The sequence below is a fragment of the Folsomia candida genome, unplaced genomic scaffold, assembly GCF_002217175.1.
Source record: "Folsomia candida strain VU population unplaced genomic scaffold, ASM221717v1 Fcan01_Sc015, whole genome shotgun sequence".
In the NCBI taxonomy this organism is placed as follows: Eukaryota; Metazoa; Arthropoda; class Collembola; order Entomobryomorpha; family Isotomidae; genus Folsomia; species Folsomia candida.
The window spans coordinates 3972372-4044460 of NW_019091207.1; the positions used below are offsets into that span (position 1 = coordinate 3972372).

A 72089-nucleotide genomic window follows, 5' to 3' on the forward strand; every position below is an offset into this window, starting at 1 on the left:
TTGTAGTAATTTATCAAGTTCTCATTAGGATTTATTTTCAGAATAATTTTATACTCGCTATTTACTTTCCGACGGAGAATTAAACCATGCTAAGCACACAAACTTTATCAAATGACAAATCAAGTAAATAATACGGGGTGGAATTAAATGTAGCAAACTTATTTTATTTATACTGAATCCTTAATTGGCACATGATCTGTTACATTTACCATTAATTTGATTATGAAATTGGTATAAAATTAGTAAAATATTATTTGCACGAAATTTCCCTGGACACTACATCGTCAACAAATTTGGCCCAACTTAAAATAAAAATATCTAAAAAAATGTGTAGAAATTTTGGTTCCCCAGTTTTGTAAACTGGTCCTGCTAATCATCGACCTTCTTCCTGTTCGGGTGTCATCCACCCCGCCATTTCGTGACCTTGACGCTGACCGGAAGTGGACCACGTCACCCATCAGAAGATGGCAATCTCTGCCCAATTCTTCCTCCTCGTGGTCACCAGCGCCATCGCAGTCTTGCTTTTGGACCACATCCCCCCCCCGCCGAGGGTAAGCCTCCAGAGAAGAACAAAAAAGCCTTTCCCCGACACAGAATAACTTTTTTTTTCATTTTCTTCGATATTTCCCCCAAATGTTTCCTGTGAAAAGTTTAATTGAGCTGGTTTGCTCCGGCTCGAGCTCTTATCGAACCGATCTGAATCGAGGTTATTCAATCGGGTTTCGCGTGGCACACTATGTAATTTCCAAAAAAAAATAAAAACTTTTTTCATTACTTCCCCCCAGGATTCGAATGCTACACTTGCACGATCCATTCAACATAAAGCTAGACGAGGATTGGGATGATGGAGATCGGAAGGAGGAAGTACGCAAGTACAATGAAAAAGCTATGGCGTCCGGGGACTGCTTAGAATTCAGCGAAAATACCCAAGATAACCCCAAGAGAAGAGTTAAATGTCCAGACTATTGGGAAAGTATGTGCCTTTTTCTACTCGGTCGTGTGGCAACAGTGCCCCCGCGGAAGCGTGGGAACAGAGGGACAAATTGTCCCGGACAATGGTTATTCGATGTCCCCATCATCTGTCCATGATATATAAACCCCTATCCTACAATATTAATGTTCCCAGATGTCCCCACGGCTTCCGGGGGAATTGGTCGCTAAATAGAGGTCAACGCCTACGATTTATGCGGTGGCGTGAAAATGTCAAATATTTTAGATTGTGCCTACATTAATAACTAAACGTATTTACATACATACATGAAATTGGCAAGATTTGAAACATGTTAATAATCGGAAAAATGCCGTATTTCTTATCAATTTCTAATTTTTAGAAATTTCAAATATTTAAAAATTCCAAATTTTACACCGATTTAAATAATATGTAAAGTCGGCGGAAGAATATTTGCCTCGACTGAATTTTCGCGGACGCGCCTGCACCGTGCGGCGTACAATCGGCAGCGTTGACCTCTAAAATACTCTCCTCTCAAAGCCAACGAAACCATGAAAATTCAAAATTCTGAAATTTTGTTTCCATTTTTTCTTATCAGTTCCGCGTTGTTACGTTGACCGGGAAAGAGGCAGAGGGTGCTCAAGGTATGCCGATTGGCCAGCCAATTCCTGCACGGAAGAGAAGTGCACGTGCGACACGGAACTTTGCAATGGACCCGAACTTCGACCGAACCGCAGAGAAAAAGGTCACCCACCCAAAATTAAATGAGAACAATTCGTAATTTGCATCGTTTCCTGTTTCGTACTAATTTAGTAAATAAGTAATTTCCAAAATAAATCCTATCACTTTCCAACAAAAGTTTTGCGAAACGTTACAAATTTCGGAACCCATGACAAATTAATTTGCGAGTACTGCAAAAAAATTAAAAACTTTCGCTGAATATGATTAATTTGAATGGCTATATTTTGGCAGGACTGAAATGTAAAGTTTGCCGGGGTAGCGTTCCAATTCCCGCCGCCGCGACTGGGAGGTGGACAACGGGTGACGAATATTACAGGACACTAATTAAATCCGAGAACTGCAGCGGTTTCGATGATCATCATGATAAGTGATGCGAGATGTCCGGTCGAGTGGGAAATTAAAATTTTCTAAAATTTTTTGATAATTTGTTGCTTGATTGGGGCGCAAACCATGTTCAACCCAGATTATTTTTCGATCATGTTAGTTCGAAACAGAACCTCTTTAGAGACAACATTTTGCGAAAAAGATGCGGAAAATGAAAGTTTTGTGCGCCTGAAGCGAAACCGAAACCCTTAAGGTTAATACTGGCGTCGGCGCGTAAATCTCACTCTACCCCAATGCGTTTTCCACTTTTTTTGCAATAAATTTCCTCCAAATGAATTCGCTATTTTTTCAAATCGATTTGTTTAAAGTACCAAAAATTAGCTATCAAAAGTTCCATTTATCTCAAAACTCATGGAATTGATTCAATGTTAGAAATTGCATTTAAACACATTGAACAAGGGTTGAGTGGAGTGGAGTCAGACTAAAAACGAAAATCTTAACTTCTCCCGCAAGTCACAAATTCTTGTGGAAAACCTGCCATTTTGCAAACTTACGGCGCCCAAAACTTTTCGCATCTTCGCATGACCGGGAAAAAGCCAGAGGGTGTACGAATGATTTGGATAAGCGCGATTGGCCACAACCCTACAATTATTGCAGCGATCAGTCGTGCACGTGCGACACCGCGGACCTTTGCAATGGACCCGAACTTCGACCGAAACGCAGACGGAAAGATCGAGGTAACGTATATACCCATACCTGTTCAATTTTTTTTTATTCATTCAAAAGTCAGTCATCACAATTTCTGAGTGAAGATGTTCATTCATATTCAGTCATTTTCATTTCACTTCATTACTTCATTAGACTTCATTTGTCAATTTTGTCATTCTAAATCAGTTTTCCGGATTTCTGAGTGAAGATTTTCAAATCAGTCATTCATTTCCATTTCATTTCTCTTCTTCAGACTTCATTTGTCAAATTTTGTTTTTCATTCAAAAGTCAGTCATCCCTATTTCAGACTGAAGATTCACACACATTCATTTTCTTTCAAACTCATTTCATTTCACTTCACTTCACTTCATCCGACTTCATTTCTTACCCCGCCCCATATATTAATCCTAAGTAATGACTTAATGAAGTGAATATGAATGAGCGATAACTCGTAAAATTTAAATGACTATTCTGTATTTTGACAGCACTGACGTGCAACGTTTGCTGGGGTAAGGTTGAACTTCCCGGCGCGACTGGGAGGTGGGCATCGGTTCCCGATTATCGCCAGAAATTGATGGCTTCCGAAGACTGCAGCAAATTCAATGAAAAAGAACAACGTCGTTGGAAATGGCAAGCACAATGTCCGGACGACTGGAAAAGTAAGATTTCAAATTTTTTGGTAATTTTTTCAAAATTGGGGAGGGATTTTACGTCAAGTTTGTAACTGCGTTAGGTTTGTAAGTTTTCACACGTTTCTTGACGTGAATTGAGGTTGTGAACATTTTCGTAAACATTTTTGCTAAAAAAGTAAATATGCCATCGATCGAGGTGAACCTGATTTCAGCTGAAAATGTAAATATGAATTACTCGAATTATTTACGAAATTTTATTTAGGAACCAACAACACGCTTCTGAAGTGCGTAATTCGTAAGTCGATTTTTAAATTTAGAAATGCGTGTAAAACTTCTTGAAACTTACAACAACCTTTGACGTGAGTCCTCTCACGATGGAACCTTTTATTCAAACTACATCGGGATTTTCTAGCGAGTTATGTTAAAAAATCAAGCAAAAAATTAGGAATCATATGACACTATCTTCCAGTTGAATGGTGCCTTTCAAGAAAAATATTGGCCGCAAAGTTCAATTTTCAAGTTAATTATATCTCGGTTTTTCCTCCACGGGGCGAAAAATAAATCGAATGAGGTACTTTACCCCCCAATATTTTGCGTTAAAGGGGCCCTTCAGCGGAAACATCAGTGCCACAAGATTTATAATTTTTTACTCGATTTTTTGATATAACTCGCTAGAAAATCCCGGCGTAGCTTTGAAAAGAAGTTCCATAAATAAGAAACGTGGGTTTGATTTCTGATTTATTTATGGGAAACGCAAAGAAGAAAAAAATTCTCACCGCCCGTAAAAAAAAGGCTCTAAAATTTCCGGAGACGTTCAAAATTTCCAAAAAATGTTCTAAAATTTATTTATTTCATTTAGACCCGTATTGCTACATCCACAAGAGATACGGTGGCGGATGCGATGATAAAAACAGCTCATCCTTCGTTTTGGAAGACTTGCCAGACTTTGTCGGTCAATGTAACGATGTCGGATGCAAATGCGATGACGCCGATTTGTGCAATGCTCCCCTCCTTCTGGGGGAACGAATGGTGCAAAAAAACAACGGGAACGATGTACACGGTTTGATCACACAAATTAATTTTGCACAATTTAAAGCTTGGTATCTATTGAGACGATCGTATTGGGCTAAATTTCGATGAATTATAAAACGATGAAGCCCACGAACGATTTTTCTGATTTTTTTATAGGATATCAAACAACTATCAAACTACCATGCCCACAAATGGAGAAACAAATATTCTCCTGGGCTATGTTTAACACGTATTTAGATAGGCCAAAAACAAAAACGAAAATTAAAATATGAAGACCACGAACGATTTTTAAAATATTTGCATATGTTGATGGTCATACTATTGGTGATTTTTCATCAAAAAATTGAAGATGGTACATTTCTAGGTTTCGAGCTATTAATTCAAATGCATCAAAAAACATGGAATGAAATGGAAACCATGCAAAATTACCACAGGTATTAATAAAATGGTAACCATGTTGCGCGTTGCTACAATTTTGCATACCATTTCCAATGTTTATAAACCAAAGTCCGACAAGAAAAAAACATTGATTACATTCATCGGTTGGAAGTGACTCAAACAGGCCCCTTGGAGTTATAGTAGACATGCTGAATAATTGTTTGATAGTATAATTTGCCAACTCGCCAAGTTTGCAGTTAATCGGGGTTCATTTGACATAGTTGTAAATGAACAGACATACGAACAGACAGACTGGCAAAACGGTTCCCCAAGTCTTAAATCGGGGTAGGAATCATTGAGCGCTATTTACTAATCAAAAACCACTGACAACCAACCGAATTTCGATAAGATATATTAGCCCAAAAAATCGCCTTAATTTCTTATCAAAATAATTCAAAACTCATCGAAATTTAGCCCAAAACGATCACCATAACAGATACCCTTCTTTGCATAATTTAAATTTTGCACTCTTTTCCTAAAAAAAGCATATCGTGTCCATTTCCAGGTTTATTTTCCACGCTGGGCGTCACTTTCCTGGTGCGAGGCTGCTTTGGGGGGCTGAATTAAATCATTGATCAAGGAAAAATATGTCTCGGAATTAAAACGATTTATGATTTTTTTACGAAGCGAAGGCAAGATTTAAATTGTGTAAAATTTTGTAAAATTTGTGAGTGATTGTTGCAAATACTATTAGTAAATTGCAAATTGATTATGTATCTTTAAAATTCTTTCATTGTCCGCCCATTTATTTGTAAGATCTTGTCCGCATAATTAATTTTGTTTAATCAACACATATCTATTTAATACGATCTGAAAATTCTCCTCTTATTTAATAAATTTAATAATAATAGATAGCAATTTTGTTAATAATTTATTTAAATTTAGCCTTGATAAGGACTTATTATACTGCTTAATTATCTACTGTTTTTTATGCTTGCGAACAGTTTTCGCGGAAAATTTTGTCTTTGTCGCGGTAGATCCGCAGCAGCAGCGTAGAATCCATCGCAAGATGGCGTAGAGTACGTAAAGCGTTCCTATAATGATGGCCAAATAGGCAGCAATCACGTCGAGGGAGTGGTACTGAATTGAAGACAGATTTCGCGCTGGTGACCGCAAATGTGGCGCGCCTGAAAATAATTTATGAAAATATTGAAGCAATTCACGCAGTCCTTTGTAACCTTGTAAAATCGGTAAACTTATAAAACTTTGGATAATTTTTATTTAACCAAGACGATGATCCATATCTGGATTAAAATTCTAGTAGCAAATGGCAAAAGAAATGTATATTGGTGTGTAAATACAACATATAAAGTGATTTTTATTAAAATTTGGCAAAAATGTCAGGTTATATATTGAAACTTACACAGTCTTGGTACCTTGTAAAATCGGTAAATTTACAAAAATTTAGATACCTTAACGACAAAGCTGATCCTCATCTGGATATTAAAATTCCGGTAGCAAATGGCAAAAAAACGTATATTGGCGTTTAAACACAATAATTTTTTTAATTTGGCCAAGTTCTCCAAAAAAATCTGGCGTTATTGAGACAATTCACGCAGTCATTGGTAACTTTGTAAAATAATTTTCCAACTTTACAAAATAGAAAGACGCCCTTGACTTTATTAAGTTAACAAAAATTTGGGAGCTAATTTTATTCCGAAATATTTGGCAAAATTTGTAAGTTTACGGATTTTACAATGTTACCCAGGCCTGTGTGAAGTGTCTCATGGAAATTTATGAGATCGTAAACTCTGTACGTTTTTACAAAAAAATTGATGAAAATTTTCTAACCTTTGTGTCGCATGACGTACTCCAACCAAAACACGCCCCTGTCTAACGGATTGTCGATCTGGTCACGGAAAACGGTTGATAAACGTTGCACGTTTTCACGATATCTGAAAATAATTAGGAGCATTTGAATTAATTTGAAAGGTCACAAAGTTTAAATTATTCCTTATGTAAATTAGGTCAAAGTCAAGATTAAAATTTAAAAAACCTAGCAATTACTTAACTCGCATGTTTGTAAAGTGGGTGATACATTTGTGTAAACAATTTTTTACAAGTTTTCCAAGATTGGATAGCCAAAATTTGGGTGAATATCTATATAGAGGGGTCGCCCCGGGAAGTGGTGGTCAGTTTGTAATTAGTAGCAGGGTAGTAAACAATGGTTTCAGTGATCTTATTTTTTCGTATAATATTGCAAATATATTCAACCACGTACCCTCAAAATTTCATAACCTTCGCAACTTCAAAGCGATTGGGGGAGACTGCACCTTTAGTGCTTGCGCAGCTGACGGTCCTGTCCAACAATGGCATGATCGTCACCCCACCAATACATACATACAACTTCAAAGCGAGGAAGTCGGGAAACGATTTTTTTGTAAGTACCAAAATTCGAGTTACAAAGACTTCAAGAAGTCTTTACCACATTTTAAAGGAGAAGGGTGTGGCCGTGCAAAAATTTAGACTTACATAAAAAAGTATGGAGAATCCGAAAATGTCAACCTGAGAAAACGCACCATGAGAAAAAACCATCTAAATCAACACTTGAAAGTAAAAAACGATTGAATTTATTTTCTGAAAATGTAGCTCCACGTCCATGGCCGATGCGGCCAAAAGGTCAAAGATAAATACAGACTACTTTCATCGTGTTAAGGCCCACAAGTTATGGGTCAAAGCGTATGCAAAAAAATCTGCATCAAAACATACAGAAGGTCGAGAAAAAATGGTAAACGCAAGATGTCCCACGCTTTGAAACCAAATTTTACCAAAAAAAATGGTCACAGACGACGAGTCCTATGTCCTTAAAGATGTGACAGAAACTCCGGGAATGCAATTTTTTTCTGGGAAATATATCTCTGAAGTGTTAACCAAAGAGAAAGTAAAATGTTAAAAATTTCTCACGAAATTTCCGATTTGGCTGGCGTCAAAATGCATGGTGATCAAATGACAGTTTGATTTTGAAAAATGAAAACCCCCCAAATGTCCCTTATCTTCGTCCCATTGAAATATTTTGGACTTTATATAAGAAGTAATACTCCCTGCTTTGTGAAACAGTCGATATTTTAAGAAAATTTCGGTTCGGGTAGGAAAAAATTAACAATGAATTTGCAAAGTCTTCCGGAAAAGTATTATTGGCGGACGCGACTAAAAAGATTAAATACGAAGTAGATAATGGATTAAAGTCTCTTTTGCTTGCGGATATATTACGTCAGATGTATTTAACATATTATCCCAAAATTTGAGACTTCTAGAATCATTCTTTGGCCAGTTTTATGGACAAATTTCACACCACCACTTCCCGGGGCGACCCCTCTAAAATTCACTTTCGCATAACTCACCCAGATCTTTGTAACGTTGTAAACTTTACAAAGGCTTGGACTTACAAAGTTTACAAGTTTTATCATTGTCACTGTTAGCTGACATTGCTTGATTTTTTTAAAGTCAACTTGTTTTTTAATTTTGAAAAATTTTGAAATTTTACGAAGCTTCAATCCTTGCATTATTTTTGTCTTTGTGTGAAATCCACATGCACAGATAATCTATTCAGCTCTCACAATTAATGTTGAAGATTATCAAAAATTAAAACGGTGTCTAATTGTACCATTTTTCAAAAATTATTCCGCAAAATACTCCCAAAATATTTCCAAGCTTAAGTTTCGTAAAATAATTTAATCTAATTTTCTTTCCTACGTTTCCTTCCATTTTTAACCGTTCACCCCTTAACGGCTTACTTATTTGTGAAATTCTAAAATAGCGAAGAAATTTACTCAGATATTTGTAAACTCGTAAAGTTTTCGAAAGATTACGAATACAAATTTATTTTAACCTTACCCATTATCCGTCTTTTTCCTGGATAAACGTGTTTAAACTAATTTTACAAAATTTATACATATTCATTAAATCCTAGACTAAAGCTCAAAAACCTATTGAACTGTTTAACATTTAAAAAATTCTGGAAATTTTTTTTAATGGTGTCAAATAACACCATTTTTCCAAGCAAGAAAGTATTTTTTGCAGATACAGATATTTTGACCTGCAAGAAATTCAATAAACTGCGCCCCACCGCTGTGGGGCGCAATTCAATAAACTCCGCCCACTTCATGCAGCACGTGATAAGATGGCGCATGTTTCTTGTACCTTGCTTTTCTTGCGTTTCTTGCCTTGCAGGGCAAAGAATTTTAGTAATTCCGCAATAAATCGAACGCTGCTATTAGTGTCGAAATTGAAAATGAAATTTCAAATCACTCGATGCATCGACAAGCTGAGCGACTCCAAGCAGAGCGGAATAATATTTACGGGATTAAAATAAATGCAATGAATTTGTGACAATTTAGATTAAATTGAATCGGGTGGCAGGTTTAAAATTGCATGATTTAAACATCGTAATAATTAGTTTTTAAAAGTATTAAATCAGGTAACCATAAAATAGATATCCAGTACGCTTTTTACCAGAGCAAAGTAAATGTAAGGAATTTTGCACATTTTGCACATTTAGGAGAGTTAGGACAGCTATGATATTTTGGGCGTTAGAATATTTTAGGTATTTGCATATTTTGGGCATTAGGATATCTTATGCATTTTGCGCAATAAAAGCAATTTTTTTTACATTGTTTACATTTTGTTCATGCAATGCAATATGGTCACGGCATCATTCACTTAACACAAATTAAACTCCCATTAAAATCGTCTCACTTTGGATTATTGATGGCTTCATTGATCGCGTTGGTGAGGCTTTCTTCCGTCAAATCGTTCCAGTCGAGCCTGACGAGGTAGCCGTGCTTCTCGGCGGCCTGCGCGTTGAGGGGCTGGTCTCCGAAGAAGGGCATCCCCAGGAGGGGCACCCCGTGGAAGATGGCCTCCTCCGTCCCCCCACCCCCGCAGTGCGTCATGAACAGTCGGATCTTCCCGTGCCCGAGGAGGTCCTGCTGGGGCAACCATTTGCTCAGAAGCACGTTCTTTGGCAGGTTCGGAATATCGTCCGTTTCATACTTCCAAATCACTTTCTGCTTCAAACGGCTAAACACGTTGAGGAAAATGGCTCGTTTTTCGGGGGACATTAAATCCGAGCGGAGGTAAGTTCCCAGGGAGAAGAGGATGAAACCCGCGTCACTGTTTCCAGAGGAAATGAAGTCTTCCAAATCCTAATTATTTAATTAGAGAAGAATTAAGGGATAATTTAACTTGAAATAAGCATTCTAGATACATATATTATTCATCAAAATTGTACATTTCTTAAATTATAATAAATAATTTTCAAAAATTTTATTCGTAAAGATATGCAATTTTTGATAAAAGAACATAAAAAAATGGTTCTACAAGATTTCAAAATCTTCTCGACACTTTATTATTTCAAACTATTAAGATATGAATATGACTTTGGCATGAATAATGTAATTAAGAAATTTTTAAACTTTTATATGAAAAATTACGGAAATAGGTATTAATTTTTCGAGTTTTATTTGATGAAATATTATCAAATATTTTAAAGCTAAACTTTCAAAATAATCCTTAAAAATTTGTAGAAATATTTGGATTTTTACGGATTTTATGTGAATTGAGTAAGTGTAACGGCAATAATTTAATTATTGTAAAAAACATATATTTTTCATAGTGACAAGATTTATGGTAGCTCGCCTGGTATTATAAATACATGTTAAACCCATATCTAAAATTAGGAGTGAGGAATTGGATGAGACTCACTGTAAACTGTAGAATCCGGATTTAAGGGCCAATGGTCAACGTTTCGAACCTTCGTTCTTCTTCAGGACAGGAGGGAGAAATTTTTAGTGACTGCTCACGGGAAGAACCAATGTGAGTGTGAAGGAATGGGGATAGGAAGGATTGAAAGGAAGACTGCTACGCCCACGTGGTCTGGCAGTCTTCCTTTCAATCCTTCCTATCCCCATTCCTTCACACTCACATTGGTTCTTCCCGTGAGCAGTCACTAAAAATTTCTCCCTCCGGTCCTGAAGAAGAACGAAGGTTCGAAACGTTGACCATTGGCCCTTAAATCCGGATTCTACAGTTTACAGTGAGTCTCATCCAATTCCTCACTCCTAATTATCCTCACTCGCACATTTTACCAATTATCCATATCTAAAATTACCCTGGTCATGATTTTTTTTTCCTTAGGAAATATAAAAAACCTATCAGTACAGCTTTGCTTAGCCCGAACCAGGAACGTTTAGTAAGCCCATGTTTGTCAGAATTTTCTATAAAAAAAGATCCGAAATTCAACCCTCCTAAATTCTAAATTAGAATTTCTAATCCTAAGTTATTTTTCGCCTCCATCCTAAATTTCTGCTGAATATATAAACTCATAGAAATCGGTATGGGTCACCGCTTAGTGCCCCTCAGGTTACTTTTTGTTTATATTTTACTTCAAATTATTTCATGAGAAGTCATTAAGTATCACTGTGCCGAATTTCAGCTTCTTACGGTAATTTCTTAAAATCGGTATGGATCATCCTAACGGGTCCCGGAATATGAAAATTTTACCAATTTCATGCCATATTCTTGCATTAGGACCCATAAGCAACCTCTCCACCAAATTTCAGCTTGATTGGATGATTTTGAAAAATCGGTATGGGTCACCCCCTCGGGTACCTCCGGTTGAAAAATTTTCTAATTTCACTTCATATTCTTTCATTAGGAGTCATTAGCAACCTATATACAAAATTTCATGTTTCTACGACAATTTTGAAATTTTGGTGCATAATACCCCACCCACTCTGATGACCCCCATCGGCCCAAAACTTTTCTGATCGAACCCATCTTCGAACTCGGTCGTTGCATTGCCCAGATACATGTCTGTACCAAATTTGGTAAAAATCGGTCAACTCGTTCGAGAGTTATCGAAAGACAGACGGACAGACGGACAGACGGACAGACGGACATGACAATTACATAAGCCCTGGTTCGGGCTAAAAATACATTTTTGTCCCAATTTCCGAAAATATGACGTGTCATTTGCCACAAAAATCCATAATATTTCACGACCAGGTCTTTGTCCTTATTTTTCAAAATCAACTGATTGATTGAGTTTGATTACAAAAAATGTGTATGCTAATTTTCCTCCGAAATATTTTGTAAAATTTTGTAAAAGTTCGAAAGATTAATTAAAGAATTTACGGATTTTACAAAGTTACCAAGGCCTGTGTGAATTACCTGAATACGTCTTTGCAAATTCGTACCGGATTTTTAACTCCTATAAAATTTCCGAAATTTTACCTTCGGTAAAAAATTGTGAAATTTATGAAAGTTTAAAAAATCAAAACGGGCCAAATCAAATTTTATCTTTGGCAGTGGTTTTTGGCAGTGATTTTACAGTAGTTACCAAAGCCTGCGTATGTAAATTGTCTCCATCTAATTTTTAGCTTGCACCGAATTTTCAAAATTTTGAATTTTGCTTCTTTAAAAAAATGAATAGAAAACGGAAAAAATTGCTGGTTTACCTTCGGCAGTGGTTTCGCCTTCCTCGAATGAATCCCACCCACATCCACGACATCCGGAAGATTCGGTTTCGGCCGACTCACCGAAAAATGCCCGTTCGACAAAATCATCGACGCTCTCCCCAAAATTTCCCCCGCTCCGGGCGCATCACTCCCGACCTTCTCCCTGTACAGCTCCTCCATCACGGGCAGATAGTAAAATGAATAAAGCCCGTCGAACAGCACGTTCATCCCAAAGTTCAAAAACCTCTCGGAAAACGTCATATCGTCTCCGAGGTTGATAAACGTGTTCGAAACGAACGAGCTGGGGTGATTCCCGCCAAGTTTTTCGACCAAAAAATTCGGCGCGCTGGTCGGCGAGAACAGGACAAGCGGTGTCTTTGATTTCCCATTTTTCGACATGATTTTGTGCACAAGTCCGAGCGCGCAGTCGTTAAAGAGCGGTTGGATTAGGATCAAGTCGAAATCGGTGGCGTATAAGGCTTTAACGTCGGCGCGGTCGTACACTTCTCGGCAATATTTCGGCACAACTTGGGTCAACATGGTCCACGGGTTGATTTCTTCGTTTCGCTCGCGCATCGCGAATAAATCGATGTTGTTGTCGGACCAGATTTCGTCGGAGCCGAAGGTGAAGATTTCGGTGATGTTGGGGTGTTTTGAGAGGCCTTTGGTGGGGCTGAGGAGTGTTACCTGGGGAAAAAGGGTGACAAAATTTGAAATGAAAGTCAAAATTTGAGATTCAAATTTTTAAGCTAGATAAAATTTACTAAGGACAATTTTTTTAATTAGCTTTGTAAAATTGTCTGAAAATAGCTTTTCCTGGTTTTTATTGAAGACAAATTAGAATTAGATACATCTTGCAAATTTTCCTTATTTGCTTTATTTACTTTTATAGCTTTTTATGCAATTCTAATGAAAAATTTTCATTGGAATTGCAAAACATTGGTTGGTGGGTGCTAAAATCGGGAATTTTTGATGACGTAATATATGGATGGCCCCAAATTGGGCACAATTTTTTATTTACTGTTTTTTTAGTATAAAATGAAGTTGGTTAAATTTACTCAATGATGAGTAAAACAGAGGATTTCGATTCACTATTGTGTAAAATTTTATCAAATTTTTATGTCATAGAAACTTCTAATTTAGATTATAATTTCAAATCTGTGCAAAGTTGACGTTAATAGTGAATTGATGTGAATGCCCTCATTGTATTAAATCAAACTTCGTCCTTATCTGAACACTACTGGGGATATTACAGATGTATAATTTTATTAAATTTGGCGTTAATATGGTACAAATTTGTTTGTAATTATTTTTACTAGGGCGATGAACATGTCTTTAGTTTTCTTTTTCTTACTAACGTGATTTAGTAAATATTATTGAATATTATTATCCATTAAATTTTCAAAATTAACCGATTACACAAAATCGGCTAATTTTGCCATTCAAAATCTATTTTTTTAATGTAAACATCTTAAAAACTGCAAAATTTTAGTTTCTTTTACAACAAATTTTATCCACTCCTCTTTCCTTCGAGCATAATCTTTAAGTCAAATGGATTTTATTCCTTGAAAAAGTTTAATCAAATTTCGTCACAATATTCGCTGGTGAAAATCCTATTTCTAACTTATGTTACTTGTAAAAATTGTGTAAACTTTTTTAATTTTTTTAAATTCTAAAATTCGCCTAAAATGGCAAATTTCACTTTATAATCTTCGTACATGTTTTCCTTTCTGTATTTGCAATTCTGTATTTACAGGAGTGAAAATTATGATGTGAATTTTTTAAAAATATACCCGACAGGCTTTGATGCCAAACTTAATATTTTCTAAAATACCTTACAGCAGTAAGCTCGAATATGTATACGCAGAATTGTTGTTGTATAATTGGTGGTATAAAATAAAATTACAATACAGATAAAATTTTGAAAGAATTTCATTTTATGGAACTTACAAAATATTTCAGTTAATTTGATAAATCTTATGGCACTGTGGTAGACAACATGTGTAATTTTGTGGCAATTTTCGTTTTTTAAGACTGCTGGGAAATTCTGACTTTAAAATAACGTCTTTATCAAATTTTAATTGTTGGAGACTTGTGGATTTTTAGTTTTACATAAATTCCATCAAATTTCGACACATTATCCGCTCGTGATAATCCCATTTCTAACTTATATTTTACTTATTGGACAAACTTACGTAAACTTTTTCCATTTTGCTATTTTCTAATTCACCTAAATTAGCAGATTTTACTTCGTAATCTTAGTCCCTGTTTTTCTTTCCGTATTTATTTGTACAAGATTATAAATAATGACGTGAACTATTTTAAAAATCTAACCGAGAGACTTCGACGCCAAACTTGGTATTTTCTAAAATCCTCTACGGCAATAATCTCCAAAACAGATTATGGTATCGAGATTGTGTTACAACATCCGTGTTATATCATAAAACTAGAATACTTTTTTCCAAGAAAAATTTTGAAAACTTTTAATTTCAGAAATTTACAAGATATTCGAGATAAATATTACACCGATAAATAAATTAATGTACAAGTTACAATATTGTGTTTGGTGAAAAGAATAGTGGTCAAGCTTATGTTCATTTTTAGACCACTACAAAATTCGGAATTCAAAATAAGACCTGAGAAAAATTTGACTTATGCAGATTTATTTATTTACTTGTTTATTTTGTGTCTTTTTTTCAAGTGCCAGTAATAAATATCAGTTAACTACAGATTGTAAGTAACTGAATTAAATTATTTGAAACCCAGTAATGATTTTAGATTTGAGTGCATTTAAGATACATCGTAAAACTGCAAATTTGCCAGATTTCGTTAAACTATTTGCTGGAAAGTTATAGAAATTTTCCCAAAGCAAATCGGAATATGTTTACATACTATATAAATATTTTGCTAGATTATTTCGTACGCAGATTTTTCGCATAGAGTAGAGTATTATCCAAAAGAATTACTAGCAAAAAATGTAGCACATATCCACCGTACTTTTTGCAAAAATTGAGTACAAACTTGTACAAAATAAATAGTAGCCACGTTTTCTGTTACAAAATCTTGTAAATATTTGCTATGTATTTTATTTTTCGGACTTTGCAAAATATTAGCGTTCATTGAGTAAATGTGACGCCAAGAAGTAATTTAGTGGAGAAACTTATATACGGTTGGTTTACAACAGATCAAAATAAGATCCAAAGAACAAGTTAAAAATTTTGAAGTACATATTAGAGTAATACTTAAACTCTGAAAAGTTTAGAGAAATACATAAAATCTGTAATAAAATACAAGAATGAATTGATTCTGTACTAATTTTTAAATCAATGTTCAAATTTCAAAATCCAAAATTATTCAATGGTTTCAAACAGTTTAAGAAAATACATTTTGTTGGGGTTTGTCTTTTAAAATTGGAATTTTCATGTGTTCTTATAGACAACAAATTTTGATCAATCGAAGACGCTAATGGAATATCTAATATTTACATTTACATGTGAATTAATTTATCGCCGTTCAACTTACCGTTTTCATTTAACAGACTAAAATCCGAAAACGTACACTGTTAGAAATCTGGTATAGTCAGGCGGGTATTGATTTCTCGGTATTAAAATTGCTACCCCTTAGTACTCTAGTTATACCCGTCCGTAAAAATTTGCTAATGAAATGATAAAACTTTAAAACCAAGCTACTTACTAAAAGTTTACTCAGTTTACAAAATATGGCTTAAACTAGACAATGGGAAACTTGAAACCCTATTTTCTAACATTGTCGCCACCAGAATTATTCTCAAATAATATCTTTTCGCAATTTTAGTAATTGTTCGTGGAAAATAAACTATTATACGCGCAGAACTATCCTGGGCCGTAGCGACGATTCGTCCGGCCTGGATAGTTTGGCCGTGGTACGGCCTAATATGCGCCAAAACATTACTGAATCCCTGATCTTATCTAGTGTATTCTCTTGCTGGTACTTCCCCTCGAGCCGTTCGGCCTGGAGAGCGTCTCTCCAGGGTCTAACAATGCGATGGTATGAAGTGGAACCTTCCGATTTGGTTGAAATTTTAAAATTATATTGTCCAAGGCAATACGGCCAACGTTTCTTGAGGCAGCTTGTGCGATGGTTGGAATCTGCCAAAATGTTTGAGGTCAAAGATCTTCGCAAAATTGCTAAATTAGTTACGATGCAAAAGAAGACGTTGTCGTGAGTAAGCCCAATGTTCGAAATCTGGTAATAGTCAAGCAGGTATTGATTTCTAGGTATTAAAATTATACTGGACCGTAAAAATTAGCTACCAATATGGTAAAACTTTACTACCGAATGTGCGAAACGAATGACTAAGATTATGCAAATATGAATTAAGCGAAATTGTTGTTTTGCCTTATTTGAAATTGGACAAATTCCCTTTATGTGATATGGGTATTATGCAAAATAAATTATGTAAATCAACCGGAGGCCTTTGGATATATTGCAGTACAAACTTTAAAAAAACTTTTTTTTAACTTTTCAAACTTTGTGCTGCGTGAGAAACAGACAGAAAATAAAGCAAAAAAGGGTTTCAACCCAAATTTTTTAATCTAAAATTATGCATCAGTTTCAAATAATTCAAAAAGAGACGTTCTTCTTTTAGACAAAAATTTGCATTTCCATGTGTGCTGATCAGAAGAAAATTATGAGTGAGGTAGACATCATCTAATTACGTTGTGTAGCAATATGCTTACACATTAATTAATTTATCGCCGTTAAACTTGATCATTACCGACTAAAACTCGGAAACTTTCAAATATTTCGATACCTTTAAAACGTTTATGTGCAATTCAATTTTTTATGTATGATATTTTATAATTATTTACCTATGTAAGATGTTTTATATTTATTGTAATTTTATATTTTATTATATTCGGAAACATTCATTAATTTTACAAAATAGAAATATCTAGCTCCTTGCGCTTAAAAATTTTGAAAAGTTTGTTAACCATTTTGACAATTTTTAAAGTAAGAAGAAAGAAAATTTTGTAAATAAGTGATCGTACATTTATCAATATGAATTACAATTTTTGGAAAAATATTAAATTGCATTATCATACGCCGATTTTGATAATTTTGAAAATTAATATATCAATATTTAAGTAAAGATCTACAATTGATGCATTTTTCGATGAAAAATATTCCAATTTGCACATTTAAAACCATAAAATCCGTGTAGTTTTATTTTCTAGTTATAAAATAAAACTACTATGTAAGTACTTTTCCTTACCAAAGTTTTGAAATAATTTAATTTTCAAGAATTTATAAAATATTCGAGTTCTAAGTGTCACCATAGATCGGAGTACTCCGGGCTTGGAGTACGCAGCTTTTTCTGGAGGCCGGAGTACGCGGAGGCCGGAGTACGCATGGACGGCCGGAGGCCGGAGTACGCGGAGGCCGGAGTACGCAAAATATCCGATCTATGAGTGTCACGCCGATAGATAGATAAATGTAAAGGTTTACTGTGTGTGATTGCGTGGGTTTTAGATTTACTCTGAAATTCTAATTTTAAAATAATGTCGTTAAAAAATTTGTTCTTTAACTTTTCGTCAAGTCTTTCATTTTAATTGTTGGAAAATTTGTGGATTTAATTAAGTATTTAGTGGTTACATAAATTGAATGATAGTGAATGAAAATACATTTCCCTTCCTTTGAATGAAAATGATTGAAGGATTCCGTCATTTCAGAAGAATGACTGTGAATGAAAGGATTTTTCACTCATTTCATTTTTCACACTATGCTTGATACATGGAGCGAAGTAAGAAATGAAGTCGGTTAAAGTGAAGCGAAATGAGTTTGAAAGAACATGACTGAATGTGAATGAAAATCTTCAGTCAGAAATCTGGATGACTGAATTTTGAATGAAAATTTTGTTGCTGAACAAGTATGGTAATAACAGCTCGACTTTAAAACCTAAACCACCAAAATAATGTGTGATCTACTCATCATTTGGTAAATTTTGTGTCAAATTAAGTATTATTGGCGTCAAGTTTGCACACTTTTAGAAATTAATGCAAATTACTAAACAACAAGAGAAGGTATGGTTCCAATCGGCATATTTTTATTTTTAGATCCATTCGGAAATTCTGATTTGAAAATAACGTCGTTATCAAGACTTGTTGTTATCAAATCTTTAATTGTTGGAAACGTGTGGATTTAGTGGTTTTGACTAAACTTCTCATCAATTTCTCATTAATTTCTCTAAATATCATGTTTTTTTAGTAAAATACTGTGGGTATTCACGTCAACTTCGTAAAAGCCGCAAACGTCGCTTCGCAACATATCTTCGCAAGTTTGCGATGTTTGCGAAGAGTTGCGATGCGACAACCAATCAGATTGCTTTATTTTTTTACGAAACATGCGAAGCAAAAGGGCATCTATTATCGTCGTAAACTATTTTTCACAAACTCGTCGTCAAGTGAAATTTTCATTTCTCCTCATTTTTGGAAATGTTGCCAGACAACCTTACACTTTTCCGTCAAGTGAATTATTTTTTGCAAATAATCAATTTACGTATTTTCATGTAAAATAAGTCGTTCACGACACCGATTTCGCAAACACCGCAAAGTTGCGAAGATGTGTTGCGAAGCGACGTTTTTTAGTGACATGAATACCCACACTGTCAATTAAAAAAAAATTCTTTGTAATTCGCCTAACCGGATTTCGCTTCGTCGTCCTGGTTTTCTTTCTGTATCTGTATTTGTGAAGGGTTACAAATAGTAAATTGATTTTTTAACCTAACCGGATGACTTTGACGCCAGATTAAGTATTATCAAAAATGCACTATCTAAGTGTCCTTAAAGATATCTTGCAGAAATCTGGACAAACAATATCACAGATTTAGGACTTGCATAAGGGTATTTTGCATAAGGGTCACATATAATCCTTATTGACTAAACACCTTTTAACATAAAAGAACTTCTTACATGATTGGATGTTGCATAATTTTGCACTATTCGAATTCAGGTAATAGTCAAGTAGGTATTGATTGCTAGATATTAAAATTATATTGGACCGTAAAAAAAATAGCTACCGATCTGGTAACACCTTAGTACCGAATGTGCGAAACAAATGACTAAGATTATGCAAATATAAATTATGCGAAATTGTGGTTTTGCCTGATTTGAAATTGTACAAATTCCCTTTATGTGATATGGGTGTAAATGCAAAATGAATTATGTAAATCAACCAGAGAACTTTACAATACTGGGAGCCACAAAGTTTGTGCGACGTGAGAAACATAAAATAAATCAAAAACCTGATTCAATTCAAATTTCGTAATATAAAATTATGCATTAGTTTCAAATAATTCAAAAAGATACTTCGTTCTTGTACATAAAATTTGAATTTCCATGTATTTCTATCACAAGAAAATTTTATGTCGGGCGGAAATCATCTAGTTGTTGAATAAGCCAAATATTTACACGTTAATTAATTTATCGCCGTTAAACTCAATCATTTCCGAAAAACTCGCAAATATTTCAACTTTTTTAAAACGTTTATGTACACGAACAATTCAAACGATTGCAAAACTTGCCCATCCAAATCCTTAGTGTGAAAATGTTAATAAAATTGCTTCGTAAAGTTTGAGCATTTGTGAGTGATTTCCCTATTTGATGCGAATAAGTCAAGTATATAGGTTTATTTTTGGTAAATTTGTGGACAAAATTTTAATGCGTAAATAAATAAACAAGACTCGAGTCGGTTGTACACTTTTTCTAATCCGTCCGAACCGAATCCGAAAATTTCTGTCGAAAAAATATCCATCCGAACCGAATCAGAATTTTTCGATTGAAAAAAATATCCATGGATTGTATGTAGCTCCTTGCGTTTAAAAATTTTGAAAAGTTTATTAACCAATGTGACAATTTTTAAGGTAAGAAGAAAGACAACTTTGTAAATAAAGTGATTTTGCAATTATCGATATGAGTTAAGATTTAGAAAAATCATAATTTGCATTTTTAGACGCCAATTTGGATAATCTTGAAAAATAATATATTCAAAACTAAAATAAAGATTTACCGTGCACATGACTGATGAAAAATATTCCAATTTGTACATTTAAAAACCTAAAATTCGTGTAGTTTTATCTTCTAGTTATAAAATAAAACTACAATGTAAATACTTTTCCTTAGCATAATTTTGAAATAATTTAATTTTCAAGAATTTAAAAAATATTCGAGCTAAATGTCACGCCGGTGAATAGATAAATGTAAAGGTTTACTGCGTGTGGTATAAAACAGGTTAATTGTTCTGCTTTTATATTTTTTAGGTTTACTCAAAAATTCTGACTTTAAAATAATGTCGTTTTACAAATTTGTGGCTATCGAATTTTTAATTTTAACCGCTTGAAACTTGTGGTTGCATAAATTCGACTAAATTTTGTCAAACTATCGGTTGGTGAAAATCCCATATTTAATTATGTATTGGACAAAATTTAAAACAAAACTTTTTCGATTTTGTTATTTTCTAAATAATTCGGCTAAATTGACAGATTTCACTTCGGAATTTGTGCAGGATTACAAATAATGAAGTGAACTTTTTTAAAAATCTAACCGAAAGACTTTGACGTCAAACTTGATATTTTCTAAAAAAAAATACTCTACATCAATAATTTCAAAGATACCTCACGTCGTGGAACTATGTTCAAAAATACGAGAAAAAGGTACAATACTTTTTTTTAAGAAAAATTTTGAAAAAATTTTAATTTCAGCAGTTTACAAAATATCAGTTAATTGTTACACGGATAAATAAATGTAGAAGTTATTAATAATAACTTATTACTGTGCGTGGTAAAGGGAAAAGAGGTGAAGTTTATTTTCGTTTTTAGTCCAATTTAAAATTCTGAGTTCAAAATAACGCCATCAGCAAAACTTGACTTATGCAGATTTATCTATTCGCTTTAATTTTTTCAAGTGCCAGTAATAAATATCAGTTTGTAAGGAACTGACTTAAATTATTCCAAACCAATAATGATTTTGGTTTGGAGTGTATTCAAGATGCATCGTCAAACTAGAAATTTGCCAGATTTCGTAAAACTGAAGTTATAGCAATTTTCCCAAGCAAATCAGATTATGCTTACACACATAGGTTGTTAGATTATTTCGCAAGCAGATTATTTCGCACACAGTATTGTCCAAAAGAATTACTTTTTTTTGAAAAATGTCCACCGTAATTTTGCAAAAATTGAGTATAAACTTGTACAAAATAATAAAGTACCTAGTCACGTTTTTGTTACAAAATCTTGTAAATATTTAATATCTTGTGGATTTTGCAAAATACTAGAATTCATTGAGCAAATGTGACGCCAAGAAGTAATTTAGTTGAGAAATGTACATTTGGTTGTTTTACAACAGATAAAGTTGAGAAAGGTATTTAAAATCAGTAATAAAATATACGAATGAATTGATTCCGTAGTTTTAATCAATGTTCAAATTTCGGCTCAAATTTCATAATCAAAAATTATTCATAGGTTTCAAACAGTTTAAGAAGATACAATTTGTTGGAGTTGTTCTTTTAAAATTGTAATTTTTATTTGAGCTATTAAATAAAAAAATTGAGCACCCGAAGACGCAAGGCGATATCTAATTAATGTATTTTCTAACACATTAACACGTGAATTAATTTATCGCCGTGGAACTTAACCGTTTTCATTTTACAGACTAAATTCCGAAAACATACTGCTAGAAATCTGATATAGTCAGGCGGGTATTGATTTCTCGGTATTAATGCTGCTACCGTTTTGTATGCAAATTATTTCGGTCCGTAAAAATTTGCTACCGAAATGGTGAAACTTTAAAACCGAGCTATTACTACATGCATGTTATCACTGCCACTAAAGTCATTTATGCATGAATACCGGTCGCCTTGCAAGATTATTTCGCACGCATATTAATATGTATCTAAATAAATTGAATTACTTATTAAGTGAAAAATGTACCACAGTGTCCAACGTACTTTTGCAAAAATTGAGTACAAAGCGTGGGTTCGATTTCTGGTGCCATCCCGTGTGCAGGGAATTTTCGAGCATTTTGAGGAAATGCTCGAAGATTTGATTTAACAGAATTTTTGAATATTTTTTTAAAAAGAAATGCTGAAGGTTTCAGGCAATTTTTCAGCATTTTTTAAAGGAAAATTTAAAGTTTCAGGGAATATTTATAGAGCATTTTTATATGGTTGGTTTCTTACGGAGATGGGAATTTTCCCGGATTTTCTTCTCTCCGTTTTCCGGGAATAAGGCAGAAATCGAACCAACGGTACAGATTTGTTCAAGATAATGAGTACTAAATTATAGACCCACTTTCTTTAAAAAATCCAGTTAATATTAGTTATTTTGCGGATTTTGCAAAATATTCTAATCTTCTGGTTAAGGTTACGCCGAGAATAAATTTAGTGAAGGAATTTATATTTCCGTGGATTACAACAAATTCGAATTCGAACTTCGCCGGGAGTGATTAAAAACTTATTTTTAATTATTTTGAGTAAATAAACCCTATTGAAAAGTTGAGATAAATACAGAGAATTAGTAATAAAACAAGAATGAATTGGTACTACTAATTTTAAAATCAATGTTCAAATTTTCATTTCAAATTTCGTAATCTAAAATTATGAATGAGTTTCAAATAATTCTTTTAAAATTTGGAATTTCCATGTGTATTGATCAAGAAAAATTATAAAGGAGGCTGAGATCATCTAATTCCTTTGCGCCCCAATATTTTTGCACATTAATTTATTTCTCGCCGTTAAACTTGATCATTTCCAACTAAAACTCGAAAACGTACAAATATTTCGAGTCCAGGGTTTGGAAAACCCCGGGGTTTTTGTAGAAAAACCCAACCCCTGGGGTTTATCCGGGGTTTTTGGGGTTTTTGTGGGTTTTTGGGTTTTTGTGGGTTTTTGTGGGTTTTTGTAGATTTTGGGGCAGGTTGAACCAGAATTCCTAAAATTATATATTAGAGATAAACTAATTTTATATACAATTTTAACATGCAATTTTAACCGTTATCATTGATTTGGACTGTTACATCGAAAATTTATGTTTGACATGTAAATCTGGATATATGCAATGATATTTGGAAATTCAAGTCGCAAATGAAGATTCTCAAAATTTCAAGATGAAGTAGAAAAGTTAATTAGCATTGATCTACGTTGTAGTTTAAGGGATTTTGTTTCAATCTACCTCAAAATCCTACAAAAACCCCGGAAAAACCCACAAAAACCCACAAAAACCCGCAAAAACCCCATTAAGCATTAGGGTTTTTCCGGAGATTTGATACCCCAAAAACCCACAAAAACCCCAAAAACCCCAACCCACAAAAACCCGGGGTAGCGAACCCTGATTTCGACCCCTTTAAAGCGTTTAAGGAAACGAACAATTCAAACGATTGCAAAACCATGTTAATAAACTTGATTTGCAAAGTTTGCGCACATAAGTGATTTCCCAATTTGACGTGAATAAGTCTAATATATAGGTTTATTTTTGATTATAAAATTTGTGGACAAAATTTTAATGCGTAAATAAATAAACAAGACTCGAGTCGGTTGTACACTTTTTCTAACCCATCCGAACCAAATCCGAAAATTTCTGTTGAAAAAATATCGATCCGAATCGAATCCGAATTTTTCGGCTGAAGAAATATCCAAACCGAACTAAACGATTGGATTCGGTTCGAATGAATACCTTATTCAAAAGTCGGATAGCCAACTCAACTCTAAAATGAACTCAAAATATTGAAATCTAATCGTGACTTTAGTAAATGTTTGTTTCACGAATTTTACACAAACTTTGTGTAAAATAAATTATTACTGATGCCGTCGATTATGCAACGACTTAAGCAGAGTTCGGCGGACATCGGGCGAAACCCTCCAAATATCCGGATATATATCTATATCCGGGCCAAAATCTCGCCCTCCACCCTCCAATATCTATGAAAAATTCTCACCCTCCAACCTCCAAACCTCCAATATCCATGATATCCGCCGAGCTCTGGACTTAAGATTACAGATTTTTAGCTAACGCAACTGCGGAAAAATTAAATTGTTATATTTAATTCGTTGTATTTTATAATTTGTAAATACTAGAATTTAAAAAAATTTTCGACTTTCTAGATCCAAAAACTGTTTGTTAAGTTGCAAATAAGCAAACTGCAAATAAGTTTTGCATACGATATAGAAATTAGTTTAGGGTTTTCACCTATGCGGATTCGTTAAAAACATATTCGTAAATTTAGGTTAGTTACAAAGGGTTGACGTGAAAGACCCTTCGTAAAATATATTTTGTAAAAATTGTTTTTATTTTTCCTTGCTTAATATTTTCAGTAATCATGGTGTCCGAAATATCATGATTATTTTATTTGTACGAAATTTGTTTAACGAAAATGATGCATCAACATTGCGTAAATATATTTACGAAGCTTCGTAAGCATGGAATTTTCATAGATGTCGTTAATTTATGCTACTTACAACCATACCTGTTCAAAAAAAAACTTTTTTCATTCAAAGGTCAGTCATCCCGATTTTTTGCTGAAGATTTTCATTCGCATTCAGTGATTTTCTTTCAAACTCATTTCATTTCACTTCATCTGGCTTCATTTCTTACTTCATCCCATGTATTAAGCATAGGGCGAAAAATGAAGGGAGTGCAAAATCCTTTCATTCACACTCATTCATTTGAAATGTCTGAATCTTTCATTCATTTTCATTCACCATCATTCTCAATCATAATTAGTCACATGAATGAAAGTGAACAGGTATGCTTACAGCATTTACGACAGTTACGAAGGTGACGTGAAAACCCTCATAAAAAAACATTAACCATACTTATTTAAAAAACATTCCATAGGTACATATATTTCATAAATAATATTTATTTGAAACACGTAAGTGTCAAAATGCAAAATTTAACAAAACTGTTATTATTAAGAGACCCAAAGATCATTTCGACATCACTTGGAAATTATGCAAATCCCCTGAAAAATTGCGAATACGTAATAGTACAGCATGAAGAAAGACATCATAAATTTAAGAAAAACATTCTAATTGGTACTTAATTTCATAGAAAACCTTCAAAAATCAACTCAAGCTAAATATCCACACTTCACTTTTGCTTAATCGATGCGTGTATGCACGGTTAAAAATCTAGTAAAGTCACATGTATACTCCGCACCGGTATTGATTTGGTAACAACTTTTTACCGGATTGGTAGTAGCTTGTTTCTGCGTAGGAAATTGTTCATTAAAACAAGACTACTAAACGGTAATGCCTGTTGTTACCAGTGCCGGAAAAGTCATATATACTCCGGTCAATAATGGTTTAATACCAGTTTTCTAGCAGTATTAAAACATATTTATGCCTAAAACATCATCAAAATCTTAAAAAAAAAATTCAGTCAAAATAAGAATTAAAATGGTCTCCTCTCTAACCTTGTCTCCTTTCCTAGCTAATATTTTGATATCTATTTCGCAATATTTTGCAAAAATATTGCGACTTGAATATTTTGCAAAATTTCACCCAAAACAGTGCTTAACCTCTCACCTTGTCTCCTTTCCTTGCCAATTCCTCGAGCAAGGGAAGATACGTAATTACATGGCTTTTACTCCCGAAAAACTCCACGGCCAAGATGTTCCGACCCTCAACACTCTCAATTTCAAATCCCAACCCCAAAATTAGGAGAATTAATACCACCCCCGTTTTAGAAGTTGACTCATTTGCAATTTTTCCCATTTTTTGTGCAATATTTATTAATTTACTGGAACTAATATTGCCCACATGGAACCCGACGTGGGGGAAAATCGTGCTTGTGACTTGCAAAGATAATTTGGACAAATGAATTCTGCTGAATCATACGGAGTCGTCCAGTTTTTTATGATAATGAAAAAACGACCTTCGGCTCAATTCAGATGCAATCTTGTATAATGATAAAGCTGATATGGTTTGGGGTCTGCAATTATCTCTGCAATTGTGTGTCATGTTGGGCACATGTACGTAGTTCATGCAGTCCTTGGTAACTTTGTAAAATCCATGCGTTTTGTAAAATGATTTTACAAACTTATACAAAATAAGAAGATGCCTTTGATCTTAGCAAGTTTTCAAAAAAGGGTAATTTTCCTTTGAAATATTTGTCAAATTTTGAAGCAATTCATTGAGTTTGTACAAAGTTTGTACAAATTGTTGGGCCACTTGTGGCATGTTTTTATAATCTTTTCCAAAATTTATTTATTTATTTCAAATTTCTAAATTATAAATTTGTACAGGAACGAAATAAAGCTAACAATTTATCCTATTTTTTAACTAGTTTTTTGTTTATACGAGTTTCCCGAAATTTTTACCACGCACCAAGTGTAAATTCTCCTCAGGATCGCGTAAATGGCGAACAGGGTTCCTAAAATGATGGCCAAATAGGCAGCAATCACGTCGAGGGAGTGGTACTGAATTGAAGACAGATTTCGCGCCGGTGACCGCAATTGTGGCGCACCTGAAAATAATTTACAAAAATATTATTGAGGCTTCACACAATCATTGGCAACTTTGTATAAACTAATTCTTAAAAAAAAACTTAGGTGAGGCTTGCTTAAAAGGGGGAAACAAGAGGTTATCATCGTGTAGTAAAATAATATGCTACATCAATGTTCATCTCATGATTTATAATTTTAGGTGAATCCAACAACAAATTATATGCCTTTCGGACCATTTGCCTCGCCGTGGGCAATTTTATGATTCAAATAATTAAAATAACTTGAAAATTTATTAACGCTCAGTGCATTTAATACACATATGCAGTAATAATTCATATGAAACGATACAGGATTTCGTTAGATAATTTCGTTATCCATAATCTATTGGTGATTTAATGTACGAAGCTTGAGTTAGTTTGTAACATGAAATATTATATTTCAGAACATTAAATGTTAAAAAATTCGACCTATCTTTGAAATATATTCATGTAGGCCATCAGTATAAGCAGAATCGAATAGTAAGAGGATTGCAACTTATGTATATTTAGGTACAAGCATCAATATGGCGCACATACTATATATATACATATATGCATTGGTATGGAACAATTAATCAGGCCCACGGCGAGGCAAATGGTCCGAAACGCATATAATTTGTTGTTGTATTCACCTAAAATTATAAATCATGAGATGAACATTGATGTAGCATATTATTTTACTACACGATGAGAACCTCTTGTTTCTCCCTTTTAAGCAAGCCTCACCTAAGTTTTTTTTAAAGAATTAGTTTATTTTTTTGTTTTTAAGTCTCTTTAAGTTGTCATCAATAATAGATACCAAATTAAATCTCATTAGCCTGGATGCGTTACATAATATGCAATTAATTCTCCAGTGGGTGTGAATGCGTGGAACACCAAATTAAATTCCCCTATCACCCGTGGACTAAAGGGCAAGAAATGCATCAACATCATACATACATGTATTTTGTATATACACACACTTAGAAATCTGGTATAATTGAAATCTCAGTGGTTCCTATTGCTTGCAATACGATGACGCCAGCGGTCTAGCTCCGATTTTGACGAAAACACGATAATTATGTATCCTTAGATAAATGATTAAACACGTGTTTCAGGATTTTTCGTAATGCTCATCCTTAGTTTAAACAAAGTTATGATGGAAAACGTGAAAGAGAATTTGCATTTTCACCGTGAAATTTTTCTCACATGGGAGAAAACGAAACATGATTACGTCAGAGCATTAGTTATGAACACCATTTTTGTAGTCATTTCTGAATACCGCTTGGTACTATTTTAATACTGGATTTCTAAAAGTGCATACATGTACATACATATTTACATGTTTAGATATTTGCATATGTAAGTGCAGAGCTTACATGTTTCTATTGTGCTGGTTGCTAATAGAAACGAGTATTTATTATAAGTAATGAAGAAACATTACAAGTAACGTAACTGGCTGCAGATGCTACCAAGAAAACTTTTTAATTTTTTATCCGATTTCGCTCGGGTTTGTTTTAAATGACGCGTTATAGATTTCCGCACATTAAAACATAGACGAGTCACAACCTTTGCATGGCAAAAGTGAATTTGCAAGTCGTTTGAAAGTTTAAAATCGATTTAAAATGGGTTAAAATATGATTGTCATGTTTATAGACCTGACGGGCATCATCTACCCAGCAAGGTCTGCACGATTGCCTTTTACAACATTTTGATACGATTAGCCGTTTTGCCACAATCTTGAGTGGAATTTTGGGAGGGGGGGTCTGTTTGCATTCTTACGCTTTGCCGTAACCATGCATTTTTTCATGTGTTCATGGTTACTATGCCTCACCTAAGAAAAAATAAGTGCGTTCTGTAAAATGAATTTTTTATACAAACTTGTACAAAATAAAATGAGGCCCTTGATCTGGTTAAGTTTAAAATTATCTGTGTAAAATTTTGCACAATTTATGTATGTATGAAAGAAAGATTGTTTTACATAAATTGCAACAAAATAATTTACAACTTATCACGAATTATTTTATTTAATTAGTAATTTATTAAAATAGGAATTAATTTATTTGTGCACTTTATGCGAATTTATGGGTCCACGGTAATATCTTATCTACTTGAGAAAATATGCTTGTAACATTTTACAAAATTTATTGATTCGGCACTTTACTCCTGCAAAATGTGTATTCAATTTCCGCAATCATTCATTTGTTCCTTTGTTCCTTTGTTACGTGTATAAAATTATAAAATAGTTTTACACCCCATTTACAAAGTGAAAAGATCCCCTTGACCTGACCATGAGCAAGTTTACACAAAAATTTGGAATATAATTTTCCTCAGAAATATTTGTATCATTTTGTAAAAGTTTGAAAGTTACCGAGCACACATTTAATCATTGAGATTTATAAAATAAATAAAAAACATTTAGTTTTTTAAAAAAAATTGATGGAAATTTTCTAACCTTTGTGTCGCATGACGTACTCCAACCAAAACATGCCCCTATCTAACGGATTATCGATCTGGTCACGAAAAACGGTCGACAATCGGTGCACGTTTTCACGATATCTGAAAATAATTAGGAGAATTTTAGATTAAATTGAAGTTTAAAATTGCATGATTTAAACATCGTAATAATTTGTTTATAAAAGGCTAAATTAATTTAGTTGCAAGTTAGATCCCTGGGATACTGTATCCTATGATATAAAAGTAAATGCACGGAGTTTGGGACATTTTAGGCAGTTTATAGAATAAATTCAAGGAATTCTGGACATTTTTGGCATTTTGGACATATTTTGAGCATTTTGTACAATAAATGCAAATTTTGGACATTTATGGTATTTTTGACATTTTCGGCATTTTATACACAGCTTAAATGGTAAAGAGATCATTAAATTAACACAAATTAGACACAAATGCAAAGAATTGAGGACATTTAGGGCATTTTAGACATTTTGTACACGGTAATGAAATCATTAACGTAACACAAATTAAACTCCCCTTAAAATTAAAATCGTCTCACTTTGGATTATTGATGACTTCATTGATCGCTTTGGTGAGGCTTTCTTCCGTCAAATCGTTCCAGTCGAGCCTGACGAGGTAGCCGTGCTTCTCGGCGGCCTGCGCGTTGAGGGGCTGGTCTCCGAAGAAGGGCATCCCCAGGAGGGGCACCCCGTGGAAGATGGCCTCCTCCGTCCCCCCACCCCCGCAGTGCGTCATGAACAGACGGATCTTCCCGTGCCCGAGGAGGTCCTGCTGGGGCAACCATTTGCTCAGAAGCACGTTCTTAGGCACGTTCGAAACATCGTCCGTTTCATACTTCCAAATCACTTTCTGCTTCAAACGACCAAACACGTTGAGAAAAATGGCACGTTTTTCTGGGGCCATTTTACTCGCGACGAGATTAGTCCCGAGGGAGAAGAGGATGAAACCCGCGTCACCTGAGGAGGCGATGAAGTCTTCCAAATCCTGAAATTATGGGGACAGTTTATTATCCAATCGGTAATAAATAGTACACTTATAGGAAATTATTATCAGTATGGATTATATATATATCTATATGACTCTACCTATAGGTAATAACGAGCATTGCCGTTTTGCAATGTTATGGTAGTGAAAAATTTACCACTCAGAAACTTAGAACTACCAAGCTGGCAGGAAATTATTACAAATCTCTATACCGGATTTTTCATACTTCAATCGACATTTAATGTTTGATACTATAAACAAAAACTTTAGCTTACAATTAGAAAATGAAAAAATTAGAAAATTAGAAAATTGTTAGAAAATTAACGACTTTTTAAAAGATAAATCTATTGTCGTACTAATTTTTTTTATAAAAATTAACTTTACATTAAAGTATGAAAAGTTGCATCTGCTTAAAACTGAGTTGTAAATTATCTTCATAATTATTTTTTACCAAATGAATTTTGAATTTGAATTACGGCGTGAAGCTACAACTCGAAGACTAAAATTTCTTAAAGTTTCCATTAATTAAAACATATGGAAATAAATAACACTTGTTTATCAAAATTGATTACCAAAATATTTTGTCAACTGTATTATTGATTTGTGTTAAATTATCTACGTAAAAATTAATACAAGATGCAAACCTTTGAAAATTGTGAGTTAAACACTTTAGCCCATAAAAATTAATATTATTGGCAAAGTGTAAAATATTACTAACAAGATTCCTGAATTTTTTTGAAAATTTGAGTCCTACGTTAAATTTTACAGACTTCAACTATTAGAAGTCTGATAATATTACTCAAGACAGACTACAGAAAAAATTGCTGTTTTACCTTCGGTACTGGTTTCAACTTTGGTAAAAATCGTCATACTTAAAAATTGTTATATTTAGATAACCATTGGTAAAGTTTGGTATAATTGATATATTCGAAAATGAGTAACTATTTGTAAAAATTGGTAAAAATTGGTAAAAATTGGTAAAACCTGGTAAAAATTGGTAAAAATTGGTAAAACTGGTAAAATCACTTTTCCTTCATAAATTAAAAAATTTCGAAATTTTATTACCTTCGGCAGAGGTTTCGCCTTCCTAGAATGAATCCCACCCACATCCACGACATCCGGAAGATTCGGTTTCGGCCGAGCCAACGCAAAATGCCCATTGGACAAAATCATCGACGCTTTCCCCAAAATCTCCCCCGATCCGGGCGTCTCACTCCCGACCTTCTCCCTGTACAGCTCCTCCATCACGGGCAAATAATAATACGTATAGGCCGCGTCGAACATTATGTTAATCCCAAAATTTAAAAACCTCTCGTAAAACGTCATGTCATCCCCGAAATTTACAAAAGTGTTCGAAACGAAGGAACTCGGATGATACCCGCCAAGCTTTGATACCACAAAATTCGGCGCGCTCAGTGGCAAAAATAGAACGAGCGGCGGCGTGGTCGCGTTAGATTTCGTCATGATTTTGTGAATAAATCCGAGCGCGCAGTCGTTAAAGAGCGGCTGGAGGAGGATCAAGTCGAAATCGATGTCATATAGCGCTTTGACTTCGGGGCGTTCGTAGATTTCACGACATCCTTTCGGTACAATTTGGGTCAACAGGGTCCAAGGGTTCATTTCTTCGTTTCGTTCCTTCATAGCGAATAAATCGAGATTATACTCCTTCCACATGGCGTCGCTGTTAATGCCGAAGATTTCCGTGATGTTGGGCTCTTTAGTGAGACCTTTGGACGGGCTGAGGAGTGTCACCTGAGATAAAGCGGGACAATTAAAATTGTAAGAATTAGTTGAGTGCAAAATTTTTGCGAAAGTTGACCATAGTCAAACAGACTGAGGACATGGATTTAAGCGAAATTGTAGATGAAATTGCTATGGTATGGTATTTCATTTTCAAGAATAAAATTTCCAAGTCTTTCTAGCTGGGAGGACGATGTAAAAATCAATTATTTACTAATTTTTTAGTTGGAAAAATTTGTAGATTTCTAAAAAAAATCTAAAATAGTAATAACAAATTTTTTTGTCTTTTTGGATACACACATTTTGAATTATTACATACATATTTATTTTGCACTGCTAGAGTTACATACACGCCACATTTAAAAATTTACGAATTTCGTATAGGAAAAGTAAGCTAGATTAATACGTACCTTCTGCAGTGTTCTGCGTGAATTACGTGTATATGTAAAATGTGTAAATGTATAATTTGTGAAAACAAAAAATACAAATCACACGTGGAGTGGAAGGTTTTAATTACAAGGTTTATGAGTACTTAAAAATTTTGTATATTTCCATGAGCATATTTTTCGTGCGAATTTCTAAATTTTTCCTCGTTTCGCAACGTTTCTGCGATTTCAACTTTAGTTATTTTTTTTTTACATATTTCAATTTTATACACATAAATCAAAAAACCATATTGGTTACTCTGGTCGAATGGGCAAATCACTCAGGTTTATGATTACGAAAGCTATGTAAACTTTGTAAATCTTTTTAACTTCTTAAGGGAAACCTTTCTTGCAAGTTTTCAACTGTTTGATCGAGTAGAAATATTTGTATCATTCGGAAATGATCAAGTTTAAAGGCGATAAATTAATTAACGTGTAAACATATTGATACTCATAGCAATTAGATGGTATCAATCGCATTACATAATTTTTTCTGGTAAGCACAATTGAAAATTAAAATTTCAAAAGAAGGACATATTATGTATCTTTTTGAATTGCTTGAAACTAATAAACAATTTTTAGATTGATTTTTATACCATAAATTTTAAAATTGATTTTAAAATTAGATCATTGAGTCAATTAATTCTTATATTTTATTATGGATTTCTCTCAACTTTTCCTCATCAGGGATTTTTTGCATTAATTAATCTTTAGAAAATTTGTAATTAATCTTTGAAACATATCTGCGAAAAATTTCATATCTATTATGATCTAATGTCTAAAGTTTTTCAGTAAATTATTTTTCGGCGCGACATCTACATATTTCGCAATATTTTGCAAAAATATTGCGACTCGAATATTTTGAAAAATTTTACCCAAAATGGTGCTCAATCTCTCACCTTGTCTCCTTTCCTTGCTAATTCCTCGAGCAGGGGAAGATACGTAATTACATGGCTTTTACTCCCGAAAAACTCCACGGCCAAAATATTCCGGCCTTCAACACTCCCAAGTTCAAATCCCCATCCCAAAATTATGAGAAATAATGCCACCCCCGTTTTGAAAGGGGCCCCATTTCGAAAATTATTCATCTTCACTTTGATCACTTTTATGTAAAAATGCAAAAATTAAAAAAAACACAATTAAGAAACTCAGACGAACTGAATTTTCATGAAAGGCTATCACTGATCACTTAAAAATGTAAAATTTTAAAACCAAAAAGGTAATAATTTATTAAAGAACTATGTACAAAAAACCTCAGATGAGACCAAATTGCCTGGAACGCTATGGAAAGACTGTAGCAAACAATGAATCTGTCTGCCATTTAAATATGATCTTGTTCGACTTTGAGGGCCATGCATAAAGTTGGTGATAAATTTTCCGAGAAATTTTTAATCCATCATTTAATACACTCTTAGAAAACTAGTATTAAATCATTACTGATCAGAATACGAATATTACCTGCGCGGTAATAATGACGGGCATTCCCGTTAAGTAATGCTATGATTTATGACAAATGACAAATTTACCAGTCAGAAAAAAACTACTACCAATCCGGTAGGAAATTAATATCAAATCAATACCAGTATGAATTCAATATGTGATTCTATCAGATTTTTTACAGTGTGTAATTTTTAAAATGTGAAGGATCCGAATATTTTTCTCCCCTCAAATTTATGGCGCACGTCCCGCACGGTCCCACGTGTCCAGTCCAGTCCAGCAACTGATAAAAAATAGTAGCCTTGGAGTAAGTATATACAATTGCATGGTCATGATCATTATTGAATTGATGGCACGTCGCTGCTGGGTTGCACCGGCACATGATGCTGGTGAAATAAGTGGCACAGCATCAGCACGTAGTAAAAAATTTCAAGTGGAGTTTCATTTCTCTCACGCGATTATTTGGGTCTGTAGCCGTTATGGGATCACTGGGTAGATTTTAAGATCTACCCAATGACTTATATATTAAATTTAAAAATTAATAACAATTTTTTTTAGAAAACTGGAGAATGTTAACTTTGTGAAAGTGGATACAATTTTAGCACTTAAATTTGAAAACATAGATATGTGAAATGGAATTTCGGGGCAATTCACGCAGTCCTTGTTAACTTTGTCAAATCTTGAAAAAATAGTTTTACAAACTTTTGCAAAGTAAAAAAAAGACCCGCTTGATCTGAGCAAGTTTTGCAAAAATTTGTAAGCTAATTTTCATTTTAAATAAATTTTTTAAACTTTATAAGTTTATAGATTATACGGATTTTACAAAGTTACTAAGGACTTGCTTCACTTGGAAATTAGTAAAAAAAAATTTAGCATGTAATTTAGAAAATGTGGAACGCTAATGATTAAATATGTACAATTTTTGCAATTAAATTAAAAATATATTTTTATTGAAGAAGTAATATGCCGAAAGAAACTTTTTGTAAGATCAAAACTGCTTAAAATATTTTTAGATTATTTTCAAGTAGTCCTTTAAGAGCTTATTTTTCTAGAAGTTCAGTTTTTAGGTACAGACGGCTATAAACGAATCCTATCTAATAATACTCACAATAACAATAACTAGCATATTTAAATTTCATGATTATGCATAATAAATATAAAAAAAACATGCAGCCGGGTGCCGTTTACAAGCAACTATCTTATTATGTTGCAAGTGTTTCATGTTTTTTGGGGATAATATGAAATATTGAAGCACTCCACGCAGTCATTGGTAGCTTTGTAACTTTTTCAAAATAATTTTACAAACTTTTACAAAAGAAAAGACGTCCTAGATCTGAGCAAGTTTACGAAAAATTTGAAAGCCTTTTTTTCTCAGAAATATTTGTAAAATTTTGTAAAAGTTAATAAATTTGTTTCATTCATTAGAAATACAAGCACATATTTGTAAAATTTTCTTAGTTATGTGAATTTGCGGGTTTTAAAAATTTCCTGATACCTGTCAAGGACTGCGTGAAATTTAGTTTCTTGAATCTGCCTGGTTTTTGCACGTGTCACATCATCAGTTTGAAATTGCATCATTTAAACACCGTACTAATAAGTTTTCGCAAGTCTTTTTCTAAAAATCGGTTGCCAGATTTGATTTTGGGATGGATGAAACGATAAATGTTAATTTAAGAAATAATAAGTAAATAAATATTGAGGGTATTCACGCACCCTTGGTAACTACGTAAACAGCGTAAAATCCGTAAACTTACAAACGTTTACAAACAGCTTCCCGTGAATTCACTTTCGCAATTATTTTCGTAAAAATTTATCTGATAATTGGAACAAAATTCCGATCATTTCCAGAAAAATTAATGGAAGATTTGTAGAGCTGCATTTATTGATATACTATATACCACGAACAGTGGAGGCTGTTCCTATAAAAATTTCCAAATTCAACCTTCCTAAATTCTAATCCTAAGTTATTTTTCGACTCCACACTAAATCTTAGCTAAATATATAAATTCAGAAATCGGTATGGGTACCCCTTCCTCATTGCCCGTCTGGTTATTTTTTGTTCATCTTTGACTTCATATTCTTTCATGAGAAGCTATGAAGTATCACCATTCCGAATTTCAGCTTTTTGAGACAAGTTATGAAAATCGGTATGGGTCACCCCAACGGGTCCCGGATGTGAAAATTTTACCAATTTCACTTCATATTCTTCCATTAGGGGCCTTTAGCAGCCTCTATACGAAATTTCAGCTCGATTGGATGATTTTGAAAAATCGGTATGGGTCACCCCGTCGGGTACCTCGGCTTGAAAAATTTGTCAATTTCAGTTCATATTCTTTCATTAGGAGCCATTAGCAACCTCTATGCCAAATTTCTGTATCGAACAATTTTTTTTCTTCCCCAAATTGAGTTTACAAAATACTTTACAAAATTAAAAGACGCCCCTGAGCTGCGTAAGTTTACAAAAGTTTGTAAACTGATTTTCCTTGGCAATTTTTGTAAAAGTTTGTAAACGTTTGTAAGTTTACCGATTTTACGCTGTTTACGTAGTTACGAAGGAGGGCGTGAATTGCCTCATTATGAACTTAATAAAATTCGAGCGTTAGAAATCCCGTGTAGTCATGCACGCATTGATTTCTCGGTATTAAAGTTGTTACCGTTTGGTATTAAAATTATACCGGTCCGTAAAAAATTGCTACCGATATGGCAAAACTTTAATACCGAGATATAACTTATTACACGGTATTAGTTATCAATACCACTTCGGTGTCATGTCTTTAGAGTCATGTATGAATACCGCTTGGTATTATTTTAATACTGGATTTCTAAGAGTGCAGTAAAATTCGATTAACTTTGTAAAGTAAACTTTTAGGAATTGAATTTGAAAATATATTCGAATTGATTTAGTTAAAGGTCGAAAGATAATTTTTATAAAATCCAAATGCGTCCAATATTTAGAGATTTTTCGCAAGCGGCATGTCATTTTTCCTGGCTCAAGAATAATGCGAAATATTTACGGTGATCTTATTTTTGAAGTATTTAACAAATTTTAAACCTTCCCACAAATCATATCAATATTTAACAAATTAATTTAAATTTCCAGGTTTGGGAAATAAATTTTTCCATATTTCGGTATATGCTCTCTTTCTTATGGAAAGATTTGCGATTTTTGGTCCTCAATTTACGAAGTATGGAAAACTGCACATATTTTTATTTCGAATTAGAATGCTTATGTAATATTTGGATTAAGAATTATTTTAGATTATGAAGTGTAGTGAAGTTAAATTTGCATGCAGGTTTGTCATCAAATTTGAAATTGCATCGTTTAAACGCCAGAGTAATAAGTTTTCAGAATTGATAATTAAATTTCCAGTTCTAAGATACCTCCTTTGGGATTGTGTTTCCTATAAAGATTAAATTTGTAACTAAAGTAAACACATAACGCCACATAACGCCACATAACGCTGCTTATCAGTGGCAAAAGTTTGTCACTGATAAGCAGCGCCAAATTTTTGTTTCGTGGAAATTCATCCCGAATGAAGTTATTAAAAGGTGAAGCGAAGCGAAATCCCTTTATGAAAATGTCTTGTCCGTTCGTCTGTCTGTATCCATGATAACTTTAGAACACATTCCAAATTTCGACATGCAGTTTTCGCCAACCTGTTTCTAATGTTTTAAGTACGCATGAGTTCGAAGATGGGCGTCGTAGGTCATAAGGTAACGGCGCCACGGTGATGACGCCAATTGTCGAATTTTTAGTTTCCACCGTATTATGTAAACCTACCAACTACCTTGGTAGTTTTGGACGGGGATTTCAAAAATCGATATAGTTTTGTCATGGTACGTTCAATTGTTTAAAGCCTTTAAACGAGTAGAAATATTTGTTCATTTAATTCTTTTCTTTTGATTAGTCAAAAACGATCAAGTGTAACGACGATAAATTAATTAATTCGGAAATATATTACACATTTAACAATTAGATTATGTCTGTGTTATTGAACAATTTTCTTCTGATAAGCACACATAAAAATTCAATTTAAAAAAAAACTTCGAGTATATCGTTTTGAATTATTTGAAACCAATAAATAGTTTTGGATTGCGAAATTTGAATCGAAATTTGAACATTGATTTAAAATTGGTTCACAGAATGGGGTTAATTCTTAGATTTAATTTTAACTTTACTTTTGTTACAGACCTTTAGGGTCTGGGTAATAAGGTTCATTTTGTAACACTGGTTTGTCTATTTAGTCAATTCATTTATTCAATTCTTTCACCAAATAGACTACTTTTAATCTAAACCTATCTAAAGCTAGTTTACAAGCTAAGCCTTAATTATCCGACTCAGTCGTCGCTGTTCTCTCCTCCTGATCTCCCGTACAATCTCTCTTTCCAACTGCCCGTGTTGCTCTTTTTATCCGGATGGAAGTTGGCTAATAATATTATTTGCACACGACACCTCAGTGGTGTGTGTGGAGTTCTCAATTACGTCATTATTATGATGCGTAATTTCGGGTATTGTGACATTCCGCCTCCTTGGAGAACATTGACCCAATGTAAGCGGGTTCAAGAATGGTTGTATCTTATTTGGCAGTTAATCTTATTTCTTAACAACTAGTAAATTCGTAACCTAAAACTTATATCTATTAACCTTAATTAATTAAATATTACTTATATTTCTATCCTAATTATTTCGTTTTCGTTTTTCGTTCGTAATTTCGGTTTTCGTTCATAATAACTTTATAATTAATTTCAAAAAATGGACTTACTTATTATGTGTTAAAAGTAATTTACAATTTTGATTTTTGATTAGATTTGTTTGTAAAGTTGATTTCTACATTTTGAGTTTTTAGTTCTCACTAATTTTATTATTGAAGTTATTTAAATAATTAAATAATTAAATAATTAATAATAACTATTATATTTTAATAAATTTATTTTATTATTTAATAATAATTTCTTAATATTAGATCTTACTAAATTTAATTTGAATAATTTTATGATTTATGTTGTATTTTTATTTTTATTATATCGAATTGGGTGTATTATTTCTAAATCTCTATGTATTTATATATTATATAAATTATTATATTATTCTAGCTGAAGTTTGAGTCCCATTTTGGCCTGATTTTGCTGTTTTCACATGTAGAGGGAGGTCGTGACGTGAAGGGTTCATGCGCTGACTTGTGACGTCGTGTATTATGTGTGACGACGTGTGACGCTCCGCCCGCTTGAAGCAGCAAATCGGCCCGAAGATGAGACCCAAGAGCTCCAGATCCCACAGTTGGTTCAGCACATAAAGACAAAATTTTAGATTAGAGACAGTCATAACTCATTTACACCTTATATTTAGAGTTGCGTGTAGAGTGGACAAATTAAAAACGATCCGAGTTGACAACATAATTAAAAGATTCAGAAATATTTAAAACGATCCAAGGGACTTTTAACGAACAGTGATGTATCCGGCGAAGATATCCTTTGGATCTAATGATGGAGGCGTTTCCGGGGTGGAGATATGAAAAGTTTGAAACGCGCCTTCTATTCCTCGTGGATAAGATAATGATTGGGTTGACTTTCGTTGTTTACAGTATAATCCACAACACAGAAAAATAAGAAACAGAATCAAGGAAATCAAGATTATAATGGTGATTACAAAGAGCACCACATTATGTTGTATAATGGACAAGTTTTCAGCTTTTGCACCGGGAATAAACATGGCAAAAGCAAATAGTTGTTGTGGTAATTTCCAGGTTTTGTAATAAAGAAAAATAGCGAAGAGGGATAAAAATCCCATCCAAACGGTAATAATGGCAGGATTGAATAAGTGGTGATAGTCCAAAACATATTGTTGAAACGAGTTAAAATCTCGGACCTCTGGTTGAGTAAGATTAAGAACAATGTCCTTTTCAAACCATTTTTCATTATAAATATCTGATAAATTTGAATATCCCTCAGTGAGGTATAATTTCTGATTATAATTATTAGCTTTGGTGAGTTCCGCGACATTTATCTTGCTCCAGCCACTGGGGATAATTAGATTTAGTAGAGGGGTTTTGAAAGTGTGCATATCTGTTTGTCCACTAAGACAAGGAAAAGGTGGTACGACCGTTGGATGCTTGTCATTTAAATTTATGTAACAATTACAAGGGATTTCCACTATAATTACACCGTAGGGTGAGGTAGTATTGGGTTGAAGTAGTTCAAAATTCCGTAGGGTGGAGTTATTGTTGCAAATAATTTCTGCATTTAGAGGAGGTTGCGTAATGGCATAGCGATACAACGAATTGTGCCAACCTAATTTGGTAACCAGAACTTCAGCTGAGTTTGTTAATCTACAACTAAATGGGCAAGCTTGATGTAGCACATCAAAACGAGTACCCTGCGGAGCCAACAAGGCCTTGACGCACCCAGCATGACTTGTAGCTCGTGTTGCTAAGGAAAAGTACTGACAAATACCATCAGCAATTCTACAGTGGCTGGTGTCGGCCATACTGATGGGAAAAGGCATATCATTCTTAAGTATTACGAAGTCATGACTATGCTGCACAAAACATATTTGGGGTTCTCCCAAATCTGTTTTATGAAAAAAGGGAATACTAAAAATTTCGGTAATTTCCATCTGCTCATGTAATGGCTTAATAGGTATATTTAACTGAATCTCTATAATTCCTTGTTCTGGCTTAAACGAGCATCGTGTGAGTTCATAATGGTAATATGAGGATAGTCTTCCTTGAGGGATGACTAGCGTCATATTATTTTTGTTTAATGTGGTTCTTAACGTTAATAGTTCCTGATTAAGGGTAACATAGTCTACGGCTTGTAGCGACAAACGACCAGTCATGCAGGCCGATTGGATACTCGCATACTGAAACAATTCTAAAGATCGATAAATATCTTCTGACATATGAGCCTGGAAAAGAAAACTTTTTTGCATGTCCTCTATCTTTTTATTATTTTGTTTGATTCGGGTTCCCAAATATGACGAAATATTTAAGAACCCCAAACCTATCATGTGATTTTGATTGGTTATAGTATTAGCGAGCCGAATAGCATTTCGAGAATTTATGTCGATGCTATTCTGCAAGTGATCATATTGTTTTGAAAAGTCGGTGGCAGCAGACGGAGGGTCAACATAATTATACAGTTGGGCACCTACCCATCCTACCGCCAAAGCTGCCAGAGCAGCCTGACGCTTGGTTCGAGTATTGTTAGTATTATGGAAATTCTCCCACATTATACTTCTTCCCTGACGTGAGAAACCCTCAGAATTTCGATTTCGAAATCTGGCAACCTCCTGGTCAAAGGGACTTAAAGTTGCTGGTGGTGGTAAAGCCGTGGTAGGAGGAGGAATATGGATTTGCATTTGATTGAGTGGGGGTCTAGTTTGCATGAGAGTTCGGCGAACCAACTCATCGTGCTCTATTTGAAAACGAGTACGGGGGTCAGAAGGATCTCCCTGAATCAAAGGTTTTGGGGTAGTAGTGGGTTTAGTCGTGATTAATTCTTTCTTAGTTTCCTGACTTAAATCTAAATCGTCAGTTAAAACCGGGTTAATTTGAATGGGATGATACTCAGGGTAACGTTTATTTTTGGAAATTACCGTTGAAATTGTTTCCATGTGCGGAATAATTGGTTTGAGAGACGTTAAGGATTGGTACATTAAATTTAGGCGGTTAGTGACTGCTTTAAAATTTCCAGTTAAGTAAGGCCCCATCATGCAAATAGGGCTCAGCGAGCCCCGACCGAAATCCGGAGGACAGTGGTCTCTTAAATCTTGGATAAAGTAATTCTGTTGCGAAGTAAAATTGAATTGTACCTTAAAGAAAATTGAAGTTGTATCTTCACAGGTGATTACAGTATCCGGAACCGGTTTGGTGAAGACCCCGGAAAGGACATGGACCCTGGCGGGAAGTTCCTCCCCATGAGCTCCAACCAATATTATGAGGAAAATGTAGAATAATGTCATAACTAAAAGAAAAGAGCGATTAATTGTGGGTTAAATTTTTATAAAGATGAAGAAAATTAAGATCCTCCAGCATTTTGAAACCGTTTAGGGAGTTTAATAGCTCGACCTGAACGAGTTATTAGTAGCAGTCACTTGATCATTAGTTTGTAAAATTACTTCTTTCAATTTAGAAGAGTTCGGAATTGATTCTTGTAAAAATTGATTGTGAAATTGTGCTGGATCGTAAGTAGATAAATATTCGTATCGCGCTGAGATTGATCGTAATCTTTTAAGATGGACAATCTCTGTAGCGAAGGGGGGTTCAAGCTGTGCTATTCTATAGTTTTAATCAGTTTTCTTTTCTAAAATACGATACGGACCTCTAAATTGGGGTGATAATTTTTTCGATTGATCCTTATGTAAATTAGGATAGAACAACATAACAAAATCTCCTGGATTGAAAGTTTGAATCTTATGACGTTTTTCGAAGGATGCTCGTGAGGATTCTTGAGCCAATAATAATTGATTACGCACTGCTTCTCGTGCTCTATTAAGATCATCTAAATAAGTATCTGGGAAATTCGGAAGTGAAAGTCCTAATTCGCCAGGCAATCGGGGATGTCTTCCCATTAATAAAAAATAAGGGGATAATTTGGTGGATTCGTTAATTGCTGTATTTATGGCAAATATAACACTGGGTAAATAATAACCCCATTCTTGGTTAGTTGTTGACACGTAACATGCTAGAATATTCTCAACAGATCTTATACTACGTTCCGCAACAGCATTACCTGTGCTACTATATGATGAGGTGAATTGCGGTATAATGTCTAATTTTTCAAAAAGTAATCGCGACAAATTTGACCGATGTGTCGCATGGTTGTCCCAAACGATTGTTTCTAGGCATCCATGAACAAAAATTATTGAATTAAGAAGAAATTTTGCAACAGAAATAGCATTATAAGATTTAGCACTCCCCGCGACTACAAAACGAGTAAGACTGTCAATAGCTATAAAACAGAATTGATGCTGATAAGGTTTTGAAGGTTTCAAGGGTCCGCAGACATCAAAGAAAACTCGCTGAAAAGGGCTACTGACAATCTCATGACTGTTCATGATAGCCAGGGGCAGCGTATTCCTACTTTTTATTTGTTTACACGTAATACAGGATGAAATGTAATTATCAACATCTTTTGCGAGTGTTGGCCAATAAAATAATTTTTTGATTCTTTCATGGGTTTTAGTCCTACCTAAATGGCCGGCACATCGATGGTCTTGAAAAGCATAAAGAATTCTAGAAATTTGTGCCGCAGGTATAGCTAACTTCCATGCAGCCTGGGTATGTTTTTGATGATAAATTAAATTGTTAAAAACTAAATAATTTTGAACAGGTATGTTTTGTTCACATTGTTCCTTAATTTTGGATAGAACGGGATCAATTTCCTGAGCTTGTTCAATTTCCTTCCTATAATCTGATGGAGACAAATAATTAACTGAAATTTCCTGTTCTGCAGGTAAAGTTTGTTTTAAAGATTTGTCTTTTTCATACGAAATTAGGCGACTTAGACAGTCCGCTGGATAATGTGTTTTGCCAGAACTATAAGTTATGATAAGCTGATGTGCAGATAAAGTATACAACCAGCGGTTTAAACGCCGATTTTTGGAACATTTCATTTTTAACAGGCTGCATACTGCGTGATTGTCTGAAACCACAGTAAACTGTTTTGCATATAGATAGGGTCTTAATTTATTGATTGACCACACAACTGCCAGACATTCCTTTTCTGCGCAAGTATAATTGAGTTCGTGCGGACCTAACAATCTTGAAATAAAACAAATTACTACCAAATCGTTTACCTCATTTTTCTGATGAAGAACCCCCGAGATGGCGTAATCACTACTGTCAGTATGTAAAATACAGGGTCTAGAATGACGAAACCCTACTAAAATAGGTGGTTTGGTTAATGCATTTCTCAAATCTTCAAAAGCCGCCTGTGCAGTATTATTCCAATTTAAGAGTTGTCCTTTCTTTGTTAATTTATAAAGCGGTTGTGCTCGAGCGCTAAAATTATCTAAAAATCGTCGGTAAAATGAGACACACCCTATAAATGCTCGAAGTTTTGTAAGATTAACCTTGCCATTTGGATCAAGAGGTGGGGGCATGTTAACTATGGCTTCAATTTTATTGGGATTTGGTGCCACCTTCCCATCTCTTGATAGTATATAACCTAGGACCCTGGCTTGACCTGTCGCAAAAAGACATTTTGACGGGGAAAGAGTCATGTTGACGGCTCTTAATTTTTCAAAAAATTGTCGCAGATGGATCAAATGTTGAGGCCATGAACAGCTGAAAACGATTAAGTCATCAAGATACACGAACAGCGATTTAAAAATCTGTTGATGAAAAATTTTCCGCATAATATTTTGAAAAATAAATGGACTAGTGGTCAACCCCTGAGGTAACACAAGCCATTCATAGGTTCCATCTGGTGTCGACATTCCTGTGATATGTTGATCGCGACTATCTATAGGAACCTGCCAATATCCATTTGAGAGGTCAGTAGTACTTAAATATTTAAAATCAGAGAGCATTGTGAAGATATCTTCAATTTCGGGAAGGACTTGATGACAATCATGTAACGCTGTGGAATTAATTTTACGCATATCAATGACTAGTCTTAAGCTACCGTTTGGTTTTTTAACTAATAACGTTGGAGAAGTTGAAGAGCAAGGACCATTCTTAATTAGGCCAGCCTTTTCAAGCATAAGCATATGTTTCTGAAGAAATTCGCGTTCAAACATTGACATCTTATAATGTTTTTGAAAAATAGGGCTATGATCTTTAACAAACAAACGAACCCCATCGGAGTCTTTTTCAAACGGTCCGTTGTAACGCCCCAAGTCGGACAGATTCACACTGTCCCAGCAAAAAATATCAGCGTATTCCGAGATTAAGTTTTTAAGTTCTTCGATTTGTGCTGGATCAAGATCTGAGGCTAATTTAATTTGATCAAGTTGTGTTTGAGTCATATGACTTGGTCTATTATTGTGTTTTAAAGGTGAGTGTGACTGATTTGGTTCAAAGTAGAATATTTCTTGAGCTGGAGAAAGATAACCAACTCGTGTGTTTTTATTAAGAGTTACTGGAGGACCCAAAGATGTCAAAATTATATTTGTTAGTTCTTCTGGTTTAACTACAAATCCGGGGCCGTAAACACTGTGTGTGTTTAAGAAGTTTGGATCCCATTCAAAAACAAAATTTGAAGAAGGTTGAAATATTTGTTGTAAGTCTACAGTCACTGGAAGAGATGCATATCCAGGAGAGTTTAAAATGATTGTTTCTGTGAGAACAACTGGAATTTCAGGGATTTCCATTTCCTCATTGTCTGTTAAATTTATATGATTTAATTGTTGTGATTTTATCACTAGCTAGTTCGTTTTCAGATAAGTAGAGACGAAAACTTTGTGTGCCTATCTTGACTTCCTTTTGAGCGAAGTTTATTAAACATTTCTGAATATGTAGTAGATCATTCCCTAGAATTAAGGATCTGGTCAAATTTGGGGCCAGAAAAACCTTATGAGTAATAATCTTATTTGATAATTGAATTTTGATTCGGATAAATTGATTTATGGTGTTAGCTCCTGTTTCTCCTATTATTTTAAAAGAGTTGCAGGGCATGATTTTAAATTTCGTTGCCATTTCAGGTGAACAAACTGAAATGGAGCTCCCAGTGTCGATTAATGTAGAAATTTCTAAGTCAGGTGAATTTTTTATTTTAATTTTTAACTTAATAAAGGCTAGGAAGGGATCTATAGTAGCTAAATTATAATAACCGAGGTGTTCAGTTAAAGGACCCATGGTATCCTCGTTTACCATGGGTAGACCTAGTTTTCCTGGGGCTTGCCACTTTGAGTGCCCATCAGATTCTTTGCCCTTGCCATTAATCGTTTTCGTTGAGGACAATCTAATTTATCGTGACCATTTTCGCCACAGCGCCAGCATATTGGCCTGCCTTGTTCATCGCGATATTGCCTGATGAATTTAAACAGTGACTGATCACCATCAGGGTTAGTGGTTATGACATTTGGGTTAGGGATTGAATATGGTTTATCTCCCCGTCGAGTGAAATACCTACCAGTTCCTTCTCCTCCCGTCGAAGGTTCATGAGAAGCTGAGTATGCATTGATAGCCAGTTGTGGGTTGTATGAATTTGGGGTATTTTGGTAACCATTTGGGTTTGGTGATGTGTTTTGACCATTTCGGTTTGGTGTATAACCACTCCGGTTAGGTGAATTGAAGTAACCAGTAGGGTTTGGTGAATCAAAACCGCTACGGTTGGGTGCATTGAAATAACCGCTTCGGTTGGGTGTCATGAACGAACCATTTCGGTTTGGTGAAAAGTCAGTAGGGAAATAATTTTGGATTGCGAAATTTGAATCGAAATTTTAACATTGAAATTTTATCATCATTTTTTTTAATCGAGCAAATTTTTAGTTTGACGAAGCATGTTAAACTCACTAAAATCTTGTAATTATCAATTGGTCTCAAATAATTTAAAGTTTATCATCATACTTTTGATCACAATGTTATTTTAAAATCATAATTTCCGATTAGACTTAAAAATATGAAGTCCAAAAAATACAAAGTCCGACCTATTTACTACAACACACCATAAACTTATGCATTAATTTCTTTATCGGCGTAAAATTTAGCCAGTGAACTCGATTATTTTGTAAATTCTTGAAAATGTACACAATTATTTGAAAAATTTTCCAAGGAAAAGTATTTAGATTGTAATTTTATTTACAACACGGATTAAGGCAGCTTTAGATATTTGCACAAATATGATATCTATTTTTACACAAGTTACGCAGTTCACTTGTAAGGTTACCCGAATTATCGTGTCATTTAGATTTGCATACTTACTTGTTGTAAATATTGTAATTTTATTTTATATCACGGATTTCATAGCATCGATTTCACAACCATAAATTACAACCGGAGACAACGAAATCTTCAAAGGTAATGCAGCAGAGTATTTCAGATAATATATAATTTGGCGTCAAAGTCTTTCAGTAAAGTTTAAAAAGTTCACTTCATTATTTGTAATCTGCTCAAATACGGAAAGAGAAACACGGACAAAGATTACGAAGAGAAATCTCACAGCTTAGGAAAATTACAAAATAAATAGAAATAATAAAAAACACTTACAAAATTGTATTCTGCAAGTAAAATATAAGTTAGAAATTGGATTTTCGCAAGCGGATAATGCGACGAAATTTGGTCGAATTTATGTCACCACTAAATTCATTAGTGTCCAACAATTAAATAAAATTAGAGCTTTGGTAAATACAAGTTTTAATAATTATGTTATTATAGAATCAGAATTTTATCTGCCTCCAGCACATTACCTGTTTTTACCTTGCAAAACAAACTTCTACATTAATTTCTTTATCGGGGTAGAATTTAGCCAGTTAACTTATCGCTAATATTTTGTAAATTTTTGAAAGTGAAATTCTTTCAAAATTTAATTCCCTAAAAGTATTTAGAATCGAAGTACGAAATATAATTTTAAATAAATCTACAATCTAAACTTACAATCTTAAATGTAGATTGTGGGTTTACTTTCTATTGTATGTAGCCAGTATTTTTGGCATAGGTAGCTTTATATTGGGATGTAATTAACGACCCCCCTAATGTTTAGGTTTTTGCCCCCTAAATTGCGGAAATGAACCCCCATTGATTTTTGCCCCCCTAAATATCAAACGAATCCCCCTAATAAAATGACCGGATAAATACTGAGAATCAAGTGCAATTAGATATATTTATATCGGACTTGTCAAGAATACTCAAAATAATTTAAATATTAATCAATGAAAAAGCTTTGGAGCAATTTGGTGGGCCCCTGCTTTCCTTTTTTCTCTGAGGATGTACATGTTTCCTGAATTGAGACATGGTACTGTTCATCAGTTATCATCCACAATGACTGAGGTGTTATTCAATAATATCATACACCATTTGAGTTGAATGTTGAATTTATTGCTAAAAACCCAATAAAACCTTTGGGTTGTTATTTTTATTTAAAACCCTAGATCACACCTGTGAAGATCACAGTGGTCACAAAAGGTCACGTAATGGTTAAATTACATAGAGGTGAATCAATCGGGACTTTCATTTTAACCTCAAAAGTCGCACAAGGAAACCAAATGTAACATAAAGGGGTCAATCAAAGGGAAATTTAACCCAGTAACCCCTAATTCAACGGTCACCACCATTTTGACCTCAAAGGTCATTTAGACGTATCACACACTTTTTATTCCTTGGTTGCACGCGTTGTAACCATTTGATCAATATGTCGGTCGTACATCACAACTGACAACTGATGAACATTACTACATATGTTTCAATCAAAACAGGAAGGTACTCCGAGAAAGAAGGAAAGCAGGGAGCCCACCAAATAAGTGCTCCAAATCATTTCCATTGATTAATATTTAAATTATTTTGATCATCCTTGATAAATCCGATTTAAATATATGTAATTACACTTGATTTTCAGTATTTATCCGGTCATTTTATTAGGGGGATTCGTTTGATATTTATGGGGTAAAAAATTAATTATGTGGTGGCAAAAATCAATGAGGGTTAATTTCCAGAAATTAGGGGGCAAAATTCATAATGTTAGGGGGGTCGTTAATTTAATCCCCTTTATATTTGCACAAATTTGTAATTTATTTTTACACAAGCTAAGCAATTTATAAGGTCAAAGGTTACCCGAACGAATTGTCGTATCATTTATATTTGCATTCTATACGATACTCGAAATGGGAATTAATTATGGAAACATTAGCACTGACTAACCACATTTTAAAAAAATCTAAAATTTCACCCAAAATACTGCTTAACCTCACCTTGTCTCGATAAGCACAAATAAAAATTCAAATTTTAAAAGAACGACATATATAATCTTTTTGAATTATTTTTGAAAGTAGTGAATAATTTTTAGATGGCAAAATTTGAAAATTGATTTTAAAATTAGTTCTCTGAGTCAATTAACTTTTATATTTTATTATGGATTTCTCTCAACTTTTCATCATCAAGGTTTATTTGCATTAATTGATTTTTAGAAAATTTGTAATTAATCTTTAACACATACACGAGAAAAGATTCATATCTATTATGATCTAATTTCTAACGTTTTTCAATAAATTATTTTTCGGCGTGAAATCTATTTCACGATATTTTGCAAAAAATATTGCGACTCGAATATTTTGCAAAATTTCACCCAAAATAGTGCTTAACCTCTCACCTTGTCTCCTTTCCTCGCCAATTCCTCGAGCAAGGGAAGATACGTAATTACATGGCTTTTACTCCAGAAAAACTCCACGGCCAAAATATTCCGACCTTTAACACTCCCAAGTTCAAATCCCCACCCCAAAATTATGAGAACTAATACCACCCCCGTTTTGAAGGGTGTCCCATTTCGAAAATTATTCATTCTCAATTTTATACGAAAAAAATTAAAATTAAGAAAAAAAAGAATCAGACGAGCTTAATTTCCACTAAACGCCTTCACTGATCACTTTAAAAAATGTGAAATTTGAAAACCCAAAAAGTGAAAATTTAGAAAAAAACAACAATTTAATAACTCAGATTATACCACTTTTCACAAAACGCTATGGAAAGACTGTAGCAAACAATGAATTTGTCTCCCCATTTAAATATGTACGCTCTTGTTCGACTATGAGAGCCATGCATAAAGTTGGTGATAAATTTTCCCACAAATTTTTGATCCACTATGTCGTATAATTTGTAGGATGTGAAGCATCCGAATCTTTTTCTCTCCTCAAATTTACGACGTCCCGCACGGTCCCATGTGTCCAGTCTGGTCCAGCAATTGATAAAAAATAGTAGCCTTGGAGTAGGTAAATAAAATTGCACGCATGGTTATCATCATTATTTGATGATACGCTGTTGCATCGGCACATGATGCTGCTGCTTAAAAAAGTGGCACAGCAGCAGCACGTAGTAAAAAATTTCAAGTGGAATCTCATTTCTCACGCGATTATTTGGGTCTGTACTCGCTGTGGGATCACTGGGTAGATTTTAAGATCTACCTAATGACTTTCGTATTTATTTTGGAAATTTAGAACAAATTTTTCAACTTGGAATTTAGAAAAGCAATGGAATTTTAAGAATTTAATTTTCTGAAAGTAGATACAAGTTTTTAGCAGTCAAATTCAAGAATATATTTGAAATTGAAATGAAATAGTGAGCCAATTCAAGCGATGATCATTGATAACTTACAAAATTCGTAAGCTTGGTAAGGGAGTGTCCATAAATCACGTGATCGATCATAGGGGGGGGAGGGGTCTGAAATTTGTCACCAATTATCACCAAGGGGGGGGGGGGGGGTAATGGTCGGCAGTCACGTGACATGCCACGAAAAGTTTTTCTTTTAATTTCTGAGGTCAGTAAATGTGAAGAGAGTAACAATAAAGTCTCTTCGCATACTATCACGCGCCTTAAATAAATTTAATAATATGTATTTACTTAATAGTGAACCTCTTTTATCTAAAATTCTTTATGCGGCGTATTTTTAAATTTTTACTTGACAATCTTGGGTCTGGTTTGCATATATGTACCACTCTTCCAAATTTTAGTAAACATTAATAGAACTCTCATTATTCTTTCAGAAATAAAGTTTATGCAGTTGTGCTTAAGATGTCATGAATGTTAAATTACTTTGTATACTTACTCATTAGTATTAAATAATTCTTTCGATAGTTTTAAAATTTAATTTAACTGGATTAAAAAAAAACACAGGAATATTATTATTGGATTAATTTGTGCTATGGGTTGTCATGTCGGAAATAGGTCAGTTTGGCGAAAAAACTTTTTGCGAAAAAAATCCGCCACAAAAAATCACACTTGGCGAAAAATAGGTTTCATGCGTTTTACAGTAAGTTAGGTTTAATGTGTAACCTGTCACGTGACCACGGGGGGGGGGGGTAATGGATTTATCACCATTGGTCACCAAGGGGGGGAGGGGGTCAAAATTGTCCAAAAATCGATCACGTGATTTATGGACGCTCCCTAAAATAATTTTAGAAACTTTTACAAAATACCCTTGGTCTGAGCAAGTTTGCAAAAATTTTGGAGCTAATTCGTAAAATTTCGCAAGTTTACTTACACGGACTTTACAATACTATTGCATAACATCCCAGGCGTTTGAAAAATTATCTTTTATTCTTTAAATGCTATGGGTTTTGTAAAATTTTATATTTTGGCACTTAAGTATTTCAAGTATATATAGGTGAAGGTTTATTTTTTACTGTAAATATCTTTAGTAATGTTTCCCTAATTAGTTTTGTTGACAAATCGTTACTAATTTGGTAACGATCAAACTGTTTTAAATAGTTTGATATCATTACTAATAATTTTATTTCCAATTTAGTTTAGCCGTATTTATTGAATTTAAATTTATAATTCAAACACGGATTAAAGAAAAAGATGGTGCGATTTTGATACCATTATTGCGATCAAGTTTCAGGTTTTGCGAAATAAATTTTCCATATTTTTCTGAACTCTTACTTTTTCTGGAAGAGCGTGCGGTTTTTGCTTGTAAACTTATCCAGGAAATCTACACATGCACATGTTGAAAAAATATCATTGTAACGCCAAATTGAAAATTTTGCTACTTTCGCGGAGCAAAAAGTAACTAGATTTTTCAGCTACCAATTTGATCGTCAATTTATTTTGGCTGTATTTATTGAACTGCTTGAAATATATGTTCATATATTCCAATTGAAGTAGTGATATGTCGAAATATGCATTTTTATAAAATCCAAATGTGTTAAATATTTAGAGATGTTGTTTCACGATCTCGTCATTTTTCGTGTGTCGGGGATAATCTGAAATATTCATAAATAAACCTCTTCAAGAAAACCTTTTTTCATTCAAAAGTTCAGTCATCCCGATTTCTGACTGAAGATTTTAATTCACACTCTTCAGTCACTTTGTTACAAACTCATTTCATCACACTTCATTTGACTTCATTTCTTACTTCGCCCCATGCATTAAACACAGGGTGAAAATGAAAGGAGTGAGAAATCCTTTCATTCACAATCACTCATCTGAAGTGACTGAATCTCACTCATTTTCATTCAAAGCATATGCAATTAATTTGCATTCACTATCATTCTCTATCATAATCAGTCACATGAATGAAAGTGAACAGGTATGGAAATATTTACGTGATCGCATTTTCCTTTCGGGTGCTTCATAAATTTTAGACATTCCGGAAGGTTTAAAATTGGTATAATTTGAAGCTGCCCACAATATTGAACACATTAATTTAAATTTTCAGGTTTTGAAAATGAATTGCCCATATTTTGCTTAAATATATTTTTATTTCGAATTATAATGCCTAATTGCCTAATATTTGGATTAAGAATTTTTTTGCAAATTATGAAATGTAGTGAAATTAAATTTCCTGAATCTGACTGGCTTTGTATTAAAAAAATTGAACTTGCATCGTTTAAACACTAGACGAATAAGTTGTCAAAAATGATAACGAAAATAGCAGTTCTTAGATCGACCATTTACTCCTTAGTGTTTGCTATAAAGATTAAATTCGTAACTAAATATAGCTAGAAAAGTGGTAAAATTTGCTCACTAATAAACAGTGAAAGATTTTAGTTTCTTGGAAATACATTAGAGATTTACTTAATTGTTCATGCATTTACTATATGAGCGGAACGGTAAAGCGTAACTTTTTGAGATTTTTTGAATCTTGAATAGAAGTTTTGAATTTGAATGTTTAATTTTTGAATTGTGCCAAAACTAAGGATTTAAAAAATAAGTGCAGGTAAATTATGGCAATATGGTTTGCTACACACTTTTTCACAATTGGTCAAATTGTTACGTAAAGTAGCACATTAAAAATTACTAACTAGGCAAAAGCGAAAATTTCCGTTACAACTCAGCCATTTAATTTCTGGTTAGTTGATATACGGAAATTTGAGGTTTTTCCGTCATCTCTTTCTCCATTTTCATAAATTACTATGAAACTGATGGGACAAAAGTGTCGAGTATTTTTTAAAAAATTAGAAGCTGTACGTACAAATTTGAGAAGGAAATTCATCAAAATCGTGTTTATTTATTTTTATGCATATTTTAATAATATGCTGAATTTAATAACTAATCCTAGCCCTACTTCAGAGATGAGCCGCGCGCACGACTTTTTCGTGTTAACACGAACACGCACGACACGATCGTGCATCGTGTCGTGCGTGCGTCGACGCGAGCCGTGTCGTGCCGTGCGTGTAACCCTCACTCAAATACTTCGTGCGTGCGTGCGTGCAAAACCAATAGTATCCTCGTGTCGTGCGTGTTGGTACTTTTAGCACTACACGCACGCTGTGAAGCGGGACATTGGTTACTAGTGCCAGCGTTGCTAAATTCTTCGTATATATATACTTGCATTTTTACACTCTGGAAATTTAAAATGTCGGTTAAGTGACAATTATTCATGATAGTGTCAAACAATTCTGCTGTTATACCCGACACGATAGTGCTCAAATGCAAAATAAACCGAAATTTTTTGGTCGTGCGTATCGTGCGGGGCGTGCGTGTTGTCGCATCGTGCGTGTCGTGCGTGTTTTTTCTTTTTAAAAAATTTTCCGTGTGTGTTGGGCATTTTTCTGGCAGACAAAGTCGTGTTTCGTGTCGTGCGTGAATTTATTTTAAAGAGCCGTGTTCGTGTTCGTGCAAAACGTGACACGAGCTTCGTGTTCGTGTCGTGCGTGTTTCAAAAAACCTTGACACGACTCATCTCTACCCTACTTCACTATTTGATTAACAGATTTGGTAACTCGTTCTTAAATTTACTTTACTTTCGACTTAGAAACACTACCAAAGTTGATGATGTTATTCAATTAATGCAAATATTTAAAAAATACTCCAAACCTTTGTACAAAATTTCCTTAGAGTTGTATTTTTATTGTATACAACTCGTGTTTTGTAGTAGGTGAGAAAAAATCCTGTAAAACATAACGCTTTATTTCAAAATTTAGTATAATTATAATTTAGTCTAATCAGGTTTTCACAATCATTGATTTTGTAAAAAAAAATGGAACAAGAGGACAAGTGGGAAAAAGGTTTTGCGAAATAAAATGTCCACATTTCGCTAAACTCTTTTTTGAAAAAAAAACGTGCGATTTTTCCTCGTAAATTTCCCCAGTAAATCTACATATTTTTGTCTTAAATGAAATCATATGTTAATGCATGTTCATGGCAATTTGAAGCGTTGCCCAATATTTGGATTGCGTAAAATTAAATATTTTTAAAGTATCGAAATATTTTAAATAACAATATGCCAAAATTAAGGATTATTTTAAAATAATAAAATTTGGTGAAAATTTCACCGTGAACTTTAATTTCTTAAATTCGATGGATTTTGTATAACATTTATCACTTTGAAATTGCATCACGGAGTAATAAGTTTTTAAAAATCGCAATCTGAACTAATTTTCTGAGATATTCGGCAAGTCTTGTTATCGAGATCAAATTTACAACTACATGTTGTAACCAAGAAGAGATTGTCAAATTTTATTGAAATTATTGCCTAACTTTTTACAAAATTTGGAAATATATTAACAAATTTTTCACTTTGGAGTATTAACGAATTAATTTTGAGAAAGTAAAATTTTAGGAATTAAATGTGAAATTATATTTGAATTGAAGTAGTATGCATAAAGATAACTTTTTACAAAATTAAACTGCCTTAAATGTTTAGAGGTCGTTTTCCAATTAGTTTATCATAAGAGATTTGCTTGTCTATCGGTTTAATTATTTTTTCAAGTAAATTTCAAACCTTAGCACTAATCATAAAAATATAGAACTTAAATTTCCAAATTTTGCGAAATAAATTGCCCATATTTCGCTAAATTCTTTCGTTTTTTTTGAAAAGCGTAGAATTTGTTGTTCGTAATAATGATTCACAATTATTTAACTTGCAAAAAAATGGGATCAGAAATGGAGTACTAAATTATAGAACAATTAATAAACCACTTTTCATTGAGACGCCGCATCTAAATTTTTTCCACTTGCGTGTATTGAAAATGCAACTAGATTTTTCAGGAGCAGAGTATAGTTAGCACATACATTCACGGTTTTCAGTTCTCAAAAATTAAATTTCCAAGTGTATGTATGTAAGTTTTACATTGTAAAACTTAATTACCTATGTTATTATTTCAAAAATGGAATCATTCCTAAATTTCTGAAAAGATTCTTAAAAAAATTTAAAGATATTTAATAACATGCATATTCAAAAATGAATGCTCAAATTTTTGTTATGAATATATTTACGCTGGATTTACCGAACTGCTTAAATTCATCTCTGTCACACTGTTATAAATCTGATGTAGTCAGGCAGGTATTAATTCCTCGGTATTAAACTTGTCACCGCTTGATATTCAAATTATACCGGTCCGTAAAAATTTACTACCAAACTGGTAAAGCTAGTAAGTATCGAGCTATTGCTACACGGTGGATACATTTACATTCTTAACCTCACTTACTCCAGGATATGAATAATACGATTCGGAGTTCGAGCACGAATTAATTTAGTCATAAGAGAAAAATGATGCGATTTTGATCCCATTGTTGAGAAATAGATTTAGGTCAACCTTTTGGCTACCATACATTTATGTAGAGAAATTACTCATGTATTGACTAATGACTACTAAAGTACACATATTTGTGTAGCATACCATTTTCCGTTGAGGACGAAATACACAAATATTTATGTGCACTGCATAAATTACTTTATCACCAAGATTTCTTAAAAAAAGTATTTCTCTGATATTTTGTGGACAACTCGATAATAAAAAGTGGATATATTCCGATATTTTTCTTCTGAAATTTTGGTGTTTTCTATATTGCGACCAATGTTAAAAAGTGAATTTTTCGTGTTTTTCGTCAAAAAAGCTCAAAAATTGGAAACTTTAATGGAAATTTAATTGAGGTGTAATTATGAAATTCACATCGTATACTGAAGGGAAATTTTATTAGGTTTCATGAAATATATGATATTCTTTATGCACAGTAATGCCCAACCCTCTCAAGAAAGTCTTATTTTTGGACTAAAGTGAAATCACAAATATTTATTAAGAATGATAAGTATGTAAGTAAATAAACTTGCCGACCGGTAAAATCCAGTCGGGATCAATTTCCTGACCTCGATCGCTCATTGCACAAATTTCACTCTTAAATTGGATTCAGTCTGAATTCTATAGCTTAATAAACTCTTCTCACAGAAAGATAACTGACGAGGAAGGATTCAGTGTAATTAAATAAAGTTAAATACGATGCAAGTTAAAAGAATCGTGGCGAAGGATTACCAATTAATTCATTGATTGAGTAATAATTGTTAAAAATTTGAAAACATGTGAGTGATTTTCCCCCATTATTTTTTACCTAATTCCCTTCGGGGGTATTTTTTAACTAGTGGAAACTTTTGTGAATTTACAGAATTTACGAAGTTTACAACGTCACAAAGAAGTTTATACGTTTCCGTAATGTTTGTCCATGCTTCAACGTCGTTATAATGTTTTTTAATATGATTTCATTGTTTCGTACAAAATAAGATGAAATATGAATTTGTCATCAAAAAGCGGTCTTACAAAGTTCGAATTATTGAAGTTAAAAGATAATTTGTTTTATCGGAATTATGATTTATTTTCTCTATTGCTTTTTAATTTGATACAATTTTTTTGTGTGGCAGGTGAAATTCCCCAGATTGTGTTGGTATCTAGGTATAAACTGTAGAAATACGCGTGTTTCGTTTAAAATTATGTAAAAAATAGATATTTAATACTAAAAAAGTGGCATTTTCGTGAAATTTTAAACCCAAATTCTACAATCATGGGGTCTGCATATTATTCGATGCTACCATGTGGTCGGTTTTATCCTCAGGAAAACTATGGAGAAAAGCTGAAATGCCATACTTGCAAAAATCAAGGAAATCCTGACCAACTTAATTTTGAAGAACATTATTCTCCACTTCGAAATTTACTGGTAAGGTTAACCCGAAAACGCATAATTTAAAAAGTTTTAGCAAATTTAACCTGAACAAAAAAATATTTACTTGCAAAAATTGAATTGTGAACTTTGATTTTGATTGTGATTTTTTAAAAACTTAATATTATTTATTATGTTGTAATAAGGTTTTTGTGTTTTTCGACCACAATTTTCTAAAATTTGAAACAAGACCAAATTCGTGTTTGTATATTCAAGACATTTGCACATATGCATATTTGCACATTTTCAATATATTAAAACTACCCAATGTACAGTTTCTTGAAATTATTTTTCATCAGTTTTGAAATAATATAAATACCTTTTGGAGCGTCTTATTTCGCATAGAGGAAGTCACACAACGAACAGTTTCCGAAATAATGTTGCAAAATAAGAACAGATTTTCTGGGGTGAATACATATCTTCCTAATATTTATACCAATTACAAAATTTTAATCTTACTATGAGGCAGTCCTTCGTAACTTTGCAAAATCAGAAAAATCCTTACATGTGAAGTGTTACAACTATTTTTGAGGAAAAATAGCTTACACATTTTTGTAAGCTTACTCAGATCAAGGTTGTAAAATTATTTTACAAATGACTGCGTGACTTACCTCATTATGTTTTTTAATTATTGGGACAATGGTCTTCTTGATGCTACAATTACTCGAAATTTTTCATGGGATTGGCAAAATGGAAAAATTATCTGCAAGTCTTCAAATGATGTGGGTTTTCTAAAATTTTATATTTTGGCACTTAAATATTTCAAGTTAATATATATGAAATTTTATAATTTTTAAACACGTTTAGTAATGTTTTCCAAATTAATTTCCATATCGAATAGAAAATGTTTTTGTCAATATGTAGATTTCCCAAGTTTAAAAATGTGTCTAATTCAGAGGTCAACGCCGACGGTTTACGCGGCGGCGGCAGCGTGAAAATTTATATTGGTCGGCGGCGGCGGCGCGCCGCAGCGCGGTGATCACATATCTTCGGCGGCGCCTACATAAATTACTAAACGTATATATGCTAAATAGGAAGGATCTGAAACACGCTAAATTAACATTGCTAATAATCTAAAATTTGCAATATTTCTTGGAGAATGTATCTTTTCAACCACATAGTTGACACTATGTGGTTGACAATGTTCCTTCATGCACTTTAGAAAAATTTTAGACAAAAATTGAACATGTTATATTTGACGTTCAAATTTTGACTATTTGAGGTGCTCATTAAAACTGTGTCAAAGATCACGGCTTTTTCATTTCGCGCAGTTGGTTGTAACATTTCTTACATAATTTTATTGTGCATCCCTATTTTAGGGGTTTAAACTAGGTATTAAGTCTTTGTCCCTATTTCTTGCCTGGAACATCAAGTAGTCAACTTGAATTTGATGGTATCGTAAATGTGATCTGGTAAATTTCAATACGAAAATTTTTAAAATATTAATTTTCAAAACTAAACAAAAATAATATTTAAAAAACTGCTAAAATTTTAGAAAAGTTAAAAAAAAATATTTAAAAATACACTAAATTAAAAGGTTCATCAGATTTAAATGTAAATCGGCGGCCGAATATTGCCGCCGGCGCGCCGGCCAGATTTTCGAGGCGGCGGCGGCGCGTCAAAACGGTTCGGCGTCTGGCGGCGCGGCGGCGTATGATCGGCGGCGTTGACCTTTGGTCGAATTCAAAGATTTATAAATTAACAAGATGCATATAATTAAATAATATGGTAATTTAATTTATTCACAATTATATTAGCTAAAAATATTTAATCCTAAATCCTAAATCCTAAATCCTAAATCCTAAATCCTTTAATCCTAAATATTTAATCCTGTGCGTCAGTAATACGTCAGTAATAGTTTATTTTAGACAAATATTTACGAGAGTGAAGATTAGATCAGAAGATAATCGGATTGGCATCTCGTCATTAAAAAAATTCTCGTTGACATATAATTAAAAGTTTTTATTGAATTAAGAGATTTATTTAAATATCAACGCAATTCACACGGCTTTCGTAACATTTAAAAAAACGCAAACTCTGTAAAGTTACAAACTATTACACAACCTTAGAAATATTTCTAAGGAAAATTAGCACACAAATTTGTTATTCCGATCAAAGACGTCAAAGTTTGTAAAATTATTTTATAAAATTTACGGACTTTCCAAAAATTTCGAAGGACTGCGTTAATTCTCTTCATAAATGGTATTTATCTTAAATATTTTTATAATTAAAAAACTATATTTTAAAATTTTTCCAGATCATCGACAAAATTTTGGACCATCTCGACCCAGCCTCCACCCTCTCAGCCAGATTGATCAGTTCCTTATGGAATTCAGAAATCTGTCGAAGAATCAACGGCCCTAAAAAATCCGTCCAAAAATATAAAACCATTTCAAACAAAATTCAACACTTGAAATTTTCCGCTCACTCGGAACTCGTTGACTTGCTAAAATTTTGCAACTCTGCCTGCAGAAAATTCTTCATGACGTCGTTCTACTTTAAATTACTGCCAAAATTCAGCATTTCCATGTTGAGCGAAACTACGTTCTCCAACTTTCTCCAAGATTCCATTACACGGGTGAAAATTGCCGTCTACACGAGCCACGTTTCCCAGTGGTTCGACCTCCTCAAGAAAATGCGGGCTTTGAAACACTTGTACATCATTCGAGTTCCGGAATTCGGCCGGGCTAATTTTCAAGACGCCGGGAACTACAAACTCGTTTCGAACTATGACGATAAAAATTTAATTTTAGAAAATTTGGTCACCATTAAATTAAAAAGTTTAGCTTGTTCCGAACATTTTTTCAGGTTTCATGATTCCGATTTGAACGCGAGTTTGATCTCATTTTTGAAATGTACGCGGAACGTGAAGCTCCTGCAGTTTGTCGGTTGGCCAGGAAAAGCTGTCGAGGTTTTGGACAAGGTGAAAGTTTTGGGTGAAAATTTGGAAATTTTGCGCATCTCGGGTGGGAGAAAGTTGGGGGAGGAGGATATCAAAGGATTGACAGGAATGGACTTTCCCTCCATGAAAAGGATCGAGCTCAACGTTTTAGAGGAGAAAAGAGGTGGCGTTGGAGACCACGTGTGGGGAAAGTTTATGGAGAAAGTTGGTCAGAAAGTGAGAGTGGTGAAAATTGCTTGGCATACTTAATTTTAATTAGTAATTAATTAATAATTAATTATAGTTTGATTTTTTTATAATTCTGTAATTATTTTTTAAATGAATCTTGGCGATAAGTCATTGAGTCCGACTTTTAGGAATAAAGTTTTCAACTTGGTTTAAAAAAAAGATTTAGTTTTTTGTACACTTTAGAAGTCGTTATTTAATTATGCATACGTGTCATATTGCATTTTGGTAATTAACAGATACCTTGCCTTCAGACGATTAAATTAGGCGTAAAATTATCAAATTTATTTATCCCGTAGGTTGATAGCATTATTACATAAAATTGACAATTTAGCTCGCTTCCAATTTTCAAAAAATAAAACTTGATTTTTTTACATAATGTTCGTCGCCTTCGTTTAAACTAGAAATATCGTAAGCATTTTGACGGATTTATTTTACTAATATACCCATAATCCAGTGTGTGCAGGGACGTATTGATTTCTCGGTATTAAAGTTGCTACCGCTTGGTATTAAAATTATGTATACTGGTGCTTAAAAATTTGGTGCCGATATGGTAAAACTTTAATAATAGACGGTATCAGTTATCAATATCACTCTTGTCGAGTCATACATATATATATAAAAACCACTTGGTATTATTTCAATATTGGATTCTTAAGAATGCAGTAAAATCTGCAAAATCTTTGTGAAAGAAAAATTTTAGGAATTGAGTGTGAAAATATGTTCGAATTGACGAAGTAATATGCCGGAACATAAATGTTTATAAAATCCAAATGTGTTAAGGTATTGAGAGATGTAGTTTCGCATGCTACGCTACACGTCATTTTTCTTTACCTTACCCGGGGGATAATGTGAAATTTTGCTGTTTTCTTATTTTTCTTTAGGGTATTTCATAAGTTATGAATCATAACCTTCAAACTGGGTGAATTGCCTGTGCTACTTGAGGAAACAGAAATTTTTACAAAACCAAAATGCATCAATTAGTTAAAGATTGTTTAAACGTGATATTTTTTTTACTTGAAATACTGAAATATTGTGATCTTACTTTTTGTGGTATTTTATAAATTTCAAACATGCAAACAAATCATACCAATTTTGAACACGTCAACTTAAATTGTCGGATTTTACTAAATAAATTATCCATATTTCGCTAAACTCTCCCCTTCTTCTGAGAAACGGTACGATTTTTAGTTGTAACCTTACCAAGTAAAACCACGTATATTTTTATTTCAAATTAGGTTATCTTTTTGTCAACGAATTTGCTAAATAAATAAGTGGCAATATCGACGTGAGCGTGGCTAATATTTAAATTCTTGTCAAAATTAAGGATTTTTTAAAAATTTTATAAAGTAATAAAATTCAATTTCTTGAATTTATTAACTGGGTTTGTATCAAATTTGAATTTCAAATTTGAAATTTCGTCATTTACACACCAGAGTTAAAACTTTCAAAAATGATAATCAAAATTACACTTCTGAGATCAATCTCTCCTGGGTTTGTGTTTGCTACAAAGATTAAATTTGTAACTAAATATAGCTACAAAACTATATAGTATAATTTGCGGTCTGGTGTCACTTTGCATAACGCATTTTGCATACAAAATTATCCCCTAACGCATGTAACCTAAATAGTCACTTTGCATACAAGGTCATTTTGCATACTGCTGCTTTGCAAACCACTCGTTGATCTCCTCATCTTTTCTCTTTTCACAAACTCCGCCCGATAAAATATTTAATAATCAAGTGATTCAGTAAAATGTCTGGGTTCTTCCATAACACCTACGTTGGATTTGAGTACGACGTCCGATAATTGTATGGAATAGTTACACTTTTTATGAAAATTCCACTCCTTTTACCAATAACTCTGTAGAGGCTTGGCATTTTCGAATGAACGTCATTTTCAATGTGTCTCATCAAAGTATGTGGAATTGTGTCGTAATTTTGAAGGCTGATCAGATACATTGAAAATTGGAGATTCAAAAATTACACGGTGATATCAGGTTAATGAATTTTGTTGAAATTTATAATACTACAGTTGATATGCAGCGATATTTTCGACCAATTTCGTATTGTCTACACGATTTTAGTTCTCATTAATCAGAAATTATTTCTTTTTACAATTTATGAGAAAATGTATTATGGAAAGTGGTTGTTTATGCCATGTGACTTTTATGGGATAAAAATTCTGCAATATAACCGTTATGGAAAAGGGATTATGCAAAGTGACCGGAGACGATAATTTGCTAACTTATTTATAAAAAGTGAGAAATTTTAGTTTCTTGGAAATTCATTCGGAATGAACTTATTGTTCAATTTTTGAATTTAATTGGACTTTTTGAATTAAATTTTTCAATTTTTGAATTTTGATTTGAATTTTTGAATTTGATCGCCTAATTTTTCAATTGTTTCAAAATTAAAAATTTTAAAAGTAAATAGTGCTAAATTATTGCTATCTGATTTGTTGCATTTTTTCACAAATTATCTAATTGTTACGAAGAGTAGCACATTAAAAATTACGAGCTCGGAAGAAACAAAAGTTTCCATTTCCGGTTAGTTGATTTGTTTCCGTCATCCTTCTCTCAATTTTCATAAATTATTGAAAAACTTGGGTACAAAAGTGTCGTGTATGTTGTTTAAATTGTAAGCTGCACTTACAAATTTGCGAAAGAAATTCATCAAAGCCTTAATTGTTTATTTGGCTTTTCCGCATAAAATTTATGAACCCAAAGCCTACTATCTGATTTACAGATTTGGTACCTCGCTCTTAAATTTATTTTACTTTAGACTTAAAAATATTACCAAAGTTAAGCTAATGTTATTCAATTAATGTTAAAATTTAAAAACACTCCAAACCTATGCACAAAATTTCCTTAAAGTTGTTTTTTAGGGTCAAATTTATTGCGCCCAAGAAAATAATATTTTGTTCCAAAGAAAATTAATAATTTTCTGCAATCATGAAATCCGCAATGGAGTTAATTTTTTTCTCCAAAGAAAATATAAAACATTCCAAAGAAATAGTAAAATATTCAATGATGAATAATTCGAGCTTTATTTAATAACTTGGTAATCAGACAAGCCTACATTTGCATGCTATGCTTTGACCATATGTACAAACCAAACCATATGAGATGAGAACCATATACCATGAGATTCCCCTAAACGTCCAGCTAAATAATTATTTGTCTACGCTGAGAAAAAACACAAGGGCCACCAATTCTATCATTAGGCCAGCTTTGTTCAATGCAGCTAGTTGAAAGTGGTGCTGAATTCGAAAATTGCAAAAGGTTTTTAGGCCTTTTAAGATGGCCTTATAGATTTGTCAGGATGTCTGTCTGTCCGTCCGTCTGTCTGTACGCACAATAACTCTCTTTAAACACATTTTATCGACTTGAAATTTTGTATACTCGATCTTCGGGTCAAAAGTAAGGATGAGTTCGTTTCAACCTAAAGTGGTTGGCCGGTGGGGGTCTTTTCCACCCAAATGTGTTGTCATTAACAACCAAGATGGCATTAATGCCATCTTAAAAGGCCCCGCAAAGTTGCTTGGAGTAGGTTTTCTAAATTACTTCAAAACTGAATACCTTAATCAATGTGATGGCTTGTACGATACAGGGTTCTTAAAAACCCAACCCCGGGAATTTTTCCGGGTTCTTGGGGGTTTTTGTGGGTTTATGTAAATTTTTTCAATCCGCCCCAAATTTTTACATAAACCCTGGAAAAACCCGCGAAAACCCCGTTAAGCTTTAGGGGTTTTCTGAGGATTTGATACCCCAAAAACCCCAACCTACAAAAACCACCAAAAACTCGGGGTGGCGAACCCTGGGTTCGAAGGACTTGTCCTTGGCTAGCAAAAATTGTACTCTTCTCTTAATGTTCGCACCATAACGCCTTGATAAAGAATATTAACTTGGAATTTAATTTAAATTACCTACGATATATATTTTAAATCTTGTATTTTATGCATTGAGATTTTTATTATTTGTTTGGAATTTATTCTAAAAATCTTGGAATAAAAAAATAATTAATTGCAAGATCTACAATTGGAACAAATTATTAATTTTCTTTGGAAGAAAAAATATTTTTCTTGGGTGGTTTAATTGGCACCCTGTTTTTTATTGTATACAACTCGTATTTTGTATACGGTGAGAGAAAATCCTACAAAAAAATAATGCTCTCTTTCTAAATCATTGATCTTATAAAAAAAATGGAATAAGACGGCTGAAAGTAAAAATGATCTCGCTGGAAGATATTTTTAGACTGATGGTGATTTTTATTAAACAACTTGGTTTTAAGGTTTTGACAGTACATAGGAGACATTCATACATATGTAATAATATGTGGTCAGAAGTGACCATACAAACTACGCAGAGTTATGCTCAAACGAAGTGTCCCTTCTAATGAGGCATAAAAACAAAAGGACCCTTTTAATCCCTTGTCCTGGGAAAAAGGTTGGAAAATGCTCAGCCCTCATAAAAGTCGACAAACTTAACAATTGATAAATATGGAAAACTTTGTTAACATGCATATTTTAACAACGGCAAGAGGAAAAACAGGTTTTGCGAAATAAATTTTCCAAATTTTGCGTATTTTAAAATAGAAAGACATATTTAAAAAGCGATATGTAAAAGTTACAGATTTTTTTAAACAATAAAATGTAGTGAGAATTTCACCCTGAAATTTAATTTCTCGAATCCGATGGGTTTCGTGTCATATTTATCAGTATAAATTGCATAATTTAAACACCGAAGTAATAAGTTTTCAAAAATCATAATTAAATTGCACTCCTGAGATGTGACCGTTACAGTCCAGATCAAATTTAGAAGTACATTTTAATATTTTAAAGTCAAAGAAAAAGTGCAAAATTTTACTTTTGTCGAATTCGAATTTAGTGACACCCTCCTGTGAGAAATGTGCACTGCAAACCAACGAAGTCTAATATATTTTTAGTAACTTTGTTACCACTTTACTTTCGCCATGATGCGATTTTTATTCGATGACGACGATGTAATCTTGATCCCATTTGTTGGGATCAAGGTTTACTATAAATACAGATTTCATGAAATCGATGACCTTCTGTATGTTTAGCCTCCTCAAAAAAGGATTATTTTTGGGTTCAAGTGAAATCACAAATATTTAACAAGAATGACAAATAAATAAGTAAATAAATAAATAAACTTGCCGACCGGTAAAATCCGGTCGAGATCAATTCTCGTGACCTCGATCGCTCATTACGCAAATTTCACTCTCAAATTGGATTCAGCCTAACTTTTACAACTTAATAAACTCTCCACACAGAAAGACAACTGTGACGAGGAAGAATTCAGTTTAATTTAATTAACCAAGTTAAATATGAAGCAAGTTAAAAGAATCGCGGCGAAAATTAGTGGAATAATAAAACAATTAAATATTTCAATTTACTTGGTTTAAAGTTTAGTAATTATTGTTTAATTTATTTAATGGGAGTGATTTTTTTCATATAATTTTTCACTCAATTTTATTTGGGATATTTTTTAACCAGTGGAAACGTTTGTGAACTTCAGGATTTTATGAAGTTTACAAAGTCACAAAGAACTTTACAAGTTTCTCCAATGTTTTCCATGCTTCGACGTCGTTATAATATTTTTTTATATGATTTCACTGTTTCGTAAAAACAAGATGAGATACGAAATAGGAATCTCGCATCAACGCCTTAAAAAGTTGGAATAATTGAGATTAAAAATAATTTGTTTTATCGGAACTACGATTTTTTTTTCGAATGCTTTTGTATTTCATAATTTTTTTTTCTGTGCAAAGTGAAACTCCCCAATTTGTAAAAACTGAAGAAATACGTGTATTTCGTTTAAAATTATGTAAACAATGTATGTAAATATTTACTTAAAAAAGTGACATTTTCGTGAAATTCCTACCCAAATTCAGATTACAATTTCGTGAAAAATGGGATCTGCATATTACTCGATGTTACCACGTGGTCGATTTTATCATTGGGACAAAAATGGAAAAAGGCTGAAACGCGATATTCCCAAAATTCAAGGAAATCCTGACCAATATAATTTCGAGGAGCATTATTATCCTCTACGAAATTTATTGGTAAGGTTATTCCAAAAATTCATACATAATTTAAAATGTCTTAAAAAATTTAACCTAAACAAAAAATTTTACTGACAAAAATCCATCTGCATCTGCAACTTTTATTTTGATTATGATTTTTTTTAAACTCAAATATTATTATGTTGCAATTAGGTTTTTTGTGTTTTTCGACTCGAAGTTGATAAAATTTGAAACAAGGCTATTTCGTGTTTAAAATGTGCAAATGTCTATATGCAAGATATTTGCACATTTGCATATTTGCATTTCAAGATATTTGCACTATGTGCAGTTTTTTAATTTCTTTTTCGTCAGTTTTGAAATAACATAAATACTTTTTGGTACTTATGTAAATGTCAAAGTCTTATTTCGCACACAGTAAATAAGTAGTTTAGGAAATATTGTTGCAAAATAAAAATATCCCGTTTTTCTTCGGTAAATACATATTTATATTCCTAATACTTATGCCATTTACAAACTTTCAGTGTTGTTATAAGGCAATTCACGCAACCCTTGGCAATTTTTGTAAAATCTGTAAACTTATGTGCAGAGCGTTTATGAATATTTCTGAGGAAACTGATCTAACAAATTTTTGTAAACTTGCTCAGGTCAAGGTTATTTCTATTTTTGTAAAAATTAAAAAAAAGTTATTTCATCAAATTTATTCATTTTACCAGTAAGACTGCACAAATTATCTAATTGTTTGACCTGTCGTCATCTTGGTGCGACGATTATTCAGACTTTTCCATGGGATTGGTAAAACTTCCTACAACTTGAAAACATAATCTTTGAGTCCCAGAATGATATCGGTTTTCTAAAACTTTATATCTTGGCACTTAAGTTCTTCAAGAAAATGTATAGTTATCAAGTTGTATTTTAAAAAATATGTTTAGATCGTATAGTTTTGCAAATTAATTAGCTATCGTATAGAAATTATTTGCAAACATTTGTATTTCTAAAGTTTCAAAATTTGTAAAATTCAAAAATTTGTAACTTAAACATACCTATATAGAATATATTTAATATTCCAATTTAATTTGAGGGTCATTAGGTACAAATATTTTATTATAAATCCGTCCTACTTTGACGCCTCTAATAATTTATTTTCCAAAATCATTTACCAATTATCATTTGATCAGATCGGCGCGAGCAGTTTGACAATGCATTAAATTTTATGGTCTTAAAATTTCGAATTGAAATATGGATAGCTAAAATTTTGCGTTGCATTAAATATTCAGGCAATTCACGCAGCCCGTCGTAACATTGCAAAATCAGTGTCAATTCTATAACTTACAAGCTTTTACAAAACTTTATAAATATTTTCAAGGAAAATTAGCACTGGAAATTTATTACGAGATAATTTCCAATTTTATTTTGTTGATTTACAACCTTGCTAATTACGTACTTTCTTATTTTTAACCAGATCGTAAACAAAATTTTGGACCATCTCGACCCAGCCTCTACCCTCTCGGCCAGACTGATCTGTTCTTTATGGAATTCAGAAATCTGTCGAAGAATTAACGGCCCAAAGAAATCCGTCCAAAAATTCAAACCCATTTCAAACAATATTCAGCACTTGAAATTTTCCACCCACTCGGAACTCGTCAACTTGCACAAATTTTGCAACTTCTCCTCCAGAAAATTCTTCGTGGCGTCGTTCTACTTTAAATTACTGCCAAAATTCAGCATTTCCATCTTAAGCGAGACTACTTTCTCCAACTTTCTCCAGGATTCCGTCACCCGGGTGAAAATTGTCGCCTACACGAGCCACGTTTCCCAGTGGTTCGCCCTGCTCAAGAAAATGCGAGCTTTGAAACACTTGTACATCATTCGAGTTCCGGAATTCGACCGGGCTAATTTGCAAGATCGCGAGAATTACAAATTCATTTCGAACTATTATAACGATAAGAATTTAATTTTAGAAAATTTGGTCACCATTAAATTACAAAGTTTAGCTTGTTCCGAACATTTTTTCAGTTTTAATGATTCCAATTTGAACACGAGTTTGATGTCATTTTTGAAATGTACGCGGACCGTGAAGCTCCTGCAGGTGGTCGGTTGGCCGGGAAAAGTTGTCGAGGTTTTGGACAAGGTGAAAATTTTGGGTGAAAATTTAGAAATTTTGCGTATCTCGGGTGGAAAAAAGTTGGGGGAGGAGGATGTCAAAGAATTGACAGGAATGGAATTTCCTGCCATGAAAAGGATTGAGCTTAACGTGTTGGACGAGAAAAAAGGCGGCGTTGGAGACCACGTGTGGGGAAAGTTTGTGGAGAAAGTTGGTTAGAAAGTGAGAGTGGTGAAAATTGCTTGACATACTTAATTTTAAACGAAATACGAAACTACAAATACGAAATTTTCCCAAAATTACACACTTTAGAAAGATTAACTTATATAATATAACTTATATAATAACTATAATTTTATAATTACTTAAATTTATTTTTTACTATAATAATATATTGAAATTTTATAAATGGTGTACAAACTCGACAAAATTGTCATTACTCAACTTTTTGAATTTCTTAATTGCTCAAAGATAATGCAGAAATCATGTTCAGGTCGAAAATGAATGAAAATAGTGGAAACTCGAAATTCATTGTACTCCTCGAAATTTAAATTGCATTCAATTTAAATTTCATAATTTGTATACAAGATTAAAACCAAATTTTCGAACAATTAGACACTTTACACAATTTGGGTGAAATATTTTCTCACAATTTCCATCATCATACTTGGCAGGCTGACTTTTTTCGGGATCAATCCGTCCTCATGACACAAACCGAGGACAGCCTTGTCCCCGTAATTTTCAGGCCGAGATTATTCGCGATGACCGAGGAACGATTGACACAGCGAGAAATCGCACAATATTCCCGATAAGGCACTGGTCGGATAAGACCTTATCATCCTCGTCGTGGTGACAACTTTCTAGACGGATTCGTTCCAACCCGACCAACGATTCTGCTTTTATGGTGAGATTTCACATCGCGTCAAGTGTTGGGCCTAATCGAAACTAGGTTAAAAAACTCACCGCCATTAGTTATGAATTTAATGAGTACAAATTTGTCGTCCAGAATTTCAAAACAAACTCCCAGAGCCGAGAATTGATAAAAAATGTGTTGATTTTCACAATTTTGGCGATAAGTCATCGAGTCAGAGGTTAAGGGGAAAAAGTTTTCAACTCGGTTTAAAAAAATGGATTGATTATTTTGTACGGGTTAGAAGCCGTTATTTAATTATGTGTATGTGTCAGTTTAATCTTGTCAGTAATAGATGTGCAGTCTCTACATCTCTACATCTCGACGTAACAAAGGGATGAAATCATGACATAAGTGTATATGTCACTTACTGGAACTTTGAAGTTGAAAATTTCTTCAGACTTTCGTGACCTCTCGTGACGTTGGAATGTAGGCTACCAGTGAATTCAGGGTTAAATTTCATATTAAACTAACATATATAAGCAATTTGACCCTAACCTGACCTTTCAAAGGCGCTCAAATTCTAATAAGGTCTATCCCTTGACGTAAGAAACTTACATTATAAGTTTCTGGTCAGGATTTCTTTTCCTTCACGCTTTATCAGACCAACGGACAAAACGACGGACGGACAGACAGACATAATGATCTTATAAAGGGGTTTCATCCCTTAAAATAAAATGCAAAGACACTCAAAACTGTTTTCCATCGTCACATATTTATTAAAATATGTATGTATATCCCACTGACTTTAAATACATTTCTGACAAGACAATAAAAAATCAGGGAGCAAACTCTATATTTAATTATTTATGTGGAGCACACGCAAGATCTCTTACTCGCCTCTTGCACTGTAGGCCCTTCTGCGTTGTACCAATACACTGGGTCACAAATGATCGAAATTCATCCTCGATTTCTGGAAAGACATGTGCATTGAATTGCTCCTGCATCGCCTGTGTCGCAGCACGTGTCCCTGCCGTGAAGTAATTGACACAACTTGTCATTTTCTTAATTCCGATTTCATAATAGAATCCGACAATGCAGTTGAAAAGTTCACCCATCATATTTTGGCTTAATCGGAAACGTTGCATTGCTTTGATATGATTCGTTGATCCAGTTACGGATGGGTGCCGCTGGTCTAGTTTTTGTTGAGAAATCACGTAGCAATACTCGTTTGGTCCGAGGACGGCGTAGATGCAGCACACCTTAGGGTTTTCACCTTCCAGGTCATAGATGAATTCGATATCTTGAAAAGTCGGTTCCGTCTGTAAAGGATGGAATTGAACTGCCCAGAAGTCTTGGACATCTTGTGGTTCTACTCGGGCCATTTTGACGTTTCTGGGGATTAAAGGTATGCTAAGTTATCAATTTGTAATTCAGGATGTAAGCTAAGCTGCGGTTAAACACGCTAAATAAATTTGTGGAAAATTTATCCATGGTTGACCAGATTGGCACAACTGGGTAAAATATGCACAAGGGTTGGACCAATTTTACACAAGTTGGACAAATTTTACGCAACTGTTGGATAAATTATACATAATTGTTGTGTCATCCTCATTTTCTCTGCACAAACTTGGATAAATTTTACACAACTTTTATTTAGAGTGTACTTTGCTCATTAGTAGCCTGCGCCAATGTTATAGTATGCCGCAACAAGTTGCCAAGGAGTGAAGTATAAATGCAGCTTTACAGGATTTTGACTAAACTTATCAATCTTGGTAGTACAAGAAAATAATAGCGACAAGACATTTGCAAGTTATGAATGCATCAAAAAAATTCGACGTGATTTTCAAGATTTTCTGTGAAGTAAATTACTCCTGTTTTTTTGGCTATAAAATCTCGCGGTAAAAAGTTTCCACCTGGCCCACACAGTTCGCACCCAATTCCATTCAAAACCCTATGTCTAAAGTTTTAAGTTGCCATAAGCTTTGAATGGAATTGGGTGCGAACTGTATGGGGCAGGTGGAAACCTTTTTACCGCGAGATTTTACAGCAAATAAAATAAGAGTAAACTGCAATTTTTATTCTTAATATTTTATTCGTAAAGGTCTTAATGACCAATAAAATTTAATGACTTACATGTATAATTAGTCAAACGTGCAGAATAAAAATTAAGTTGGGCTGAAACAATTAACTAAAATTCGCCCTATATTCCTATCTTCAATACTACACTCTTAGAAACTTGGTATTGAAAAAAACTTAACGGTATTGATACGTGACTCTACCGCCTTGGTATTAAACAGTTATACCATATTGGTATAGAACCGGTATTGAAATTATACCCCATGGTAATAATTTTAATACTAATGGGTATTAATTTTTTTACCATGTAGTATTAATTCAATACCGGATCAATACCACGCGGTAGAGTCACGTATCAATACCAACGGTTATTGATTTTTTAAGAGTGTACACAAAAACATTTTAAAGTTAATTATTTACCTGAATTTCCAATCAATTTAAAGAAGTATGAGATATATCCAGCTGCCGAAAGGATTATTTGAAGTATAAGTAGAATTGCTGAGTTTGGCAGTGTGAGCAAGTTTGCACAGTGCGTAACGTGTGCAGACAATGGATTAGATTTTATTAATGCAGAGTGAATCATATAACTTGCAACTCACCACTGAATTGTCTTTCTATGTTGAATCGCATTGCTGAGTATTTTCGCAACGGTTGCATTTATTGCATTGCAGTCAATTGCATCCAGCATCGCGTTATGTTATGTATAACAAAGATTAAGGTACATCCGGGTCAAGTTTAACATAATCACCAAATTGGAATAGTATGTATGTAAATATACATTTTCTACATAAGCAAAGCATGAATAATCCATTTCATGCTTTTGTTTTTGCATACACCATTAAAAATTAAAAATCTGGTAGAGTAACATACATACATATATACTCCGGACTGGATTTAGTAATAACTTTCCACCGGATTGGTAGTAGTTTGTTTCTGAAGGGTAAATTTTTCATTACTAAATGGTCATGCCCGTTATTCCCCGTGCTGGTACAGTAGTATATGTACTTCCGGTCGGTAATGATTTAATT

At 33.5% G+C, this 72089-nt stretch overlaps 6 protein-coding genes across 7 annotated transcripts; 2 read left to right on the forward strand and 4 right to left on the reverse strand.

Moving 5' to 3' along the window:
* Positions 1-5538: 5538 nt before the first annotated feature.
* On the reverse strand, positions 5539-26123 carry LOC110856407 (UDP-glucuronosyltransferase 2C1). Its single transcript, XM_022104894.2, has 5 exons — positions 25839-26123; positions 12282-12968; positions 9520-9968; positions 6616-6719; positions 5539-5951 (listed from the first exon to the last, which is right to left on the reverse strand). The coding sequence occupies exons 1-5, from the start codon at positions 26025-26027 to the stop codon at positions 5743-5745; spliced, it is 1638 nt and encodes a 545-aa protein (XP_021960586.1). The 5' UTR covers positions 26028-26123; the 3' UTR covers positions 5539-5742.
* Positions 26124-26491: 368 nt separating this feature from the next.
* Positions 26492-33697, reverse strand: LOC110856408 (UDP-glucuronosyltransferase 2C1). Its single transcript, XM_022104895.2, has 5 exons — positions 33299-33697; positions 31300-31986; positions 29789-30234; positions 29231-29334; positions 26492-26778 (listed from the first exon to the last, which is right to left on the reverse strand). Exons 1-5 carry the CDS (start codon positions 33485-33487, stop codon positions 26591-26593), a joined length of 1614 nt encoding a protein of 537 aa, XP_021960587.1. The 5' UTR covers positions 33488-33697; the 3' UTR covers positions 26492-26590.
* A 5149-nt stretch (positions 33698-38846) lies between these two features.
* LOC118437730 lies at positions 38847-49326 on the reverse strand. The gene is made up of 2 exons (XM_035857047.1): positions 49083-49326; positions 38847-41798 (listed from the first exon to the last, which is right to left on the reverse strand). The coding sequence occupies exon 2, from the start codon at positions 41794-41796 to the stop codon at positions 39274-39276; it is 2523 nt and encodes an 840-aa protein (XP_035712940.1). The 5' UTR covers positions 41797-41798; positions 49083-49326; the 3' UTR covers positions 38847-39273.
* A 6752-nt stretch (positions 49327-56078) lies between these two features.
* On the forward strand, positions 56079-60146 carry LOC110856308. The gene is made up of 3 exons (XM_035857026.1): positions 56079-56225; positions 56309-56854; positions 59115-60146. The coding sequence occupies exons 2-3, from the start codon at positions 56702-56704 to the stop codon at positions 60006-60008; spliced, it is 1047 nt and encodes a 348-aa protein (XP_035712919.1). The 5' UTR covers positions 56079-56225; positions 56309-56701; the 3' UTR covers positions 60009-60146.
* Positions 60147-65779: 5633 nt separating this feature from the next.
* On the forward strand, positions 65780-68735 carry LOC118437660. The gene is made up of 2 exons (XM_035856853.1): positions 65780-66070; positions 67491-68735. Exons 1-2 carry the CDS (start codon positions 65918-65920, stop codon positions 68349-68351), a joined length of 1014 nt encoding a protein of 337 aa, XP_035712746.1. The 5' UTR covers positions 65780-65917; the 3' UTR covers positions 68352-68735.
* A 1003-nt stretch (positions 68736-69738) lies between these two features.
* Positions 69739-71666, reverse strand: LOC110856251. Of its 2 annotated transcripts, none has more exons than XM_022104722.2 (2): positions 71482-71666; positions 69739-70377 (listed from the first exon to the last, which is right to left on the reverse strand). In XM_022104722.2, the coding sequence occupies exon 2, from the start codon at positions 70365-70367 to the stop codon at positions 69846-69848; it is 522 nt and encodes a 173-aa protein (XP_021960414.1). In that variant the 5' UTR covers positions 70368-70377; positions 71482-71666; the 3' UTR covers positions 69739-69845. The 2 variants fall into 2 exon arrangements, with proteins under 2 accessions (XP_021960414.1, XP_035712935.1); XM_035857042.1 differs by lacking the exon at positions 71482-71666 and adding an exon at positions 71119-71140.
* Between the last annotated feature and the right edge of the window lie 423 nt (positions 71667-72089).

Excerpts from the sequence above, each read along its gene's own strand:
- LOC110856407 (XM_022104894.2), bottom strand. The coding sequence starts at position 26,027 with ATGGGAAAAATTGCAAATGAGTCAACTTCTAAAACGGGGGTGGTATTA. Across the intron at positions 9,969-12,281 it reads AGGCGAAACCACTGCCGAAG|GATTTGGAAGACTTCATTTC; the intron begins GTAAACCAGCAA and ends TTAAATAATTAG. Across the intron at positions 6,720-9,519 it reads GAAGCCATCAATAATCCAAA|ATATCGTGAAAACGTGCAAC; the intron begins GTGAGACGATTT and ends AATTATTTTCAG.
- LOC110856308 (XM_035857026.1), top strand. The coding sequence starts at position 56,702 with ATGGGGTCTGCATATTATTCGATGCTACCATGTGGTCGGTTTTATCCT. Across the intron at positions 56,855-59,114 it reads CTCCACTTCGAAATTTACTG|ATCATCGACAAAATTTTGGA; the intron begins GTAAGGTTAACC and ends AAATTTTTCCAG.
- LOC118437730 (XM_035857047.1), bottom strand. The coding sequence starts at position 41,796 with ATGACATTATTCTACATTTTCCTCATAATATTGGTTGGAGCTCATGGG.
- LOC110856408 (XM_022104895.2), bottom strand. The coding sequence starts at position 33,487 with ATGAATAATTTTCGAAATGGGGCCCCTTTCAAAACGGGGGTGGCATTA. Across the intron at positions 30,235-31,299 it reads AGGCGAAACCTCTGCCGAAG|GATTTGGAAGACTTCATCGC; the intron begins GTAATAAAATTT and ends CCATAATTTCAG. Across the intron at positions 29,335-29,788 it reads GAAGTCATCAATAATCCAAA|ATATCGTGAAAACGTGCACC; the intron begins GTGAGACGATTT and ends AATTATTTTCAG.
- LOC110856251 (XM_022104722.2), bottom strand. The coding sequence starts at position 70,367 with ATGGCCCGAGTAGAACCACAAGATGTCCAAGACTTCTGGGCAGTTCAA.
- LOC118437660 (XM_035856853.1), top strand. The coding sequence starts at position 65,918 with ATGGGATCTGCATATTACTCGATGTTACCACGTGGTCGATTTTATCAT. Across the intron at positions 66,071-67,490 it reads ATCCTCTACGAAATTTATTG|ATCGTAAACAAAATTTTGGA; the intron begins GTAAGGTTATTC and ends ATTTTTAACCAG.